Source organism: Miscanthus floridulus, chromosome 5 (genome assembly GCF_019320115.1).
Source record: "Miscanthus floridulus cultivar M001 chromosome 5, ASM1932011v1, whole genome shotgun sequence".
Classification (NCBI taxonomy): domain Eukaryota; kingdom Viridiplantae; phylum Streptophyta; class Magnoliopsida; order Poales; family Poaceae; genus Miscanthus; species Miscanthus floridulus.
This window is the reverse complement of record NC_089584.1, coordinates 81,491,876-81,563,964: the sequence shown is the minus strand read 5'-3', so window position 1 is coordinate 81,563,964 and position 72,089 is coordinate 81,491,876. Positions and strand designations below refer to the sequence as shown.

Genomic DNA, 72,089 nt, shown 5'->3' with positions numbered 1-72,089 from the left:
GCGCTTTGTCGTCTCGGCGTCCTTCCTCTTTTTCTGCACATCGGCATGCGCCCGGTTGATCGCCCGCCGCCTCGCATCCTCGAGGACAGGTGGCGGAGAGGCGCGCACGTCCCTCATCCCCTACAGGAACGACAAACGCGCATGAGAAGGTAGGGGAAACGGAGGAGGCTCGGGGGCTACGGTGGCACACGACTTACCAACGAGAGGAACCCCCACGACGGTCGCATCGCGATAGGGGTCAGGTTGCCGCCCCTTAGCTTCGCCTCTACCGTCTCCCCAACCCGACGAATGATTTCCTCATCGGAAAGGGTGGAGGAGGACATCCGGATGCCCTCAATGGGCTCACCCGGCTTCATCTCGAACAGCCGCCACCGCTGAGCCATCAGCGGCAGCACCCTCCAGCGGTGGAAGGCAGCCACGACCACAGCCACAGTAAGGCCACGGCCCCGCAGCCTCTCCAGCCCCTCTAGGAGCGGCTATAGCTTGGGCTGGTCGTCCTTCGAGACGTCATACTTCCACCTCTCTGGGCAGCTCCCCACAATCTGCCCAGTGTAAGGGGGAAGTCCTCCGTCATCGTTACGAAGGTAGAACCAGCTCGTGTACCACCGGCGGTTGGAGGACGCAAGCTGGGCCAGGATGTAGAGGTGCTGGTGGTCCTGGCACACTTGGAGAGTGCAGCCGCCGGCCCTCATCGCCTTCCTCGTACCCGACATGCCTGTCGGCTTGGTAGTGTGCCCCGCCCAGAATAGGTGGAGCCACAACTCCCAACGGGGAGCAATCCCCAAATACCCCTCGCAGACGGCAACAAAGATAGCCGCCTGAGCGATGGAGTTGGGATTGAAGTTATGGAGCTCCACGCCGTAGTAGTGCAGGAGCGCCCACATGAACCGATCCGCCGGGACGCTGAGGCCACGCTCGTGAAAGGAGACGAAGCTCACAATGTAGCCGTTGCGAGGCCTCGGCTCTGGCTCACCGTACGGAGCAATCCACTCTGGCCTGGTGGGGTCCGTCACCGGGTGAAGGAGTCCACCATCGACAAGCGACTGAAGCATCTCCTCGGTGATGTCCGACGGATCCTAGGGGTCTGCCTCGACAACGACGATGTCGCCGGCCATGAGCGCGATGGAGGGATCGGATGCGGCGGTGAGTTTTTCTCTCTCTCTCCCACGCTCTTGCTTTTTTCTCGCTTTCTCCCTAGGCTCGCTCTTCTCCCCTCTTCTTCCCGGCACCCGCTGCTCTAGCGACGGCTCGACAGAGGCAGTGCTAATGCAGGCAAGGTAAGACGAGGAGGGGCAACACTCTTCGGGTATTTATGTAGGGGGAAGGCGAAACGAACGGGTGACAAAATCGTGGAAGTTTCCCCCTAATCCGGCGCAGTTAACCATGAGCCGATTTCGCCGGCCCACGCGCCCACGTCTTCCTCATTAAATGCGAGAACAGTTACATCCCATCCACCACGTCACGCTCGGCCACTACGGTAGCAGGCGTCATTTCGCCTCCCCAGAAAACCGCCTCAAAAGGCATGCCACCCGTTGCCGAGCCAACGGGGAAGATATTCCCCCTGGCCTATTCCTTTCATATGAAGGAACCAGGCTCTGAGCCTATTATGGTCTAGGGGTTCGAAGACTAGGCCCCAAGGGGTTTCGACAGCCGCCCCAGGATAACAGAGTCAGGGACGACCGTGGGTGAGCCTATACGGGGCCGAGACCCAAGCAAGCGAAACGCTTGGGACGCCCAAAGTCGTGTTTGAGACCGGCAGGAAGGTCTCTGAATGGGATCCCACCGTAGGGAGGCACCGAGCCACCGAGGCCCAGCGAACGGCCTTAGCACCCACTAGAGAAATCCTCTGGTACTCTTGGAGTGTGTCTCTAGATTGCTAGCCATCCCCTAGCGAATGGGGCACGAGCCTCCACTCAGACTTACCTGATAACAGCTCACCGGAAGTGCCACCGCTCGTGCCCACCGAGGGTGGCGAACATTCCACCCCTCCTTCCGAGCGAAAAGGAAGCGTGAGGGTCATACAAAAAGTCAGGGGAACCCCCGACGGCCTTCTCGCTCTGTGTAGAGGCTAAGGGGCTCTTCCTGTGACCTTGCCGAGACCCAGCGACCCCGGCTCGCACTCGAAGGGGCTCGACAAAACAAACCCTCCTTCCGAGCGAAAAGGAAGCGTGAGGGTCATACAAAAAGTCAGGGGAACCCCTGATGGCCTTCTCGCTCTATGCAGAGGCTAAGGGGCTCTTCCTGTGACCTTGCCGAGACCCAGCGACCCCGGCTCACACTCAAAGGGGCTCGGCAAAACAAACCCTCCTTCCGAGCAAAAAGGAAGTGTGAGGGTCGTACAAAAAGACAGGGGAGCTCCTGACGGCCCTCTCGCCCTGTGCAGAGGCTAGGGGACTCTTCCTACAGAAATGCCGAGACCCCGTGACCCGGGCTCGCGCCCAAAGGGGCCTCAGCAAACAAACCCTCATGCGCGAGGGGCGTATAAAAAGCCAGGGAAGCTCCCGATGGCCCTCTCGCTCCGTGCAGAGGCTAGGGGCTCTTCCTGCAACCATGCCGAGACCCAGCGGCTCCGGCTCGCACCCGAATGGGCTCGGCGAACAAACCCTCTGTCCGAAACGAAAAGGACATGAGAGAGTCGAATAAACAAGCCAAGGGACCCCTGATCGCCCTCGTGCTCCAAGCGGAGGCTCGAGGGCTCTACCTGCGCCCGAGACGAAGACAAACGATCTAAGTTCACGCTAGAAGTTTTGTTACAAATACGATAAAGGGCACCGAGCCCATTACGGTCTAGGGGTTCAAAGGCTGGGCCCTCAGAGGTTTCGACAGCCGCCCCAGGGCAACAGAGTTAGGGACGACTTCAGGGTGAGCCTACGAATGGCCGAGGCCCGAGCGAACAATCACTCAGGGCGTCCTAAGTCGTGTCTGAGATCGGCAGGGAAGTCTCTGAATGGGATCCCACCGTAGAGAGGCACCAAGCCACCGAGGCCCAGTGAACGGCCTTGGCACCCACTAGAGAAACCCTCCGGTACTCTTGGAGTGTGTCTCTGGACCGCTAGCCGTCCCCTAGCGAACGGGGCACGGGCCTCCACTCGGACTTACCCGATAATAGCTCACCGGAAGTGCCCACGCTCGCGCCCATCGAGGGTAGCCTGGCACATTCCACCCCTCCTTCTGAGCAAAAAGGAAGCGTGAGGGTTGTACCAAAAGCCAGGGGGACCCCTGACGGACCTCTCGCTCCGTGTGGAGGCTAGAGGGCTTTTCCTGCAACCTCGCCGAGGCCCCCGTGACCCGAATTTGCATTTGTGGGCTCGACAAATACGATAAAAACTCCTCACTCAAATGCGAAATGAAAAAAGCCCCTGGAGGAGTAACTCTAGTCCTCCAGGGCCTCAGGGGCTACACCCGGCGGGTGCGCTCACGCGCACCCACCGAAACCTCAAGAAACAAAACCCAATTCATATGGGAGCGGCTATAAATCAAGCCTCGGCAAACCCCCAGGAGAGTGCACGCACTCCTCCGGGGGCTCGGGGGCTACTATCGGGTACCATAGAACCAGGTACCCCGAGCAAACATCAAAAGGGTCGCTTAAATCCCATCAGAAAGCAAAGCTAGAAGCTAAGCCGTAGGCCCCTCACCAGCCACGTCCGAGCCTACCGGGCTCTCCGCCCCACCTCGAGCCTCGCACAGGAGGTCTCGGCGTCCTGACGCAATCTCTGCCTCATGCGAGGCCTTTCATGGAAGGCCTCGATAGGGAGTGCAATCTCCGCCTCGCGCGAGGCCTCTCGCGGAAGGCCTCGGTAAGGAGTCTGATCTCCGTCACGCGCGAGGCCTCATTCTCCGTATCGCTTGAGGCCGGTTCGTCCATAGCCCGTCGCCCCCCACCTCGACCAACCCTCTCGATAGCGCATCATGTCCCATTAATACGTCAACCACTCCCGCAATCTCAGCCAGACGATGGCTCGACACCGCAGAATGGCCGACGGGACCTGAGGTCGCATCAGCGCCATACCAGCTAGGACAAGGCACGGCGGGGATTACTGGCCACTATGTTCTGACGCTGTGCCCACGATCAGCGCCCACACTACACTATGCCCTGTGATCCCCGCCTCGAAAACAACATTGCACGGACAACTTGGCCCGGGTCATCACCGTCTCCGAGCTAGCGCACTAGATCAGCCGCCCTATCGGGGCCTTAGCACTATGCACCAAGGTCTCGGCCATCTCAGGGTTCGTGTCCACCAAGACCCCCCGCTGCGGTGCAGCCTTGGCACCGATCGAGCTTCGGTCTCGCACACAGTTAGTCTACAGCGGCTTGCATGTTCACCGCCTCACCCACTCCAAGGTAGTCCTGGTCCCCCACAACGCACAGGATCAGATGGGACCAGCATGCCGCCCCAGTGCTCCAAGGACGGACCACTCTAACGACCACGCCGCCACAGGAACAGGCCACAGGGCTCGGACACGCCACCCCTATTGGCACGACACCGTATAGTTAGCACATGTACTATCCTTGTCCTCCCTTCAACTATAAAAGGAGAGGACTTGGGCCACTTAGAAGGGGGACTCACAGAGAAGAACACCTTGAAACACACACACACATACACATCCTAGCCGCCTGAGAGCAATGTCTCAAGCAGCCCACACGACACCTCGTCGAGACCTGGGACTAGCTCCCTCTCTCACCTAGCTTGTAACCCCCTACTACAAGCACTTCGGTGCAAGGAATACAAGATCGATCTCTTAGACTGGACGTAGGGCACCGATTGCCTGAACCAGTATAAACCTTGTGTCACTTTGCATCACCATCCGGGATTAGGGGCACACAGTTCAAATTCACTAGTCGGTTGAGGACCCCCTGGTCTGAAACACCGACAAGGTGATTAGCATAAGTGCTTTGCGAAGTGCTTAGGTTAATTAGACCATCGCTTATGCACTTGCTCTAGATTTATGCCTAGTGTTTAGTGAGGTTTGCATACCTCTTGCCACCCCATGCTTGTGAGCACAAGTGTTGTACATTGGAGGGGCTTGAAGTCTTGCGAGATCACACCAACCGTGTTTGTGGTGTGGCCGCCACCGTGTACCAGAGGGAACAAGGCTCGCGATGTTTCAGCCGGAAGCTTGATAGTGAAGACGACGGGGAGCATCCGGGAGAGGCTTGCCGAGAGGCACATCGGAGACCCACTTGCGCATGGGGAAGGCCCGAGGCTATCCATGGAGGTACCCGACTAGGAGCTTGGCCCTTGTGAGGGATTCCTTACGAGGGGCTCCAACAAGGACTAGGGGGAAGCTTGCGCGCTTCTCAATATCTCAGTAAAAATACCGGAGTCGTCGACGAGAGTTTGCATATCTCTACCTTGCTCTTTAGCTTCCGCATTTATATTGATTACTTTACTACGTTTGCGGTAGAGATAGCAACACACTAGCAAAACCATAGTTGCACATCTAGATAGCTTATCTATTGCATATGTTTTGCTAGGGTTAGAAAAAGAAGCCATAGTTTAGAGTTAGAATTTTAAGTTACCTAATTCACCCTCCCTCTTAGGCGTCATGGTCCTTTCAATTGGTATCAGAGCCGGTTGGCTCATTTTGGACTTTTGGCTTAACCGCCGTTGAGCCGACGCTATTTAGAGTGGTTGGGATGGATACCGCTAGGCCTCCACACTTTGACGGCACTAACTTCCCATACTATAAAGGAAGAATGGCTTGCCACCTTGAGGTGGTTGATTTGGGTGTATGGAGAGTCACTCGTGACGGGATGAAACCCATCAAGAATCCCAAAAAACCCACAAAGAGTGATGAAAAAGAAATGCACTTCAATGCTAAAGCTAAAAATTGCTTATTTGAATCACTTAGTATGGATGTTTTTAACCAAGTATTCACTTTAAATACGGCACATGAAATTTGGTTAAAACTCCAAGAGCTCTGAAAGAAACCGTGACACCTAAGAGGGGGGTGAATTAGGCAACTTAAAAATTCTTAGCTCTAAACTATGGCCTCTTTTTCTAACCTTAGCAAAACCTATGCAAAAGATAAACTATCTAAATGTGTCCCACGAAACTGCTACTGACTGGATGCTGAATTGTCCTGACCGGATGCGTCTGGTCGTCCCGACCATTGAGCTGGCAAAACACTGATTGGACGCTGGCTAGCGTCCGGTCACCTACCACCGGACGCGTCCGGTCGCAGATATGCCGCTCTAGAACCTTTCTGTACTCGATCGGACACTGCGTTCCTATGTCCGGTCGGTTGCCGCCAGTGTCCGGTCCTTGCGTCCGATCGCCTGTCTGCCGAGCCATCGGTCTAGCGTCCGGTCACGCTTCCAGCGTTCGGTCCAGCGTCCGGTCGCCTCTGCGAGCTCATTTCTTCACGATCTTGCGTACGGCTTGGTTCCTATCTTCATGCTTGGACTTTGCTTGATATCTTGAGTCTTTTCTGGTGCTCCTAAGGTCTTTCTTAAGGTGTTGATCATCGGATCATCACGTCGCCTTCGTCCAAGTCACGTCTTGCACCCTGTTGGACTACAAAACAAACACTCACAAATTCATTAGTCTAATTTGGTTGTGTTGGTCATCAAACACCAAAATCCAAAGTAAATAGGCCTATGGTCCATTTTCCTTATGAGCTCCATGATGGCACAAGCAATGTCCATGAGTAAAAACATTGTCTAGCAAAGCAAAACTATGATTCCTTTACTATGAATGATGATGAGCTTGTTCGTGATATGTATTCCCGTTTGAATCTAATTATCAATGAGCTCCATTCTATAGGATTATTAAAGCTAGATGATGCGGACATCATGAGGAAGATCATCTCCGTGCTACCACAAAAGAAATATGCAAGCATCATCACCATCCTTCACAACATGGAGGACTTGAGCAATATGACCCCGAGCATAGCCATTGACAAGTTAGTGGCATTTGAAATGTCACGTAAGATGGGGCAAGAAGAAGCTTCTTCATCAAGCAAAGGCAAAGCTCTCACTTGTAGCGAGAAAAAGAAGATGAAGGGTAAGCAAGTTGAGACAAGCTCAAGCTCAAGTTCCTCAAGTGAAGATGAAGAAAAAGATGAGGATGATGATGATGATGATGATGAAGATTCAAGTGATGATCAATCTTCCTCCTCCACCACCGATCTTGATGAAGAATCAATCAAAGTGATCAACAAGGTGGAGAAGATGATCCAAAGACTCAATGTCAAGGGTGTGCCCATCCAAATTCAAGATTTCATTTTCACAAATCAAAGAAAAGAGCAAAGAAAGAAAGGATGCTATGGATGCGGCGAGTTGGGGCACTTTGTGGAAGTTTGTCCAAACAAGCCCACACCCAAGACAAAGAAGAAGGCATGCAAGAACCAAGCCCTCACATCAATAAGATCATGGGATGATTCTTCAAGTGAAGAAGAACCCCATCACAAGAGGTGAGGCCGCAAGCACTCATCATCAAGCTCTTCTCGTGTGTGCCTTATGGCACGAGGTAACGAAAGCTCTTCCTCTAGTGAGAGTGATAGTGATGATGATATGCCTTCTTATCACAAACTTGTGCAAGAAAATCTTAATTATGCTAAAGCTTGCACTAGTCAACAAAAGAAGCTCAAAAGTTTAAAAGAAAGGCTAGATAGTTCACAAAAAGCATACAAAACCTTGCTTGAACAATATGAGAACTTTGCTAATCTCAATGTTGAACTATCTACTAAAATTGAGAGACTTGAGACTAGTGCAACAACAAATGCATGCACAATCAATGATGAGCAACTTTTAAAGAAAAATGAAAAATTAAAAGAAAAGTTAGCTAGCTCACAAGAAGCATATAATAGTTTTCTTGCTAAAATGGAAACCATGTGCAAACATTGTGATGAGCTAACTAATAAAGTTGCTAATCTTGAAGCCATTAGCACAAACCCCACCAGGGCATCTAAAAAGAAAAGTTCTATCTTTAACATGTCTAAAAAGGATGCCTCTACTTCTTGTAATGATTTATGTTTAGACTCATCTTTGTGCAACCAAGTTTGTGTTGAGAAAGTTATTGTAGATACATGCACACAAGAGGTTGCAAAGAAGAATGAGCAACTCAAGCAAGAAGTAGCTCGCCTCACCAAGGACTTGACTCAAGTGAAAGGCAAGGCGAAGCAAACCCAACTTCATCAAGATAACACCGTCAAGGGAGTGAAGAAGCTTGATGAAGGACAAACCATGGTTTGTTACGTGTGCCACAAGGAAGGTCACAAGTCATATGAGTGCAAGGTGAAGAATGGGGGAGGAGCAAAGAAGAAGGAGAAAAAGCAAACAAGCAAGCTCTCCAACACCTACACCAACAAGGTGGACAAGAAGGCCTCCACACCTTATCTCTTAAAGAAGAAGAAAAATGACAAGGTGGTGGCCATCAAGGTGAACAAGCAAGCTAACAATGGGGTCAAACGCTTTTGGGTGCCAAAGGAAATCATTTCCAACATGAAGAGCACCAAGAAGGTTTGGATCCCAAAAGGGAAGTGAGAACTCCGTCGTACAACGGGGAATTTGGAGACTTGGCAAAGTTTGGGTGCATTTCATGGGGTGCACCATGATGGACAAAGTCATTCTCAAGTAGGTTAGTGAATACTATGGACCCAAATTCTCTTTCCTATGTTAGGTAACTAGATGTCATTACTTTCAAATAGTATTCATTTCAATTGGTTTTGTTTTTCAATTGATATACTCTTAAAGCATCTAGTTATCTTTCATGTCTATGTTTGCATTTACATGCTTAAATCTTTTGTCATGCATTCAATAGGTATATCATATGGTAGGCTTGCTCGGTTTCATTATCAACCCTTGGAGCAAACCTACATGGTTTAAAATTGTTTAGGAGCACGACACATAGCTTGTTTTACAATTATTTATCTAATATGTGCCAAAATCTAAATTGTAGATAATCTCTCCCAAATATCATCTTTCAAGTGGTATTTTGAAACCTAAATCGATGTGCACAAATTTTACAAGTATTCAACACTTGTGTGCACAAATTTAGGGGGAGCTTAATCTACAAGATTGGATGCTTTGAGACTAACACTTTTTCAAATGGTATCATTTTTTAAACCTATCACATGTGTAGTAGTCTCATTGTAAGGAAATTGGAGTCCCCGGAGTTAAGCATCATTCTTCAATTGACATCATCATGTTGATTTCATTTCATATTTATATGCTTTCTTCATGCATTATATAGATTAAACTCTCTTATACAATAAATTGCTAATTATGCATATGCTTTGCTTTCTACCATATGCATGCATATATTTAGGGGGAGCTTAGTCTATATAATATGAGAGTCAAATTTTGTGCTCCATTTCACTCTCTACACAAAGGATCACGAAATTTGACCCTCCCTTGTGCTACTAATGTCTTCCTTTTCGGTGTTTGATGCCAAAGGGGGAGAATTTGAAGGACCAAAGACAAGCATTTAGTTACAAGTAGTAATGGTCCGAGAAAGGAAGAAAAGTGAATTATGGGTTAGTCTAAGTAATGGGAGATTTTTTTAGAAAGCTAGGCTTTAAATCCATAATATCACATGTGGACATTTGCAAGGGCAAGACAAGCTTTTAAGTAAAGTTTTAATTGGTATCTGTCAAATTAGTATCATATAACCTTGCCCTTTGCATTGCATCCTAGCAAGTAGGTAATTTTTAACTTCCAAATTTTTATTATTTGCTTGCTTTGGTCGTGTTGGCATCAATCACCAAAAAGGGGGAGATTGTAAGGAAAATGGACCCTTGGCCCATTTACTTTGGATTTTGGTGTTTGATGACCAACACAACAAAATTGGACTAATGAATTTGCAAGTGTTTATTTTGTAGTTCAATAGGGTGCAAGACGTGACTTGGACAAAGGCGACGTGATGATCCGATGATCAACACCTTAAGAAAGACCTTAGAAGCACAAGAGAAGACCCAAGATATCAAGCAAAGTCCAAGCACGAAGATTGGAACCAAGCCATACGCAAGATCGCGAAGAAACAAGTTCACTAAGGTGACCAGACGCTGGACAAGCGACCGGATGCTGGGTAGAGGACTCGGCAGACAGGCGACCGAACACTGGACCGGACGTTGGCGGCAACCGACCGGACGCAGGACAGCAGCGTCCGATCGAGTACAGAGAGGTTCTAGAGCGGCAAATCTATGACCGGACACATCCGGTGGCAGGCGACCGGACGCTGGCCAACGTCCGATCAGTATATTGCTGGCTCAATGGTCGAGACGACCGGATGCATCCGGTCAGGACGATTCAGCGTCCGGTCAATAGCAGTTTCATGGAAATTCAACCCGAGCGGCTACTTTCTCAGTGGGGCTTATAAATACAACCCCCAACCGACCATTTGAGGAGTGTGGAGCTGAGGAAACATACCAAGGGTGTTGATACACCATTTTAGTGATCTCCACATGCATAGTGCTTAGTGTTTTATTAGGTGATTAGCATAAGTGCTTTGCGAAGTGCTTAGGTTGATTAGACCACCACTTATGCGCTTACTCTAGGTTTATGCCTAGTGTTTAGTGAGGTTTGCATACCTCTTGTCACCCCGTGCTTGCGAGCACAAGTGTTGTACATCGGAGGGGCTTGAAGTCTTGCGAGATCACACCAACCGTGTTTGTGGTGTGGCCGCCACCATGTACTGGAGGGAACAAGGCCCGCGACGTTTCGGCCGGAAGCTTGATAGTGAAGACGGTGGGGAGCATCCGGGAGAGGCTTGCCAAGAGGCACATCGGAGACCCACTTGCGCGTGGGGAAGGCCTAAGGCTATCCATAGAGGTACCCGACCGGGAGCTTGGCCCTTGTGAGGGATTCCTTGCGAGGGGCTCCAACGAGGACTAGGGGGAAGCTTGCGCGCTTCTCGATACCTTGGTAAAAATACCGGAGTCGTCGATGGGAGTTTGCATATCTCTACCTTGCTCTTTAGCTTCCGCATTTACATTGATTACTTTACTACGTTTGCGGTAGAGATAGCAACACACTAGCAAAACCATAGTTGCACATCTAGATAGCTTATCTATTGCATAGGTTTTGCTAGGGTTAGGAAAAGAGGCCATAGTTTAGAGTTAGAATTTTAAGTTGCCTAATTCACCCCCCCCCCCTCTTAGGCATCACGGTCCCTTCACATGGTAGGTAGCCTAAAACTTCTTAACAGAGTAGTATTTGTCCACATATAGGTCCATTTGGGGGTGCCTTATAGTGGTGATGACAGCCGGTGCATGTGGGCATGGCTTCCTAGTTACCTGTCATTCTTTATAGGTGCAAATATGCTTTGTAAAATACACAACATGCCTCCTCACTTCTTCATCTTTGTATATCTCTGTGACTTCTGCTTCTTCTGGATGCCCCTTGGTCACTTTGAGGTGGCCTAGACCCTTGGAAGCTGCATTGAGCTAGTGTATGACAGCAGGTAAGGTTTCTCCAGTCAAGGCAGTTGAGATCTTCCTTCTCTTAGCAAATAGGACCATTGTTTTCTCTCTGATAGTATCAGCCAAACAATGCACAAGCAGATCCTTGTGTTCTTTGATCCATGCATTCTAGGACCCAGCTAAATTATTGTTGATGTAGTCACATTTGATGTCACTGCTGAATTTGCTACTGGCCCAGAGTAGGTTATGGTGCTCTTTCAACCAAGTAAGCACACCAGGGCTAGCTGCCACAACCTTGTCAAAGAAATACTTGAATTTGTGAGGAGTATAGGCCCTAGCTACAGGCCACATGTTTTTGGCATAGATATCTCCACAGTAATATTTCTTCATATTCTCCATCAAATGTCTAAAACACTCTCTTCTCACATAGAGGCCACACTTGAGCCACTGCTGCCTCAAGACCCTTGCAAGCATCAGCGCATACTGCTAACTTGTCCATAGGTCCAATTGCTTTGCTAAGATGCTCCATGAACCAGATCCAGTTTTTCTTGGTTTCTGAGTCAAACAAACCAAATGCTAAAGGATGCATCTAGTTATGACCATCTAATGCTTGGGCTGAGGGCAAGTGGCCATTCCACATCCCATTAAGGGTTGTGGAGTCTATACTAATGTATGGTCTACATCCATGTCTAAACCCATCTATGGCTGCCTTGAAACAACAAAAAAAATCTGCTGAAATGAATCTTCCCATCAACTTCTTCAGTAGCTATCTCAACTATGGTACCAGGTGATCTCATCTCTACCTCTGCCTTAAATCTATATAACCAATCAAAGGAGTCATCACACTTACCAAAAAGCTTGTTGGCTGCTCTCTGTCTGCCATACACTACAGTTTGGTAGGGGATCTCAATCTTGTATTTGGTCTATAGCTCCTCCTACACTTCCTTTGGACCCATGCTTGGCTTTTTCTTGAGTAGTGGAATAGCCCTCTCTGCCACCCAAGCTTGTGAGGCCATCCTGCCAACCACTCTGCATCTAGAGGCACAATTATGTTGCCCTTGATTTATTTGCACCAACACATGGACAAAACAGCCAAACATAAGTAACCAGACAAATATAACAGCTAGATAGTTTAAATAAAACAAAACAAATCTATAAAAAATACCCTGACACTCCCATCATGTTGGGTTCTAGCTCTAATAATCCAAGGACATCCAAGAGAAGCACAATTTCCCCTAAACCTTGATGTATTAGAGTGTGCAGTATGAAGCTCAAACACCTTGACAATTGCATGTTGTCTCACAGCTAATCTGAAATCATCCATAGAAGGGTAAGAAACCCCTATAGACATATCTGGATTATCCCTGTCCCAATCAAACATTGGCTCCTCACCTACATGATCATCAACTGGTACAGCTCCTTCTGCCATATCACTCTGCATCTTAGCTGTCATGGTAGGGATAGGCACAGCTTCCCTAGTGAAAGCTCTAGTTTGGTTTTGGTGAATTGATGAAACACTAAGTGCTAACCTAGTTTATCAAGTGATCATGAGATAGGTAGCACACTCCAAGTTGTGAAGCAAACAAAGATCATAGCATGATGAAGATGATGCCATGGTAATGATCAAGTGCTTGGACTTGGAAAGAAGAAAGAGAAAAACAAAAAGCTCAAGGCAAAGGTATAAACCATAGGAGCTATTTTGTTTTAGTGATCAAGACATTTAGAAAGTGTGATCACATTTAGGTTTGATAGCCGTACTATTAAGAGGGGTGAAACTCGTATCGGAATGCTGTTATCAAAGTGCCACTAGATGCTCTAACTCATTGCATATGCATTTAGGATCTAGTGGAGAACTAACACCCTTGAAAATGTTTGTGAAAAATATGCTAACACATGTGCACAAGGTGATACACTTGGTGGTTGGCACATTTGAGCAAGGGTGAAGAAGTTAGAGGTGAAATAGAGTTGGTCGCAAAGATGCTGGCGTCGGTCAAAGGACCAGACGCTGGGTCACTCAGCGACCGGACGCTGAAGGGCTGCGTCTGATCGTGTTGTCGGTCAGCATAGTAAGAAGTCACAGTGTGACCGGACACTGGCAGGGTCCGGTCGAGCATGACCGGACGCGTCCGATCGGGAAAAGTTGATTTTGGAACCTTACTGTAAACGATCGAACGCTAGGTGTTTAGCGTCCGGTCAACTCAGGCACAGTGTCCGGTCAAGACAGATGACCATTGAAGTCAGGACACATGGCTGACTGTGAGCGACCGGATGCTAGGGGCTCAGCGTCCGATCAATTGACCGGAGCGTCCGGTCAGCCCGCGTTATGCCCAGTGAAGGGGTATAACGGCTCTATTTCATGAGGGGGCTTCTATTTAAGCCCCATGGCTAGCTGTAGCTCATACCTTTGGCCATTTTCATTGACATAGCAACCTTGTGAGCTTAGCCAAAGCCCTCCCACTCATCTCCATCATTGATTCATCATCTTTGTGAGATTGGGAGAGAATCTAAGTGCATTGCTTGAGTGTTTGCATCTAGAGGCACTTGGTGTTCGTGTTTCACTGCGGGTTTCGCTTGTTACTCTTGGTGGTTGCCGCCACCTAGACAACTTAGAGCAGCAAGGATCATTGAGCGGAGGGTGATGATTGTCTCCGGCTCCGATCATGGTGATTATGAGGGGTTCTTGACCTTTCCTCGGCGGAGAGCCAAAAGGTACTCTAGTGGATTGCTCATGGCTTGTGTGATCCTCATCTTGTGTTGGTTGTGCGGCACCCTATTGAGGGTTTGGTGTGTGAAGCCAATTAGCGCGTGAACCTCCAAGTGAGTGAATCGCCACAACGAGGAGTAGCTTGCCGGCAAGCAAGTGAACCTCGGGAAAAATCATTGTGTTCATCATTGATTCCGAGGTGATTGGTCTTCATTGTTATTCATCCTTGTGATTGATTGGTTTCTTCATCCACACGATGATATAACCTTCTTGATCAATCTCTTTACTTTACTGTAAACTAGTTGACAAGCTCTTTAGTGTAGCTAGTTGTGAGAGCTTGCTTGCTTGGTTGGTGTGGCTCTTTAGTTAGACTTTGAGAGCACACTAACATAGGGTAGTGTCATAGCTATTGTGTGAATAGACACTATCTAAACTAGAATTGTGGTAGGTGGCTTACATTTTGAGTAGGCTAGCGCAACACTTGCTTCACCTCATAATTGTCTAACTATTTTATTAAGTGTTGTTGTAGAAATTTTTATTAGGCTATTCACCCCCCCTCTAGCCATTAGGACCTTTCAAGTGGTATCGGAGCGAGGTCACCATTATTTGAGGCTTAACAACCTTCGGTGTAAAAATAGCTCAAATCAACAACACCAAGAAGCCATCCCAATTTGATGGCACAAATTATCCTTATTGGATGTCAAAGATGACCACACACATCAAGTCAATCAATAGAAAGGTGTGGAAGGTGGTAGAAACCAAAATTGAGATTGGTGATCTAGAGAATCCCACCGTGGCCGAAGAAGTGCTTCTCCAAAACAATGGCATTGCTCTAAGTGCTATTCATGATGCAATTGATGAGAGAACATTTGAGCAAATCAAGAATATTGAGATAGCTCATGAGGCATGGAAGAAGTTGAAAGAATCATTTGAGGGCACTCAAGCCGTGAAGGGTGCAAAGGCTTACATTCTCAAGGAGAAGTTTGCAAGCTTCAAGATGAAGGAAGATGAGAGTGTGTCGGAGATGTTTCATAGGCTTCAAGTGCTTGTCAGTGATCTCAAAGCACTTGGAGAAGAGGTGAAGGACAAGGACTTCTCCCACAAGTTCTTGAGATGCTTGCCTTCAAGATTTGGTACATTGATCACTATTCTAGTAAGGAGTGGTTTGGACACCATGACACCAAACCAAGTGTTGGGAGACATCATGACCGATGATACATATAGAGATGAAGATGAGAAGGACAAGATGACCTTCAAGAAGAAGATGGGTGGTTCATATGTGGTCATTTGGGATAGTGATGCTTCTTCAAGTGATGATGATGATAGTGATGATGACAAGACCCCCAAGAAGAAGGCATTTGCAAGCATTGCAATCAATGAGAAGCCTTCTATCTTCGACTCTTCATCATGCTTCATGGCTAAGGCCACTAAGGTACAAACTTGCGATGATGAAAGTGATGAAGAACATGATAATGAAAATGAAAATGAAAATGATAGTGATAGTGATGATGATGAACCTACTAAGGATGAATTAATTGACATGCTAGAAGATGCTAGAGAACACTTTGATATCAAGAGAAGAGAATGCAAAAGCTTGCGTAAGGAACTAAAAGCCCTTAAGCAAGCCTTTGATGCGCTCAACGGATCTCATGAGAGGCTAGAGGAAGCCAATGAGAAGCTTGGCAAAGCTCACAAAAAGCTTGAAAAGGCTCATTCCTCTTTGCTTGATGAGCAAAATAAAAAGAAGCATGTTGAAACTTGCAATGTAGGTTTAATTTGTGATATAATTGATGAATCACTATCTATGCCTGTCATTGTTGCTCCTACTAACCCTTCTTGTAGTACTTCTACTTCTACCTCATCTAGTAGTGATGGTTTCACTTGTGATGCCTCACTAATGGTTGAGAATGAGAATCTCAAGAAGGAGGTCAACAAGCTCACTCATACTTTGGCTAAGGCCTATGGTGGTGAGGACGCTTGCTTATGTGCTTGGGTAGCCAAAGAGCTTCTCTCTACAAAGAGGGATTGGGCTATACCCCCAAGAAAGGCAAGGCGGCCTTTGCTCCTCACAAGACTGGTTTTATAAAGAACAATGGTCGATTTTGCACTAGTTGCAAGCAAGTTGGTCATAAAGAGCAAGAGTGCAAAAACAAGAGCAAAAATGCTAATGTATCCTTCATAAAGCTTGATTCATGCTTATATGCTTACCAAGGGTACAAATGGTGTGAAGGCTAAGTTCATTGGTAAACCATGGATGGGTTCAAAGAAGAAAGCCATTTGGGTACCAAAGAGCTTAGTTACTAACCTTCAAGTACCCAAGCAAGTTTAGGTACCTAAAAAGAATTGATCTTCTCTTGTAGGTCAATTACAAAGCCAGAGGAAGGCATTGTGTTCTTGATAGTGGGTGCACTCAACACATGACCGGTGATGCAAGAATGTTCAACTCAATCAACACCAATGGCAATGATGGTTATGATAGTATCACATTTGGTGACAATGGCAAAGGCAAGGTCAAAGGGCTTGGTAAGATTGTAATATCCATTGACATGAGCATATCCAATGTGTTGCTAGTTGAGAGCTTGAATTTCAATTTACTATCCGTGGCTCAATTGTGTGATCTTGGATTCAAATGCATATTTGGAGTAGATGATGTAGAGATCATAAGTGTAGATGGCTCTAATTTGATCTTCAAAGGATTTAGATATGAGAATCTATACTTGGTTGATTTCAATGCTAGTGAAGCTAGATTATCTACATGCTTGTTCACTAAGTCTAGCATGGGTTGGTTATGGCATAGAAGGCTTAGTCATATTGGAATGAAACAATTAAATAGATTGGTTAAGCATAACTTAGTTAAAGGCTTGAAAGATGTTGTGTTTGAAAAGGATAAGCTTTGTAGTTCTTGTTAAGCCGGCAAACAAGTTAGAAACACCCATCCTAAGAAAAGCATGATGAGCACTAGTAAAGCATTTGAGTTATTGCACATGGATTTGTTTTGGCCAATACAATACACTAGTATCGGTGGAAACAAATATGGCTTTGTGATAGTGGATGACTACACTAGATACACATGGGTATTTTTTCTAGTGGACAAAAGTGATGTGTTTGCAACATTCAAATCATTTGTCAAGGGTATTCACAATGAGTTTGAAATAACCATCAAGAGAGTTAGAAGTGACAATGGTAGTGAGTTCAAAAACACTAGAATTGATGATTTGTGTAATGAATTTGGAATTAGACATCAATTCTTGGCCAAGTACACACCTCAATCCAATGGCCTTGTTGAGAGGAAAAATAGAACACTCATTGATATGGCAAGGTCTATGCTTAGTGAGTACAATGTGAGTCAATCTTTTTGGGCCGAAGCTATCAACACGGCTTGCTATTGTAGCAACCACCTCTATTGTCACCCATTGAAAGAGAAGACACCTTATGAGCTCTTAAATGGTAGAAAGCCAAATATTGCATATTTTCGGGTTTTGGTTGCAAATGTTATATCTTGAAGAAAGACACTAGATTGGGCAAGTTTGACAAGAAATGTGATGAAGGATTCCTACTTGGTTATTCCACTACAAGCAAAGCATATAGAGTTTGGAATTTGGATAGTAATACTCTTGAGGAAGTTTATGATGTTAAATTTGATGAAACCAAGGGTTCACAAGTAGAGAATGAGAACTTGGAAGATGTTAGAGGCATTCAACTTTCAAATGCCATGAAGAACATGGATATTGGTGAATTGAGGCCTAGGCAAGTGAATGATGATGAAGATGATCAAGTGCAAGTGCTCTCTAACTCAAATGTGCAAGATGATACAAATCAAGTTAGTACAAGTGGCTCTCATGAAAATGAACAAGATTAAGTGGCTAGTACATCATCTCAACCTAATGATCAAGCAAGTGCAAGCAATCAAGTTCCAATACTCCAACCAACAAATGTTGCAAGAGATCATCCATTGGACACTATCATTGGTGATATTTCAAGAGGTGTGCAAACTAGATCAAGATTGGCATCATTTTATGAGCATTTCTCATTTGTGTCATCCATTGAACCAAAGAAGATAGATGAAGCTTTGAAGGATGTTGATTGGGTGAATGCTATGCATGAAGAATTGAATAACTTCACAAGAAATCAAGTATGGGAATTAGTAGAGAGACCAAAGGGACACAATGTGATTGGAACCAAATGGGTCTTTAGAAACAAGCAAGATCAAGATGGTATAGTAGTAAGGAACAAAGCAAGATTGGTAGCACAAGGCTATACACAAGTTGAAGGTCTTGACTTTGGAGAAACATATGCCCCAGTTGCTAGATTGGAAGCAATTAGAATCTTGCTAGCCTATGCTTGTGCCCACAACATCAAACTCTATCAAATGGATGTTAAAAGTGCATTTCTCAATGGCTACATCAATGAAGAAGTATATGTTGAGCAACCTCCCGATTTTGAAGATGATAAGAAGCCCGACCATGTGTATAAGTTGAAGAAAGCTTTGTATGGTTTGAAGCAAGCTCCTAGAGCATGGTATAAGAGATTGAGGGACTTCCTACTCTCTAAAGGGTTCACAATGGGCAAGGTTGACACCACTCTTTTCATCAAGAAGATTGGAAAAGACTTATTTGTATTGCAAATCTATGTTGATGACATCATATTTGGATCAACCAATTAAGATTTTTGTGATGAGTTTGGAAAGATGATGGCTAATGAGTTTGAGATGTCCATGATTGCAGAGTTGAGTTACTTCCTTAGTCTTCAAATCAAGCAATTGAAGAATGGTACATTTGTAAGTCAAGGCAAGTATATCAAGGACATAATCATTGGCATGAGTGATAGCAAAGTCATTAGTACACCAATGGGAACCAATGGCAACTTGGATAGTGATGCAAGTGGAAATATGGTGGATCAAAAGTTGTATCGGTCTATGATTGGAAGCCTACTCTATATGACCGCATCAAGGCCGGATGTCATGTTTAGTGTATGCATGTGTGCAAGATTTTAAGTCTCACCAAGAGAAAGTCATTTGAAGGCTACAAAAATGATATTGAGGTACTTAAAGCATACACCAAATGTTGGTTTGTGGTATCCCAAAGGAGCAAAGTTTGAGCTAGTTGGTTACTCCGACTCGGACTATGCGGGATGCAAGGTTGAAAGGAAGAGCACCTCGGGCACATGTCAATTGTTGGGAAGATCACTTGTTTCATAGTCATCAAAGAAGCAAAATAGTGTTGCATTATCAACCGCTGAAGCCGAATACATATCCGCCGGTAGTTGTTGTGCACAAGTACTTTGGATGAAGGCCACTTTGAGTGACTTTGGAATCAAGTTCAAGAAAGTGCCATTGCTATGTGACAATGAGAGTGCAATCAAGTTGACCAACAATCCGGTTCAACATGCAAGAACAAAGCACATTGATGTCCGCCATCATTTCATAAGAGATCACCAACAAAAAGGGGACATTTGCATTGAGAGTGTAGGTACCGAAGATCAACTTACCAATATATTCACCAAGCCATTGGATGAGAAAAGGTTTTGCAAGCTAAGGAATGAGTTGAACATATTGGATTTCTCAAATATATGTTGATGCACTCCCCACTTATATGACACGCCTCTCCTCCGAGCAATCCAAGATAAAAGATGATTGGCATAACATACATCTTTACTAAGGACATGTTTAGTGCATCTAGTCATCTCTCCATCATATTAGGCTCATTCATGAAAATCAAATGATTTTGATGTTTATATGGTACCACTATTGCTTCTATGTGTTGACTTGATCTAGTGGTAACATATGACATGTTTTTGAGCTTGTAAACCTAGTGTTTAATCTAGAACATGAGCTATAAGTGTTTAACTCAACATGGTACAAGATAACCCTTATTTGGAGGTGTGAAGAAGCTTGTCCTTAGATCAAACCGAGTTAAATATCTTTGGCATATATTCTAGTTTGAACCAAATTTAGAACTTTGATCCTCACCCTATTGATTGACATTGATAATCTTGACCCTACAAGTAATACTATCTATATTTTGAATCTTTGTGGTCATTGATGACAAAGGGGGAGAGAAACAAAGATAGTAGTAAACATAATAAAAAAGGGGGAGAAATATCATAAAGGGAGAGAAACATAAAGATATACTTGATATATGACATAGGGGGAGAGAAGTGAAAAAGGAAAGGGATTAGAATTTTGAGCACACAAGTAGGGGGAGCAAGCTCATGAACTTGGATGATGCATTTGAATATGCATTTCATATGTTTGCTTTCATGGCACAAGTATTAAATTTAAACATCCATGCTTGTGTGATGTATGCTAGTTGTAAGTTTGAATGATAATATGAAAAACTAGCATGAATAGATTATCTAGTGAGTTCATTCTCTAGTATTTTCAAATGGTATCAAGCTAATCATGGTGCTAAGGAAGGTATAATGCTGCACTCCGATTGGCAGTGGCGGATCCAAAGGGGGGGCTGGGGGGGCTCCAGCCCCCCCTAATTTCTTGATTTCAATGCTAATTACTGTAGCAAAAGCTTGATTTCACCGTTAAATCTTCGTGCAAATCAACATCTCTGTTGTTTTAGCCCCCCCTTATCCCGCATCCCACATCCGCCACTGCCGATTGGTATCACGCTTCAAAGGTCCATCTCTTATACCTTAGTATCATGTGGTAGACATTGACTCCTATATTTTCTATCTAAGCATATGTGCAAGCTACAATCTAAACTCTTAGCACATATGTAGGGGGAGCAATTGCTACCATTTGGGGTTCATAAAACTTGTCCATATTCCTTTACACATGGTAAATATGCTTGGGCAAGCAACATGGATTCAATTAAATTTTATTTCATATCTTTGAATAAGGATTGTCATCAATTACCAAAAAGGGGGAGATTGAAAACTCTAGTTTGGTTTTAGTGAATTGATGAAACCCTAAGTGCTAACCTAGTTTATCAAGTGATCATGAGATAGGTAGCACACTCCAAGTTGTGAAGCAAACAAAGATCATTGCATGATGAAGATGATGCCATGGTAATGATCAAGTGCTTGGACTTGGAAAGAAGAAAGAGAAAAACAAAAAGCTCAAGGCAAAGGTATAAACCATAGGAGCTATTTTGTTTTAGTGATCAAGACACTTAGAGAGTGTGATCACATTTAGGTTTGATAGCCGTACTATTAAGAGGGGTGAAACTCGTATCAGAATGCGGTTATAAAAGTGCCACTAGATGCTCTAACTCATTGCATATGCATTTAGGATCTAGTGAAGAACTAACACCCTTGAAAATGTTTGTGAAAAATATGCTAACACATGTGCACAAGGTGATACACTTGGTGGTTGGCACATTTGAGCAAGGGTGAAGAAGTTAGAGGTGAAATGGAGTTGGTCACAAAGATGCTGGCGTCGGTCAAAGGACCGAACGCTGGGTCGCTCAGCGACCGAACGCTGAAGGGCTACGTCCAATCGTGTAGTCGGTCAGCATAGTAAGAAGTCATAGTGTGACCGGACACTGGCAGGGTCCGGTCGAGCATGACCGGACGCGTCCGGTCAGCAAAAGTCGATTTTGGAACCTTACTGTAAACGACCGGACGCTAGGTGTTCAGCGTCCGGTCAACTCAGGTGCAGTGTCCGGTCAAGACTGATGACCGTTGAAGTCGGGACACATGGCTGACTGTGAGCGACCGGACGCTAGGGGCTCAGCATCCGGTCAACTGACCAGAGCGTCCGATCAGCCCGCGTTATGCCCAGTGAAGGGGTATAACGGCTCTATTTCATGGGGGCTTCTATTTAAGCCCCATGGCCAGCTGTAGCTCATACCTTTGGCCATTTTCATTGATATAGCAACCTTGTGAGCTTAGCCAAAGCCCTCCCACTCATCTCCATCATTGATTCATCATCTTTGTGAGATTGGGAGAGAATCCAAGTGCATTGCTTGAGTGTTTGCATCTAGAGGCACTTGGTGTTCGTGTTTCGCTGCGGGTTTTGCTTGTTACTCTTGGTGGTTGCCGCCACCTAGACGGCTTGGAGCAGCAAGGATCATCGAGCGGAGGGTGATGATTGTCTCCGGCTTCGATCATGGTGATTGTGAGGGGTTCTTGACCTTTCCCCGGTGGAGAGTCAAAAGGTACTCTAGTGGATTGCTCGTGGCTTGTGTGATCCTCATCTTGTGTTGGTTGTGCGACACCCTATTGAGGGTTTGGCGTGTGAAGCCAATTAGCACGTGAACCTCCAAGTGAGTGAATCGTCACAACGAGGAGTAGCTTGCCGGCAAGCAAGTAAACCTCGGGAAAAATCATTGTGTTCATCATTGATTCCGAGGTGATTGGTCTTCATTGTTATTCATCCTTGTGATTGATTAGTTTCTTCATCTACACGGTGGTATAACCTTCTTGATCACTCTCTTTACTTTACTGCAAACTAGTTGACAAGCTCTTTATTGTAGCTAGTTGTGAGAGCTTGCTTACTTGGTTGATGTGGCTCTTTAGTTAGACTTTGAGAGCACACTAACATAGGATAGTTTCATAGCTATTGTGTGAATAGACACTATCTAAACTAGAATTGTGGTAGGTGGCTTACATTTTGAGTAGGCTAGCGCAACACTTGCTTCGCCTCATAATTGTCTAACCATTTTGTTTAGTGTTGTTGTAGAAATTTTTATTAGGCTATTCACCACCCCCCTCTAGCCATTAGGACCTTTCACCTACCTGCTTCATCTACTCTTTCATCTGCTGCTTTGAAACCCATTGCTTCATACACTTTGTCCTCATCAGCAACTTCCTTGGCCTCTCCATCCTCATTAGGCTCTACCAATATAGTCAACTCAGCCCAATCAACCTCTTCTGCTTCTTCCACTGGCAAAGATGGAGGTGGAGAGTTGCCGGTGTCACCACTGCCTTCTACATTATCAAGAGCAGCACTGCCTTGTGCATTACCAGGAGCAGCACTGCCTTGTGCATTACTAGAAGCAGCACTGCCTTGTGCAGAAGTGACACTAGATGCACACCTAGCACCAGAGCTAGCATTGGCACTTTGAGCATGTTTGCTGACTACATCCACTACAAGCACAGCTACCGTGTCATCCCATCTATCCTTTATTAGCTGCTCAAAATGTTCATCCCTCCTAACTTTCCATTCAGATTCACTATCACTGTCAACCACCCAAACATCCAATTTCTGTGAAGGTCCCCAGATTATCTTACTGATCATTTCATCATGAAATTTAGACAGAGAAAACTGCACAGTCCTATCCAGCCATAGTTCATGCTCCTGCAGTGACATTTCTACTTGCCCGTACTCACCATCAGCAACATACTTAGAAACCTTAACAACTAATCTAAACACGTTGCCAGGATCAATCCTGACACAATAACGAACAGAAACACAAATAAAACTGTTAGACACTATCCTACTACACACCATCTTCCCAATCCAGAATCAAAGCGAGGACGAAGTGCACTAAAGTTTAACTTACCAAATAGGGCAACCACTCCAATCCATTGCGTCTCCTTCAATCTCCACCGCAACAGAAGCCACTACATCAATGGCCTACGAAGCAAGGAAGGCGGACAATTTCACCATCACTGGTAGGAACCCTAACCTAACCTACAATCCCATCAAAACCAGTGCAATAAAACGAGCGGGATGGCGACAATGGCGGTCCATACGTACCTTCAATCAATCGAGAAAGCTAGGAGAGGAAGGAGGGAGAGGAAGGCAGCGACGGCGGCGGAGGGCTACGGCGAGACCGGGAAGACGAAGAACGAGTGAGAAAATGGGCCGGGCGAGGCGACCGAGTGCGGCCCACCTAGGTTAGCAGCAGAGGGCAGGGGCAGCCACGGTCATTTGCCACCCCTTGCTGCCTCGGATCCGACGTGGACTCATGCGCTGTCGTGCCACGAGTGCAAATGTGGCATTTCTGTATCTCTTCTCTCCGTTGCATGCTAAAATCGTATTGTCATATGTTGAAGTGAGATCTCAAGAGGTGATGATTCTTATAATGGTAAAAAGTTAAATCTCCCGGGAGGAGTGGTCAGGACGGGACGTGGGATAATAATAAAATACAATTTGGGAAGCGTGTTAAAAATATTAAAAATTATTACAGAGAAAATCATTAATATTTATGACTTTGTCTTGTGTAAAAAAGAATTATGTATCAAGTTTCTATATTTACAAAGTTACAGAAGAAGATTATTAATATTTTTACACTAAATATGTATAATGTAGAATCATGTTTTATAATGAATCTAATGATGATAATAACTTGGTGATGCTAGTATGTTTTCGTACGGTCAAAAATTTAAATAATTTGACTTATGATATTCTCCCCTTTACAAGTAGCATCCCAACAATGCAGTGCAAGGGCGTTTGTCGGCGGCTGCCTATCCGACGATACCAAATCTTACGCCCCGTTCGGTTTGTTGAAACTTGGCTAAAACTGGCTGAAAAACACTGTTCTGGTTGAATTGTTGTGAGAGAAAAACACTGTTCCGGCTGAAAAAACAAGTCGAACAAGCCGGTTTTTGGGTAAGCCGAACAGGGCCTTAATGTCTGTCCATGCGTCCACGTCCGATACGAACCATCATCCACTCAAAGCTCACGTATCCGGTTCTGACACGAAGATCAAATTCATGTGTCGGCGTCCGATACAAAGTCCTTGAAGCTCACATGTTGGATTGCATGATGTTCAATTCAAAAGATTGTGACATCGGTGCAACGCATGGACATATATCTAGTTTATTACTAAAAAGTTACAAAATTACAGTAGTTTAACCGTTCAAATCACAGACCACTCAACACTAAAGTACTGCCTTGTTGCACTGAATACAAAGGGTTCAGCAAACCGGCCACCAAGCACCAACGACCACCAACACACAAACTGGTGGTGGGAGCCAACATAATTTATAAGCGAAAACTAAGATGTCCTTACTTACTACCAAAGCAACTACTTTATTACAAGTCCAAAACAGCCAAAGCAGTACATAGGCTAAAACCAGAAAATCACGTCCTCCATCTGTCTACCCAGCAGGCTTCAGTAGATGACAAAACGTCTTCCATATCGACCTTCCTAGCAGGCTTCAGTTTTAGATGATAGTCAATCTGCTGTATCCATCTTCCATCCCTTACCGATAGAAATATAGCACCATCACGACCTGCAACATATAAAACCGGTGGCTGGAGCCAACAGAATTCATAAACGGAAACTAAGATGTCCTTACTTACTACCAAAGCAACTAACTTTATTACAAGTCCATAACACCCAAAGCAGCACATAGGCTGAGACCAGAAATCACATCCTCCATCTGTCTTCTCAGCAGGCTTTAGTTTCCGATGACAACACGCCTTCCATATCCACCTTTCTAGCGGGCTCCAATTTCCGATGATAGTCAATCTGTTGTCTCCATCTTCCATCCCTTACCGATAGAAATGTAGTGCCATCACGACCTCCAACACACAAACTGGTGGCTGGAGCCAACAAAATTCATAAGCGGAAACTAATTTATCATTACTTATTACCAAAGCAACTACTTCATTACAAGTCCAAAACAGCCAAAGTAGCACATAGGCTGAGACCAGAAATCACATCCTCCATCCGCCTACCCAGCAGGCTTCAGTTTCATATGACAAAATGCCTTCCATATCTGCCTTCCTAGCAGGCTTCAGTTTCAGATGATAGACAATCTGTTGTATCCATCTTCCATCCCTTACAAATAAAAATATAGCACCATCACGACCTGCAACACACAAAATCGGTGGATGGAGCCAACATAATTCATAAGCGGAAACTAAGATGTCCTTGCTACCAAAGCAACTAACTTTATTACAAGTCCAAAACAGCCAAAGCAGCACATAGGCTGAGACCAGAAATTACATCCTCCATCTGCCTTCCTAGCAGGCTTTAGTTTCAGATGACAACACGCCTTTCGTATCCGCCTTTCTAGCGGGTTTTAGTTTCAGATGATAGCCAATCCGTTGTCTCAATCTTCCATCCCTTACCGATAGAAATGTAACGTCACCATGACCTCAACACACAAACTGGTGGTTAGAGCCGAAAAAATTCATAAGCAAAAACTAAGATGTCCTTACTTAGTATCAAAGTAACTAACTTTATTACAAGTCCAAAACAACCAAAGTAACACATAGGCTGAGACTATAAATCACGTCCTCTATCCGTCTTCCCAGCAGGCTTTATGTTTCAGATGACAACACGCCTTCCATCCGCCTTCCTAGTGGGCTTCATTTTCATACGATAGCCAGTCTGTTGTCTCCATCTTCCATTCCTTACCGATAAAAATGTAGCGCCATAATGACCTCCAACACAAACCGGTGGCTAGAGCCCACATAATTCATAAGTGGAAACTAAGTTGTCCTTACTTACTACCAAAGCTACTACTTTATTACAAGTCTAAAACAACCAAAGTAGCACATAGGCTGAGACCAGAAAACACGTCTTCCATCCGCCTTCCCATGCTTTAGTTTTAGATGACAACACGCGTTCCATCTTGTCTTCCTAGCAGGTTTCAATTTCAAATGATTGCCAGTCTATTGTCTCCATCTTCCATCCCTTAGTAACAGAAATGTAGCACCGCCACCTTCATGGCTTCTGCGTTGTGCTCCATCTGGGAAGAGATCACATCCTTATGTAATCCTACCCAATATGTCAACCAAGAGTAAATCAAACATATGATCTATGTAGGTGACTTAACTCTCTTTCCATCAAAACATATAACATTTCTTGTCTTCCATATCACCCAACATACGTACTGTAACCAAACCCACTCCATACGTATGTTTGCCGTTTGGTAAGCACCACATAATCCATGTCTAGAATTACAAAAAGTAGGTCCACCGTTTCTATTTGTGGTGCCAAAATAAATTCTCTTCCTTTCGATTCTTCTCTTGTCCCCTCTCTTCTTCGGTCTTCTCTGGTATGAAGGATGACAAGTGCCAGGCACGGTGGTGCTTGAGGCGACCAGCTAGCAGCCACGCGAAACGTGCAGCCACGGCGGTCTACGATGGCAGGATGGTTGCCAAGCTCTCGAGTGGTCACGGAGGGTGGCGTCAATGGCATAGGCAAACGTTAGCACTTACATGGGAAGCCACTCACCTACATGACGTTGGTCTACGATGGCAGCATGGTTGCCAAGCTCTCGAGTGGTCATGGAGGGTGGCGGCAGTGGCATAGGCAGACATTGGCAGTTACATGGGAAGCCACTCACCTGCAAGACGTTGCACAGGAATGACTTCGATGCTGGCAGCAGACTTGCAATCACATTTCATGGTGGCCATGGATGACAAGGACAACAATAAACTTGGTGCCATGTTCCTCGTGCTAGCGGATAAGCAAAGTTCATGCAGGACATAGTGAGCTCTAACCTCGTACTCCTAGCACCTTGCAGCAATCTAGAGAGCATAGCACTTGTCGCCTTCACCGCCATAGCTTTGGTGCCGCACAACTGAGCACCCCGCGAGCACACAAACACTCAGCTAATTAAACAATCAAGTATCTATCATTTATCTCGAAGGTCACAAACATCCCAAACGCTCCGTGTCGCCAAAATACAATGGCAACATGGTCCAATCACTCAAAGCTCTTAAGATCTAAGACTAACTTTACGAGGATGCACTATAACATCTATCCTAACCAACACTCCAGATCAAAGATAAAAAGGGCCAAAGTTCAATCACTCAAGCTCTAAGGTCTAAACTTTAACGCTTCGGATCACCAAGATAAAAGAGCAACAAACTTCGATCACACAAGCTCTAAGGCCTAAACTTTACAAGGATGCACTATACTGTCTATCCTAATCTTGATTAACTTGAGAGGGTGAATGAAGTGTGAGAACACTTGGGCCGAGTTGTAACAGCCCTAAGGCAACCTCATATGCATAGCCTCATCCCCTCAGAGCCGTTGAAAAAACTAAAACTCCTGATGATCCGCTATGTTTCCCATTTAACCATTGGGTCTTCACTCGCTGACATTTAGCCCTCTTCATCAGATGATCCTACACTTGTCCTTCGCCAATAAGGTATCCAACCGTTGATGTTGACCTTTGCCACGACATAGTCATCACTGGATGATGGGTACACCATTTCTTCTTGTAACCTTGATCTCCCAACCATCGGATGATCCGCCGAGTGGCTAGGAGCTAGGAGCACTGATAAAGCAGCGGCGACGGGTTTGGTCTTTGGACCAGGCCAAAATAGGCTTTCGACACTTGGAAATGCTATAGTGGTGGTTAGGAAAGAGGAGAAGAAAACAAAAGAACGTTTTTTTTTTACCGAAAAACAAAACAAAAGAACGAAGAGCGGTATGTAAAAAGAAATAAGGGACCACATTAATGACAACTCTTTGAATAGTTTGCGCATGCCACCACATAAATAGTGAGTTGCAAATTAACCTAGGAGATCAGGTCAGCTCCCCTTTCGGCTTTTGCCACGACAGCGTAAATGTGACACAGACAAAGCGTTTCTGTGTTCAGTGTCACTTCCAGAGCTTAACGAGCTGATCATGACTCACTGACGCAACCAGCCCCGATGCACTTGACGCGGCTAGGGCCGCAACCATGCCGTCATGAGCGTTGCTGATTGTCACTGTGTTCTTCTCCCTTATGTCCCAAAGCTCTAGAGACTGCATGATGTGAAAGATACAAGCAAATGCAATGAGAAAGATGGATATTACAAAAGCGATTAGCTTAGGCCTCTGACAAGATAAGGGAGAACTTGCCTCGTAACAACCAATTATAAGCAAATTCGGGTAACTTGGGTGGAAAACACATGAATGGAACTTATTCCCGCTGCAGTTCAGCTCATGTATGCATTCGATATCGTTCCCTGAGGTGAATGACCACACCCTGACAGAATCTTCACTGACAGACGCCAGATAGTTGCCCGCAGCATCCCAACATACTGACTGAATAATCTGTATGTGGCCCTACATAAAAACACAAGTCCAGATTATACTGAGTACATCGAGAATAATGCAGAGTAAATGCAAAAAACCATATAGTGAACTTAGAATAGTCGCTGCTAAGTTGCATACTTACACTTACTACGATTTAGGACAATGGGTTCAATACATAATGACATGGACCTCAAGGAACTGATATTATAATTCAGGAAAGAAAAACAAAATTTCAGCCTAGATAGTGATGAGCTGGTCAAAAGCTCATCATACCACAATAAGTATAAACCTACATTCATCTTTAGGCTGTATCTCAATAATTTAGTACTCCCTCTATTCCAAATTATAGGACGTTTTTGTTTTTTTAGATATATTACTTTTATTATATATCTAGACACAGTGTATATCTAAGTACATAGCAAAAACTCTGTATCTAGAAAAGACAACGTCTTATAATTTGGAATAGAGGGAGTAGAACATTACATGTAACTACTCTTGGTAATTTTGGATTTTTTGTGCCATTTGCCAACCTACTATAGAAATTTCAAGTAACTAAACAAGAAATTGATACTATTCTGAGCACACAGCATAGAATAAACGAGTATAATTTCTCAGCTATATCTTTTTTTAATCAAACCAAATGTATGTGGGTGGATGGGTGGGAATGGGGGTCGGCATTTAGCATAGACTGCACAAAAGGAACAATGAAAGCATCACCAGCGCATACTGGATGTGATATCTAGTTACCAACCTGCAAAGGAGTTCTACAAACTTGTAGCGTCTCTGCATCCAATATGGATATTCCCTTTTCCGAGGCAGCTGCCAGATATTTACCCTGGCGAGGTTGAAATCTTAACTGAGTAGCTCCTCCCTGCAAAGAAAAATTACAAATAGTAACAGGGGCACATATTAGCATGGTATAAACACAACAGATGTGAATCAGAGAAAATGAGTGTTGCATACATTGAAAACCCTAACGCAGGTCACACAGCTACCATTATTTATGCTCCAACACCGCACTTCACCATCACTATCACACGAACAAATGATGTCTTCTTTGTTCGGATGAAAATCAAGTGACATGACAGATGCTGAATGACCTGTAAAAGTACGGAGCGAATAATCTGGCTGCACACAGGCAGCAAATTAGTCAGTGGATTTGAATGTACAATTTCTAAAGACAGCTAGTAATGAAAAGGTGTATACATTGTCAGCATCCCAAACCCGCACAGTTTTGTCAAAGGAAGATGTTGCAAGGCGGGTCATGCCAGAGCTGAATCGAACATCTGTAATTAGCAACGAGTGCTCTTCTAATGCAGATTTACGTTTTAGCACATCTGTAAACCATAAAACGACCTGAAAATGAAACAGGTTGTAGCATGAAATTTCTTTAGCACTTAAAAGCGAATTTGTTTCATCTTGGCATCCACACCTTTTTATCATGCCCCCCGGTGGCAAGAAGTTTCCCATCCAATGAGAAATGGCAACAGACAACTTTGTTTGTACTCGCACGGGCTTTTGCAATCTCAGTAAAACCTAACCCTGCAACAAAGAGATTGACAGGTTAGCATTGCATCCAACCCCTCAAAATAGTTGCAATCATGCAGAAAAAAATAATAGCAAACTTATTGACTTATAAAAAGAAGAATGATGAACACGAATTATAAAGCAAATACATAAGTTCTAGGGAGTGGCAAGGTTTAAAAGCATGGATATTCCGTGTTCAAGAAAAAAAGCATGAATATTCATCTTCCAAACCAAAAGGCATGAGAGAAATAATGATAGCTGTCAAACGAGCATGCTTGGGTTGCAAGGTGATACCAGGGGAGTGTGTTGTTTCTCAACATAAGCTTTTGGTGGCAGACTTTCGTTTTCAGGTGCGTGCCCGTAGGGATAAACAAGCTAAGATTGAAAGAACAAAGTGATGGAAACTGAAAGGGAAGACGTCAGAGGTATTCAGGGAAATGGTTATCAAAGAGGGCTCTTGGAAGGAAGAAGAGGACATAAACAACATGTGGGAGAAGATGGCAACCAACATTCGGAAGATGGCCTCAGAGGTGTGTGGAGTAACCAAAGGAAGTGGAGGCGAGGCTAAAGATACTTGGTGGTGGAACGAGAAAGTCCAAAGGGCTATTAAGGAGAAGAAAGAATGCTATAGACGCTTGTACCATGACAGGAGTGTGGGCAACATAGAGAAGTACAAGATGGCAAAGAAGACTGCAAAGCGAGCTGTAAGTGTGGCAAAGGGTAGAGCGTACGAGGATCTTTACCAACATTTGAGTACGAAGGAAGGAGAGAAGGACATTTATAGGATGGCTAGGGTTCGTGAGAGAAAGACAAGAGACTTCAACCAAGTTAAGTGCATTAAGGATGAAAGGGGGCATCTCTTGGTGAAGGAGGATGAGTTCGACATCAATGGCAAGAGTATTTTGACAAATTGTTTAATTGTGAGAATACGGACACAACCTTTCAGTTGGATGACTCTTTTGATGACACCAATAGGCGCTTTGTGCGGAGAATCCAAGAATCTAAGGTCAGAGAGGCGTTGAAAAGGATGAAAGGAGGTAAGGAGGTAAGGCGATGGGACCGGATGGTATCCCAATCGAGGTGTGGAGATGCCTCGGGGGCATAGCTATAGCATGGCTAACCAAGCTGCCCAACCATATTTTTCGATCAAACAAGATGTCTGACGAGTGGAGAAGTATATTGGTACCGATCTACAAGAATAAAGGGGATATTCAAAGTTGTACTAATTACCAAGGAATTAAGTTGATGAGCCATACTATGAAGCTATGGGAGAGAGTTATCGAGCTCGCTTGAGAGCAATAACGCGGGCCTTAGTGATGGATGAGGTCACAAGGGACATACAAGGGGACATCCCCCCTTGGTGTATGCTTTTCGCGGACGATGTATTGCTAGTTGATGAAAGCCGGACAAGAGTGAATCAGAAACTGGAGTTATGGCGGGAGACTTTGAAGTCCAAAGGTTTTAGACTCAGTAGAACTAAAACTGAGTATATGAGATGTGACTTCGGCACTACTACTCGGGAGGAGGAAGATATTAGTTTGGAAGGTCAAGTAGTGCCTAGGAAGGATACCTTTCAATATTTATGATCAATGCTACAGAGAGACGGGGATATTGATGAAGATGTTAGCCATAGAATCAAAGCAGGGTGGATGAAGTGGCGCCAAACATCTGGTATCCTATGTGACAAAAGGATACCACAGAAGCTAAAAGACAAGTTTTATAGGACGACAATTAGACTTGCTATGTTGTATGGTGCAGAATGTTGGCTTACGAAAAGATGACATGTTCAACAGATAAGTGTCGCGGAAATGCGTATGTTGCGTTGGATTTGCAATCATACAAGAAGGGATCGAGTTCGGAACGATGATATACGTGATAGATTAGGAGTAGCACCAATTGAAGAAAAACTTGTCCAACATCGGTTGAGATGGTTTGGACATGTCCAACGGAGACCTCCAGAGACACCGGTGCGTAGTGGAATCCTAAGCTAGGATAGTAACGTGAAGAGAGGCAGAAGAAGACCGAAGTTGACTTAGGTAGAGGCAATAAAATGAGACTTGAAAGGATGGAATATACCCAAAGACTTAGCCTTAGATAGGAGTGCTTGGAAAACAGCTATTCACGTGCCTAAACCTTGATTGCTTCTGCTGGGTTTCAACTCTAGCCTACCCCAATTTGTTTGGGACTTAAAGGCTTTGTTGTTGTTGTGTTGTTATCCGACTGACTCAAGAAGAGCAAGGCATCAGTGGGAAACAGTAACGAACCTTTACTAGAATCCATGCAGCGTCCCATTGTTTCTCGAGGATCCATGTCATCTTGCGATAAAAAAGATTCTACATTTTCATCCAAGGAACCATCTTCCAACAAACGGTCAACGTCACCCTGAAGTTGAGAGTTTTTGTTATCTTGCTGGCAAAGCAATGTGTTAAATGGCACTTTGAAAGAGAATGTCTGGATCAGCATGTAAATACCAGCGGGTTTGCTGGAGAAGTCAAGCTTCCAGTGCCATCAGATCCAAACATCATCAATGGTTTTGAAGGGCCACCATTATACTGCAGTTGTGGCATGGACATTGCATCTCCTGGCGTGTGAGTAGATGGTGTTGAGGGTGCTGAGCTAGGAGATGGCCCAGCAGTGTTCGCTGTTCCTGAACTATTAGCTCTACCAGAGGATGAGACAGGTTTCTTTCTCTTCTTTGATCCCTGAACAACGAAAGGAAAATCGTAAGTGGTTGTCACAAGACAAATCGTTCTCTTGATAATATGAAGCATTTGGAAGCAGTGCCACAAATTTTCTAACAAATGATAAAATCGAGAGTAAGCAAGGGGCATAGTACTATTTAGGCAAGATAGCCAAAAAGACCTGTGGATACATATAGGGTAAGTAATGCTAAAAGCAAGTCTTCAAATATACAATCAAACTGCAGCTCCAGCTTTACTTACACAATGAGAGAAAATCAGCTTATTAATGGCTTTGCAACAATATATTTGTAAAGGCTAACTTAAAAAGGCATTCATAGAAGTAGCAGGTAATCATATGAGGCCAAGTTAATAAGTAAAACCAAGATGATCTACATGATTCATTATAGATAGTTATTAGATACTGCAGTTGCACAAACTACAACTGTTTGCAGATTGTAATTATTCCTCTGATTGCAGGTTGCACCATATATCATTCATTAATACCAGAACCAGCATGAAAACACTACAGTCATATCATACAAACATCATACAAACATACTTGTTCAGGAAATCCAAAAGAGTTTGGCAAGTTTGCATCGATAGGCAAGCTCCCAACTCCTGATTTTCCATGCTGATGGAGAAGCTGGTTTGAGCTTTGAGACTGCTGTCCAGAGAGCACAGGTTGTTGAAGCTGCTGCTGCTGGCTATGACTTTGCTGCTGCGACTGTTGCTGCTGCTGCTGTAGAAGAGCAAGTTTCTTCTACTATATAGAAATACCAATATAAGTACATGCTCATATCAGAAGTAAAAAAAAATGGTTAGAAGACTAATGTAAAGGGAGGAATTTGTCTGTTAAAATAGGCTGTTAGGTACAAATGTATCAGCCAAAAACTATTAAAGAAAACTACATGACCAGTCCTTTAACCCTATTTTTTTACAATTTAGCCCTTTTTTTGAAGAAAATTTATGTTTGGCCCCCTGGGAGACTTAAACTCATCTTTGGACCCTGAGGGTCGGCGCCATGAGTCCTGGCGCCGAGATAACACGTCTCGGCGCCACAGATCTTGGCGCCGAGGTGCCTGGCCGTGCACAGAAAAAAATCCTAGGTGGCATTGACGTGGCCGATACCTCGGCGCCAGAATAGATGGCGCCGAGCTCGGCGCCACAGATCTTGGCGCCGAGGTACCAGCTTCAAAGCGTGCAGCCAAGTGGAGAGAGAGAGAGGTGGGGCCCCGGACAAAGGCGACGTTCTCGAGCGGGAGACCAGGCGCGTGCGGCGCGCGCCACATGCGCGCACAGCCTAGACGGCTAGACCCTTTTTTTTGCGCACAGCCTAGACAGCCTAGACGGCGCACAGCCTAGATTTTTATTATTGTTAATATGCGTGCCAAATGGGGGTGCACAGCAGCTAAGGATCAAAAGGGTGCCGAAGACAGCAGGGAAGCTAAGCTTAGGGCTGGCCAGGGCTACAAGCTGCTCACACTGGTAGCTGGCCTGTCGCAGCACCTACACATGTACAGTACAAGCTGTGTGGGCTATTAGCCAGCAGATAGTAGCAGCCTGCAATGGCACCTTCAGGTTAGGGGCCGGGGTCTATGTATATGCAGCGTATGTACTGTAGGCCAATAGAGAGAAAGTAGGCAGTCGTTGAGGAAAGCTGGCAACAAATAAATATATAAGTTCACATGTAATGAGTTGGGGTTTTGTGTCTCGGCCCTGTTCGTTGAGGATAGTTGAAACGAAATTTGGATTCTGCACGTGATACAGAGATAGATGGTTGCTTTTTCCTTTAAAAATAATTGAAATTATAGGATCGGTTGCTAATGTTTTTAGTAATATAAAATACGTACTTTCTGGCATCCTCATCTCATGTGGTGCAATATATCTGCGCCCTGTTCGCTAAAGATCAAATCGATGACAGTTGCTGCGAGGCGTCTGTGGAAGCCAGATCAACAGTTTGAAGAACAGTTTAACACAGCCCGACAAGCAAGCAGAGACAGACGGGTCTAGCAGCAGCAGCACCCATGCTTTAATTCAAAAGCTTTGTCTGCGGCATCTGCCACTTTGTCTCGGTATCTGTGCGAAACACTGTGCTGTCATAAATGCTCGTTCTCCCTCCAGCAGGCCCTCCGCTCGCTCCTTCGCTACAAAGCAAAGCTGCTGCGGTGCAGAGGGCAGACTACAGAAGCGATTGCAGTGGTGCCCCCCCTCACCTGCCTCCAGTATCCTGCCGAGGCCGGACCCAACCCAACCCAACCGGTCAAAAAGCGAGGCATGGCAACCTGCCTCCAGTAGCCTGTTTCAGGGGTGGCCCCTGTACCTTGGCCAGTTGCCCTCTAAGGGGCCGTGGCCGTGCCCCAAGGCCCAGGCGCACAGCCCTTCGCTCTGCCCTGGGATAAGACGATACGTTGTGAGCGAGCGTGACGGACGGGCACACGGGACCTGACCTGCGCCGGTGGTGGTGCAATGCTTCTGCTACAGTGCTACTAGTAGTACTACTGTGCAAACGCTGCAGCCGTGTGCCCATACGCAGTGTGCAGTGGCCTTGGGAACGACGCTATCTCGCGCCGCGATGCCACTACTGCCACCGCTTTGGTCAGGTCAGGGTCAGGCAGTGAAAGCCCACCCAACGCTTTGAATGCACGCTCGGCGCCAGAATACATGGCGCCGAGCTCGGCGCCAAGATCTGCGGCGCCGAGCTCGACGCCATGTATTCTGGCGCTGAGGTACCGGCCACGTCAACGCCACCTAGGATTCCCTACTGTGCACGGTCAGGCACCTCGGTGCCAAGATCTGTGGCGCCGAGACATTTTACCTCGGCGCCAGGACTCATGGCGCCGACCCCCAGGGTCCAAAGATGAGTTTAAGTCTCCCATGGGGCCAAATATAATTTTTTTTCAAAAAAAGGGTTAAACTGTAAAAAATTAGGTCCTTTAACACTCATCTCACACTGTAACATAGATTAGCTGCATAGTACGAAGCAGGCTAATTATTCAAGAGTTAAATGCACAAACGGCCCCGAACTTGTCAAGGGGAGCCACTTAGGTCCACCAACTTTGAAAACGTATTTCTAGGTCCCTAAACTTGTTAAGTGGTGCACCACAGTGGTCGTTATGGTCTAGAAATGGGATCTGTGAGTTGAGGGATGTGCGGTGCACCACTTAATGAGTTCAATAGGGACCCACAAATACATTTTCAAAGTTCATGGACCTAAGTGGTACCCCTTGACAAGTATAAGGGCCACTGATGCATTTAACTCATTATTCAATTAGGTAAGCAGTGAGCACCATGGTAGAAGCTTCTAGAATACAATTCTGGAAACAAGTTAAGTACAGGCACAAACTATGCCTGAATTTAAGAACTATCACAAAGTTACAAAGATTAAGAGGATCTCAAGCTGGAGGAAAGCAAACAAATGGTGAATATATTCCAATAAAATCAGATTAAGCCAGAAGTACGACTCGGTCTCGATGTTCCTCCATCCACCCTACTCGTCATCTCAACAAATGGGGCATGCAACCTCTGTATACTAAGCTAATGGCACGGTATCTGATATGACCTTAGCTAATTAAATATGATAACTTCACGATTGTATGAACTTTGGAAAATGAGTGATTTCGAGGTAGAGATCTGTAGGCATACCTTTATTAGTATATCTATATCATTACGTGATCCACCACTTTGCCCCGGTGAACCAATATTTGGGATAATATCACCACCACTATTTATCTGCCCATCCTGTCCAAAGACCACATTCCTGTTGTTAAGAAGCATCCTTAATCTTCTGGTATCAGCATCGTTTGACATCGAGGAAGACAGATTTTGCTGAGCGTGCAGCAAAAGCTGCTGCTGCTGCTGCTGTGGAGTCAGAAACTGGAGCTGCTGAAATTGCTGTGGAGATTGCATAAACGGCTTCTGCTGCAGAATTCCAGAGCGAAAATGATCAAGTCCCTAAGATAAAAGAAACTGCATGTTAAAACAGAAGTTGGACAGAAAACATCTATAGTAGCATCAATCACATGATGCGTATTATACTTCAAAACTACATAAATTGTTGAATGCAGACGTTATTTCTGTCACACCCCCAGAACTAAGTATACCACAAAATCTGTAGTGGAACTAGAAATTTGCCACAGTACAGCTGATCCTGTAAGATACAAGGGCATTATATGTGGCAGAACAAATGCAAGGCTGTTGCAAAGCAACACAGCCACTGCTTCGGGGTATATGGAGATGCCAACTTCAGCCCAGATGATCACCAGGTCCACCCAGATGTGGTTCAGTGTTTCCTCTATATGGTCTAAAGCATAATGAATTTAGCACAAGTTGAACTACATCAACAAATTTACTTTAGTATAAGGGCAGTCCCAACGCTATAGTTTCTTGGCATTAATTAGCCTGCCACGGAAGCAAATCAATGGCGTGGCAAGACAGTAATTGAGGAAAGAAGAGGGAACCATTTCTTGTAGAGGAAATGGTTTTGGCTCCTGCAGAGAGCCGAAGAGATGGACGTAGCATTGGGCAAGCCCACTGGTTCTAGGTATGGGGCCTACCTTGGTCACCATCACCATAGCCAAGATTTGGCCAGGACGATGAAGCAGCAGCACAATGCCCATGGATCCGGCACAACCTCCTTGCAACTGCCTCGTGGGGAAGAGAATGCGGTGTCGTGCCCACGAGCCCTCTGCTGCACCCGCCGCTGAGCCATGCCCTGCACCCCACCACCTCCAGTGCACCCTCAGCTATGCCACCACCACCAGGCACGCACCCCACCACCGCTCACGTGCTCTCTGCTGCGCCACCACTGAGCCCACCCACCCCCACCCACAGGCCTCTGCTGCACTGCCGCCGGCCCCACGTCCCACCCTTGCAGCCATGTGGCTTGGATCTCCAGAAACTGGGGGAAAATGGAGAGGAAAGTACAAGGGCGAGAGCACGTGGGGAGGGCTGAGGTAGAAGAGGACAGATTGGCCTTAATTAGTTAAGGTCCCACACAAATAAATGATTACATTGTGTTGTGTAGTTGAACTCGTCTTCTTTCTTTTTTGATTACCTTTCTCGCGTATGTATAAGACTGAATCCATTCTTTTTCGAAATGGGTTTCGTTTCGAAAAAGAACTACTAATCCTTAACTTTTCGAGGAATCCTTCATTAGTGGTTGTGAATGACTTGTTTTTCAATCCTTTCAACCTTGGTTCCGTAGGAGCAAGTCAGAAAGGTTGAGAAATAGAACCATCTGATTTGATTCGTTCCCAATAGCCATGAGATGATCATCTTAGGGTGATCCTTTTGTCAACGGATGCTCCTATTACACTCGTAATCTCTGAAGGATGAGAACCCACTATGTAGCATTTACATCGATAATTCAAGCATTGTATACGTAAGATTCTTGATATGGAAACCAGAGGATAGTTTCAGCATTGGGACAGCCCTAAGCTTTTAGTATTGATATCACAATGCTAATAGCCTAACAGTCTAATAGATATGACAGATATCCATATGTCCATATGACAAGTGATCACCACATACCATGGAGAAAGTCTGGGTTTTTTTCAGTTAGTTCAGTGTACAAGCATCTGTACAGAAACTGCGCTCGTGCAGATAATAGACAATTATGGAAAGCCAAAATCCCCCTAAAAATCAAGATTTTCATGTGGTTAACTCTGCAAAATGCAATTTGGACCGAAGACAATCTTCTTAAAAGGAAATGGAAGGGTGGCCCCAGTTGTGCTTTCTGTCAGGAAAAGGAGTCTGTGAATCATTTGTTTTTTGATTGCCCTGTGAGTAAATATGTTTGGAGCATCATAACTTATGTTTTTGGAGCAACAGTGAGACCCAACTCGTTTGCTCAGTTTTGGGTCTGGATTAATTGGTGTCTTCCAAAAGGCAATCATGTATACACTGTGGGTTTAGCTGCGGTTTGTTGGGCTATATGGAGAACAAGGAACAGTGTATGACTTGATGGGAAAGAGTGAAGGCTCCCACTGAGATCATATGTTTGATGTGTTCTATGTTAACATATTGGGCAGGGCTTCAAAAGGACGTGATCGCCTTGCAGTTGGATCAGGGCGCGGAAGTTCAGAGGAAGATGGCTTTGCAGTTTCAACAGCAAGGACGGATGGATGGAAGTGACAACAGGTTGGCGATGGTTCAAGCCGGGAGTCTCTGCTGTGAAGTCGTTTGATGGTTCTGAAACTGGATCACAGCCTGTGTGCTGTTTGTGCCAAATCTGGCCACGTAATAATCGTAGCCTTTTTTGCGCGCGGTCTGAACGCTCTGGTGGATGGTGATGATGTAATCTGCGTTTAACGCTTGTCGATTTTGTGGTTCGTTTAGTGTCAGTTGGGTGAACCCTCTGTGTTCATTCAACGCGGCCTCAATTTAGGTTCAGCACGGTTTTATTTTGGATATTACAAACTCTTGTAATTTCGTTGCTTTCGAGTAATGAAGTTCAGCTCGGTTGTTGTGGGGGGAAAATCATGGAGAAAGTAAAATATGTGATGTTGTGTAGTTTCTAAAGGAAGATTCTTGCTATGGAAACCAGAGGATAATTTCAGCATTGGGAGTGCCCTAAGCTTTTAGTATTCATATGATAATGCTAATAACCTAAATGTCTAATAGATATGACAGATATCCATGTCCATATAGCAAGTGATCACAAAGAAGGGAATTTTTACGTGCGGTATAGTCACACCACATACCAAGGAGAATGTAAAATATGTGATGTTGGTGAGTTAAATGCTTCTATCATAGGTAGAGGGACACACTTGAACAGTAACCCAATATAATCTATTTTGAAAATATAACTATGCTCCTCAGATATGCAACCACAGGGATGAGCTAAAGTATGAAACACATCCAATCATAGAGTAGAGCTTACCGTGAGTGGCCAGCCTTTCAGAGTTAAATTGTTTCCAGCCTGATTAGATCCTGCTAAAATGAGACGGGAGCTTAACTACAGAAAACTACGTAGTAGAGTAGTAAGTATTACATGACATGATGCTATCTCCAAAAGATTCAACAGGAATGATGTTGCATAATCATGGTTTCAAAGGCAACTAGGCGTCCAAGCGAGTGCTGAGTCCACACCTAGGCGCCACTGTTTCCCAAGGCGAGGTACGGTTGAACGCCTTTGAAACAGGGTGGCATAATTAACAGGTCAACAGTGTGAGTCTAGTGAACATAATAGATGACTATTACCTTGGAGACCAATCAACGAACCTTCAGTGCCTGCTGCTCTCGGTGTCAACACTGGATTGATCTCGGTCCTAATATTCTGCAAAAATTATATATGATCATTGATGAGAAAGTTAATAACGCCCCCCCCCCCCCCCCCCCCCCCCCCCCCCTCTCTCTTATTGTTTTTCTCTTTCATTTTTGCTCATGGAAGTGAGTGGCAGTTAACCTGTTCTGCCGTAAGTGGTTGTGGGCTTCTTGCCTGAACTTGTTGCGGAGTACCTGACAAACCACTAGCAGTCCCATGCAAAATTTGCCTATGAAAGATAGCATGTCAACATTCATGAAAGCAAGACTAAGCACGCCTAGAAAGCTACCCACTCCATTCTAAATTGTAGGCTGTTTTAGTTTGTCGCAAGTCAAACTTCTCTAACTTCGACCAAGTTTATAGGAGATGGATCAACATCTAGTACATCAAAGAGAAGTTTGACTTAGGACAAAACTAAAACAGCCTACAAGTTGGAACAGAGGGAGTAATTGCTACATAATCCAGATGAAACCACAATCAACACTTCATTCCTGCAAAATGCAAAAGACTACTTGTCTCTCACACCAATGTTTCAAGCATACTAATGACTAAACAAAAACCTATTGCCAAAATAGATGAGTAAAGTTGGTGTTTAATGATCAATAGGCGTCAATGGATGACAAACAACTGCCAACTGTACTTCAGAAATCCAAACAACAAGAAAACAGTTACAGTCATAGAATTAAATAAAAAAGGAAATACAAGCAATATTTTCAAGAAGTGTAATCTACCGAAAATTTAACAAAAAATACTTTATGCATAAATGTGCCTTATAAGTTATGATTAACAAGTTAAGACCCTAGCATGGTTTTTAAGGCGGCAAGGCGAGACGTGGCGAGCCACTCATTCGAGTCAACTAGACAACGCCTAGGCGAAGGCGATGCCTTACCATTCTAAGAAACTAGAAGAACGCCCCACGCGTTGCTGCGGGAATCGCTAGTGAAATTATACTACTTATATTTACTAATATGATTGAATAAATATCATAATACATGTTAGTGGATGATTTTTAGCATTCTAATGTGGACAACTAAATATATGGTAGTAAATGATGTGGTTTGTTAATGTGAATAGCTTGAATGAAGACATAACGGCATGTGTTAGTTGGATGTGTTAGTGGATGCTGACGTGGGCACTTTGCATGGCGAGATAGTTGAATGTGCTAGTGGATGCTGATGTGGACACTTTGCATGGCAAGATAAATTGCTAGTGGGGTTTATCTTTATAAGAGAATATAGATATAGATATAGATAGATAGGAAAATAGCAGCAGGGAATAGGCAAGAAAAAGAGAAAAAGGGAAAAAGAAAAAACAGAAAAGGGCAAATGTAAAGAGAATGGTTGGCCCAGCCCAATAGGCAGCCCACGAGTGTGTCCTTATCCCTTCTCAGGTCATCTCTCATCTCACGGACACAGATGCAGCGCCGCCGCATGCCTCCCTCCTTCACGCAGGCGCAGCGCTGCCGCATCTCCTCCCTGCTTCACAGAGGCGCAGCGCCACTGCATCTAGCGCCGCCGTGTCTCCTCCCTCATGGCTCACGCAGGTACAGCGCCGCCCGCCCGCCCTCGTGCTGCTCTTGGCTGCGTGCGCTCAGCCTGCCCTCCGCTCCTTCCCTACCTCTTGCTGCTGCTCCCTCAGATCCGCCGCAGATGACCTAGGCGGCACCAGATCTGGTGGGGATGAGCGAGGAGGTAGCTGCATGGCCTCTCCCTATCGATTCCCTCTGCTTTTGGCTAGGCGTTGGGGACGCCTTACTCCCTGCGAGCGCCTCAACGACTAGGCGACGCCTTAAAAACCATGAACCCTACATTTATTGCAAGGGTGTGAGCCACAATACAGAGAAGACTTCAGGAAAGAAAACTAGCTAGAAACAGTCCAACTTCAAGACATACCAGATATAGGACTTTGCCCACAGTATTCTAACAGGACAATAGAAATGATGGCTAAAAATCACTGTTTGCCTAAATGGCCTTTTAGTCCATTTAAACAGCATTTATTTAAATGGTAAATGAAGGCTTCCAGTTCTGTTTAGGCCCTAAACGGTTGGACAATTTTAAACCGTTAAAAATCATCTAAACAGAATCAGGTTAAATGTGATTAAATGAGCTAAATGGCCATTTAATTCACCATTTAGTCAATAGGAGGATTACAATTACCACATTGGCACCCAGCTAATTAACATCACAAGTATATGAGGTGGAGTGGGATTTAGTTTTCTTCCAATAAAACTATTTGATAGAATACTTATTTTTTATATGCTTAAATATGTATACTTTCTAGTATATTTGAATTTTACATACATAAATATCTATATATTTTTTATGGAAGCCATTTTCTTAATAAGACAAGTTATGGAGCGGTATTGGGAGAAGAAGAAGGACCTACACATGGTTTTTATTGACTTGGAGAAGGCTTATGATAAAATACCAAGGAATGTTATGTGGTGGGCTTTGGACAAACATAAAGTCCCAACGAAGTACGTCGGGCTCATTAAGGACATGTACAACAATGTTGTGACTAGAGTTCGAACAAGTAATGGAGACACGGATGACTTCCCGATTAGGATAGGACTACATCAAGGGTCAGCTTTGAGCCCTTATTTGTTTGCCTTAGTGATGGACGAGGTCACAAGGGACATACAAGGGGACATCCCTTGGTGTATGCTTTTCGCGGACGATGTAGTGCTAGTTGATGAAAGCCGGACAGGAGTGAATCAAAAACTGGAGTTATGGCGGGAGACTTTGGAGTCCAAAGGTTTTAGACTCAGTAGAACTAAAACTGAGTATATGAGATGTGACTTCAGCACTACTACTCGGGAGGAGGAAGATATTAGTTTGAAAGGTCAAGTAGTGCCTAGGAAGGATACCTTTCGATATTTAGGATCAATGCTACAGAGAGACGGGGATATTGATGAAGATGTTAGCCATAGAATCAAAGCAGGGTGGATGAAGTGGCGGCAAGCATCTGGTGTCCTATGTGACAAAAGGGTACCACAGAAGCTAAAAGGCAAGTTTTATATGATGGCGATTAGACCTGCTATGTTGTATGTTGTATGGTGCTGAATGTTGGCCTACGAAAAGACGACATGTTCAACAGATAAGTGTCGCGGAAATGCGTATGTTGCGTTGGATTTGCGGTCATACAAGAAGGGATCGAGTTCAGAACGATGATATACGTGATAGATTAGGAGTAGCACCAATTGAAGAAAAGCTTGTCCAACACCGGTTGAGATGGTTTGGACATGTCCAACGGAGACCTCCAGAGGCACCGGTGCGTAGTGGAATCCTAAGCTAGGATAGTAACGTGAAGAGAGGCAGAGGAAGACCGAAGTTGACTTGGGTAGAGGCAATAAAAGGAGACCTGAAAGGATGGAATATACCCAAAGACTTAGCCTTACATAGGAGTGCTTGGAAGACAGCTATTCACGTGCCTGAACCTTGATTGCTTCTGCTGGGTTTCAACTCTAGCCTACCCTAACTTGTTTGGGACTTAAAGGCTTTGTTGTTGTTGTTGTTGTAAATATGTATATATTTTAATGTTACTATACAAAACCATTTATGTTGTTTAACTCCATTTAAATACAGTCTAAACGGCCTAAACGCTAAACAAAGGGTGACCTAATGTTTACCATTTAGCGTCTAGGATAACACTGCTAAAAATATATATATCTTTCAGTTCAATATTCAATATAATACTAATAGACCACGGGTTTCTGTGCTGTTCTGTACTCATGGTATCTGGAATTCTAGATAGTTAAGACAATAGCTGCCAACTGTAGTAAGATTTTTTGCCATTACAATCCAAAAGAACCAATCCTTCGCCTAAATAGAAAATAAATAAGTGCTTTGAAAATCCATCATGATGCCGAAAGAAGCCTATACCCTCTGCAGCTTCCCAGAGGCTTTTTTTTGTATTCATGTCTGCCATCTGATTTAACTTGTAGCATGAAACATGCAATACACACGCAACTTAGAATTTTGCACATACCCAGAGGATTGTCCAGTTGCAGCTGCTTTCAATAATGCTTGGTTCGGATCAATTACTTGCCCCACATTTTCTCCATATCTTTGCTGCAACTGAAGTTTTCATGACACAATGTAATAGGAGTAAACTAAAAGATAAGAACGACCAGATCTAGCTAGGGGTGGTACCTTTATCGATGCCTCATCCAGAGAATCCCTCTGGGGAGGGAGCTTTAACCTCTCTTCATACATTTTTGCTGCCATCGAATTCGCATTAGCTGGATTTTGTCGGATTAAAGGATCATTCCCAGAAAATCCACTTGCAGTACCATTGAGAAGAGAACCATCTCTACGCTGCTGCTGCTGCTGTTGCTGCTGCTGCTGCTGTTGCTGCTGCTGCTGCTGCTGCTGCTGCTGCGCAGCTCTCTGTAACAGCATTTGTTGCATTTGTATTTGCTGCTGCTGCTGCTGTTGCTGTTGCTGTTGCTGTTGTTGAGGTGGCTGTTGGTGTTGCTGTTCCCTTGCTTTAATTAGCTGAGTCTGAAAAATATACAGCAAAGTACAGCTAACTTAGTGCCATCAATTCAGGAGTCAGCTCCCATGTCCAAGTAACACCAAAAACAGTTACAGTGGCAATAGCTACTACAGGAGCAGCTCAATAATGATTTGTGCAGAAACCATAGAATCAAACATAAACTTATGGCATATCTAAACAAGGCAACTAACAAGCAAAATTTGGACTCACTTCTCAGAGAGATGCGTTCTTTGCTATCTACAGAGGTATCGGGGCCTAGGTGAATCCTAAGGCATGGCTAAAATAAGGAGAGGGAGGGGGTACACCGAACTTGACATAGGAGGCAGTAGTACAAAGGAACTTGAGTGAAATATATACCCAGAAACTTGTCCATAGATAAGAGCACATGGAAATCAACTATCCACATACCTAAACCACGAATAGTCTTTAGATCCCCTAGAATAATTTTTTTTTAGGTTTTTAGTCCCAAGGAAGTTGGGGTTTCAGCTCTAGCTTACCCCAACTTGCATAGCACTAAAAGTCTTTGTTGTTGGCGTTGTTGCCGCTGCTGCTACAGAGGATTTGTTGTAAATATATATATAATATAGAGGGTAGCACACCCCATTCAGAAAAATAAGTTGGTAGATTTTTTCTGTAACTACATTAGAAAAAATGGTTGTAACATGCAGGAATGAAGAGCATGGTTTAGCATGTCCACATGCATACCTCGATATATGACGCTGCAACATCTGAGTGCTTCTCATTTGTTCGTGCTATGAATATATCCCAAAATACAGACCACCACTCAAAGAGAAAGCCACCAGGAGCATCGATAGCTACAAGAAAGATAAGCTCAAAACCATGCCATCACAAAAATGAAACCAAGCCAAAAAGACTCCATTGTGACTGTTCAAGAGGCGTACCAACTGGATCTGATGAGACCTTGCCTTCTGCTTGGAAGGCCTTTGCGGTTGCCTGAAGGTTTCTCTTAACAAAATAGTCATATATGTACACATCCAGCCTGTTTCATCATTAAGTAATAAAATAACAGATCAGTCAGTCCTCCTGAGGAGGGTCGAAACAAACATGCATCTAATTTATATAACTGCATCACCATCACAAACTGGATGGAAACAAAAAACATTCAGAACGGTATAACATTATTATCTACAAGATCTCATTATCTACAAGGAGTCAAGAAGTCAAGACTTAAAGAATACGAGGAACTACCAACATATTTTATTGTAATGGCTGTACATTGTAAAACATCATCATGTCTTGTACTGCTTTTACAAAGCATAAGTACAGTACATCTGTACGCCTCTACTAAGCTACAAACCCGCTCATGCAATCTCAGCGACACCAACGGTAGCCACTAGGCACTAGTCGCTATTCATCGGTACACTAAATCGGCATTATTTCCCCCGGCATGTCGCAATCTCCCAAAAATATTCCTTCTAACTCCATATGTAGTTTATCCCCAAGGGAATCCAGACTCAATGAACCCTGAGGAGGAATCAACGGACAGCGTATATGCCTGTCCAGCAAGACAACTGTGGAACGGCAAACGCGAACATCGGAACGGCGCCCAGGGGAAAAAAACAGCCCGTTTCAAAAAGAAAAAAAAAAGCATCTTAAACCGTCAGGAAACAACAGGCAATCCACGCTCACATCTTATCCGCCTCCCAGTTCGTCTGCGACATGGTTGCCGTTCCTCGCGGGGCACAATGGCTAACCGACCGCGTCCACGCCCACGAGCAGTGTCGCCCCTCCCTTCTCCGGCCGCGCTCAACCACCGGCAAGCGAACCCGCGGCTAGCGGCGCCGACCGCCTGGTGGTCGGTCGGTGCGTGCGCGGTACCCGATGCGCGGCGTAAACCCTAGATTTCGCGGCGAAGGCGAAGGCGACGGCTCGGGGAGAGGGACGGGGGTTGGGGTTGGGGGTTGGGGTTGGAGCTGCAAACTGCAACGTCGGGAGGGGAGAAGGGAGCAGAGATGGAAGGCTGGGGGCTGGACCGCAGGAGAGTTGGAGTTGGAGTTGAGATGGGAAAAAAACAGGGGGTGCTATCGAGGGGACATGGGCGCCGCGGCTCTGCGTGCGCGAGACGGCGAGAGGCTTCGATTTTCGGGGATATCTGACTTGGATGGTGTATGACAGGTGGGGACGAGGGAGAAGACGTCCGCTGTGGGGGACAACTGTCAGGGACTAGCGCTGGCACCGTGAAAGGACGAGGGAGCGGCGTTGTGCAGCCTGCAGCAGGGCACAAGGAACGTATGGGTGGGGCCCGTGGTGTGAAGTAATCTACTGGCCGTTTCCACCTTTCGAGTGGCGGTTTTCCTTTTCGTCTGCGTCCCTAGGAAAATGGTTTATTTTTACGATTCTCGTAACTTTAAGATATACCATTAAAATTCATCTATTTTGAAATTTACTATTATAATTCAATGTTTCACTGAATTTTGTCATTTTATACGTCTTCCAGCTGCTTGGGCTCACTGGCAGGCGTATGCGTATTGTTCACTTTTCTATATGGACGTATTTGCCCCCGTCTCGAGGTTGAAAGAGCCCTGCGTCCGTGGCCCCATCTCTCAGTCTGTTCTTCCTCCTCGCGCTCACTCTGTCTCTCACTCTCTCATCCTCCCGACGCGGCGACGGCGGCGGGACCCTAACCCTAGCCGCCCGCGCCCGAGTCAACTGCCGCTGCCGCCCAACTCCACTGCCGCCCGCGCCCGAGCTATCCTCCCGTGGCCCCATCTCTTGGTCTGTAGGCTCTGCTCCGTGGCTGCGCCGAGCTTTTGAAGCCATGGGCGAGCAGTGGATTGGAAGCCCGATGAAGGTACCTTCGACGAGCTCGAGCGCAATGGCCAACGGCAGAAGGAAGTGCCCTTATTGCCATGTTCCTTTGGCCCGGATCCAGAGCAAACAGCCGGCGACAAAGGGTCAATGGTTTCTCACATGCCCGTACAACATTAAGGTTATGATTTTTGACATTGTTGACCTCACTGTGTCTCTTGATGCTACTCTGATTGATGCGTTTTTGTGTGCAGGGTAATCATACTACTTGTGGCTTCATCTGCTCTGAGTTGTAGATTGAGACCTTGAAAGCACAGGAACGCCGGTTGCAGACTGGTAAGGAGACATCAGCTGACTGTTATGTCGAGTTAAAGGAAGAATTGCAAGAGTTGAAGCAAACTGTGGATAGTGTTATAGCTGATCTGTGGAAACTGAAGGTCCAACCTGCTGACCCAAAGCCTGAGCTGGACACGAAGAAATGCCATATTGTGCTTGATTGTTCAGTTGTATCGCCAGTTTTTTTTTGGCTTTGTAGGTGTCCTGATTGGTGCATTTGTTGTTGCTGTTATGTGGAAGTGAACAACTAAAATGTGTGTTAGTCAGCTAATGTAAGTGTGGGTTAGCTAATGTGTGACTGTGTGTATGTATGTTATCCTGGAATTGAATTGAAATAAAATATGTTCTATTGAATCAATTGACATCTTGTGTTCTGAATACCAGATACCTTCTTTTCTTTCTAGAATTCAAAACCAGCATATACAGGACTGAGCATGCCATATTGCCCACCACTTATACAGAACTAAGCATAGTGTACCTGCATATCAGGTTCACAACCACTTAAATCAACATAACATCATACCAGGTTCACAACTATACAAGGTTCCTGCATTCTAACTACAATGTTCCAGGAATCCAACTACAATGTTACACAAACAACAAGGTTCAACTGTTGATCTTACAAAAGCATACTAGTAGCAGCATACAAGTTCTCTTTTTATTACAAAAGCATATCATAAGTTGTTGGCAAGCTCTAGTCTTCATAGACTAGCATCCTAAGGCTACTAACAACAGTAGTAGGTGGGTCGGTTGTAGCCTTCTGGAGCTTCTTCTTGATGGGTGTCTTCTTCTTCTTTGGTGTGCCCTTCTCCTTCTTCTAAACTTTCTGTTTCTTGGCTTGGGAGGGACCAGCTGCATCTATTGGAGCTTCTTTCCTATATTTTAAAGGTGACATTATATATTGTGAAGTGAAAAACAATAAGACAGATTTAGTGCACAGAAACATACCTTTTGTTAGCCTTGTTCCTTGGTGGAGCTCTCTCACCATCTTCTCCAATCTCTGCCAGTTTGCAAGTTTTTGAAAAGTGACCAAAATCTCCACATCTCCTACATTTGACCTTCTTTTTGGATGCCCTTTTCTCCAAGCAACCTCTTTGTCTTTGAACCTTTGGTCTTCCTACTCCTCTGCCTAGCAACGGTGGATACACTTTGAATCCAAGTTCCACAACAGGCCATTGTGACCTATTTGGGATAGGTTTAATTCTGTCCTCATAGGTTGCCTTGAACCTAGCCACTAAGTAATACTAATGGACAAAATCTTCAATTTTCACCTCTCTGTTGGACAGGATCCATGCCAAAGCATGTTTGTAAGGCTTCCCTGTCAACTGTCACTCCCTGTAGGAGCATTTATGGTTCTGCAAGTCAACTTTTTATCTTTTCTGATTGTTCCACTCATCCAATATGGTCACTTCTGCAGTATCAACATCACTAACTGATATCTTGACCACTTTGAGGTTATTGCTGATCAGGTTGAGCTCCTTCATCACATTTGGGAGTATTCCATCTGTCCACTATCCAACAAGCATCTTCCTAGTGTATCTCTTCTCCATGATCAGCTCTCTAATTCTATCAACTAATTCATGTAGTAGCAGACCTTTGAACTTCTTTATTTGTGCATTGAAGCTCTCTAAAATATTATTTGTCAAGTAGTCACACTTGCTGTTTTATGAAAATGCACACATGTACCAGATCCTATTGTGGTGCTCCTCAAGGTACTCAATGGATTCAGGTGCAAACTCAAAAAATTTCTTCATGTGCCACTGAAACAGCCTTTGTGTGTAGCTTCTACCTGCAGGGTACAAGTGATCAGTGAACACCTCACCAGAATACTTCTTCAAAAAATTCCGATACAAATGCCTCATGCACTCTCTATTTTTAGCTTATGGGAAGATAGACCCCACTACAGTCTCTAGTCCTTTACATGCATCTGTACATATAACCAGATTTGGAATATCTCCTACAACCTTATGCAACTACTGCAGGAACCATTTCCAATTATCTTCAGTTTCTGACTTAAAAATTGCATAAGCTATATGGTACAACCAATTGTATCCATCCACACCAGTAGCTGAAGCTAACTGACCCCTGTATTTACCATGTAAACAGGAAGCATCTACCCTAATAAAAGGTATGCAAGCAGATAAGAATCCATCCACACATGGTCTAAGAGCAACAAACATCCTCTTGAATCTATTTTTGTGCCAATCTTCTCTAACTCTATCTCTACTAAGCTACCAGGGGATACTTTCTCAATTTGAGAAGCCCAATTAAAAAGCAACTGAAAACTCTCCTCATATTTACCATGGATCTGCTATAAAGCTACCTTCATACTTGACCATGCCTTAGAGTATTTCAACTTAATGCCATAGTCACCCTCCAATTTGTTCTTGTAGTCAGTTGCACCTTTGGTTGGATTCTTCTTCAGCCAATCCACCAACCTATGTGCACACCAACCTTGGGTGGCCATCCTCTCTTTTCTGAGTTTTGTGGTAGGACAGTTGTGTTCAAAAGGTAGCCTTTTGATCTACACAAACAAATGCAATAGGACATTAGTTGCATAAATAACAAATTTAATAAACAAACAACTTCAACAGTAATGACAAATTTACCTCTATTGTCTTGTCATAAGAATTTCTAGAAGCATGTATATGCCAAGGACATCCCTCTGCTTTACACTTAGCAATAAATCTAGTCTGGTCAGTTTGCATATCAGCAAACTCAAAGTCTATCTTCACTGCATGATTCCTAATTGTCTTCCTGAATGCAACAATATCAGGAAAGAGCCCTCCTTTCATAATCTTGGAGTTTTCTGGATCATGAATCACATGGACCTCCCGTGGATCTGCATCATCAATCTCTGTCTCAAGAGGAACACCTCCTTCAGTAGCACCAGAATCATTTGCATCAGCATTAGCACATGGTTGTGGGTGAGAACTATTAGCAGCCTATGTATTGTTAGTGTACTGATGAGGAGGTACTAGGCATGTACATTCCCTCATCATCGACACCCACATACTTCTCCTCATTATCAAACATGTATGGCTCCCTGTCAGGCTCTAGTTTAGGCTCTAAAGGATACTCTGGTCCTTCATCTGGCTCAGCAGTAGGCTTGGTAGCAGGGCTAACAGGAGGATTAGGCTGCTCAGCAGGATCTAGAATAGGATTCTCATGCCTATTGGGATCTAGAATAGGATTCTCATGCTCAACAGGAGGAATCACACAAAGAGGCTCTAGGGTAGCAAACTGATCAACATTTGCAACTTTTCTTTCAAAAACTTCTACAACAACTTGGCAATGCATCTGATCCTTATACATTTCAAACACATTATTCGGCTGGAAGTCATTAACTAGTCTGACGTCTTCACACATTCTTTTGTCAAAGAACCACACACAAGGACTCTGGGTAGGGGACCATTTGAACTGATTGGTCAAGCTTTGCATCAACAACTCAAAAGTGAACGATCCTACCTCCACATCACATTTAATCACACTACCCTTCGTGTAAGCTTTCCTACCGTTACTGTCTGTAGTACAGAAACCTTCAACTTTAATCTCTAAGGAGAACAATCGAACCCTAGCAGTAAACAAACAAGTTGCAAAAAATACACTAGGGTCAGCGCAATTCCTCGACCTACTCGCATCGCTACTCAGACTCAAGAGATTGAAGCTTGGAGATCCATACCTCTCCTCGTCGTGCTCCATGTCCACGGGGTTAGCCATTTCGCTCAATGGAACACCATCGTGAGGTCGCTGGAGAGGCTCCAATCGTTCGGGATCTGGGAGGACAGCTTAGGCGCGGGCGCTAGTGGAGTTGGGCGATGGCGGCAGTTGACTCGGGCGTGGACGCGGGCTCTAGGATGCCGACGGCTAGGGTTAGGGTTCTACCGCCGTCGCCGCGTCGGGAGGATGAGAGAGTGAGAGACAGAGTGAGCGCGAGGAGAAAAGATAGATTGAGAGATGGGGCCACGGGCGCAGGGCTCTTTCAACTTCGAGACGGGGGCAAATACGTCCATATAGAAAAACAAACAATACGCATACGCCTGCCAGTGGGCCCAAGCAGCTAGAAGACGTATAAAATGGCAAAACTCAATGAAACATTGAATTATAATGGTAAATCTTAAAATAAGTGAATTTTAATGGTACATCTCAAAATTCTGAGAATTGTAATAGTACCAATCAAATAACCCTAGGGAAAACGAGCTGTTGGCGCTTGATGATCACATATACAGCTGGATGCGAATTTGGAAATGTCCAGTTTGCAAATCGAGAAGAACAAAATTCCTGACTGCTTGTTTGGATCAAGATCGCTAACCGGTGAAAGTAGTGAGAAATATGGCTCTTTATTATTGTCGCCAGGCGCAAAGCTAATACATACTCCCTTTGGACAGCTTTGTAGGACGCCCTCGCATTTTTTATTTTGAAAGTTTTATAGGACGTGATAGCTGAAATAAGACGTTAGTCGCTCGACAACCACCAGCAATAAATATTTTTTTGAAACAATATACCACCAGAGAGAGTATTTTAGTTAGCACACGTATTCTAGGGTCTGTTCGATAGATATTAAAGTCGACTGATAAGTCAATTGAAGCTGTTTTGTTGTGAGAGGAAAATACTGTAGATTTTAGCTGATAAGCCGGCTAATTTAGTTAGTGATAAAGATGTCTACTCTCACTAGATAGTTGTATAGAGCCACATTTTTGTGCTTAGTGTAACTAGTGTGACAAGGATCTATGTGGAGCTTTTTGGAATAAGATTCTTCAAAGTCGTGTGGTGCTTCCATCAATAATGATTTTTTATGGGCTTGTTTGGTACTACTCCTTATGCTTTTGATTCTCTATATAGCCAATTAAATCTTTACCTCGGCATACTTTGTATATTGCAGTCAATTTGGTGTTTTTTCTAAGTTTCTTATGTTCTAATCTATCTTAAGACCTTTTTAAAAGATGTTTGGATATTTTTTTATAGATAGGGTTGTTCCTTCAATTTAGAATCTCTTTGTAGAAAGAAACAAAAGTCTATCCGTTAAGCCTAGATATGGGGGACCCGTGACTCGAGACACGACGGATATTTACTTCATTAGGGTCCGAATCTGGACTCAATGGCCTCGTTCGGCTGGTTTGAAATTTAGCTTGTTCGACTTTTTTTTTAGCTGGAACAGTATTTTTCTCTCATAACATTTCAGCCAGAACAGTGTTTTCAGTCAGTTTCAGCCAAGTTTCAGACCAACGAACGGGGCCAATATATCACCTGCGGGTCTCCAATTGGGGGAAAACCTTCACCCATCGCATACGCGGGTACTGGAATCACTACTATAGAATCAATTTTTAGGGACGACTCGTAACCATTTGTAGGGGCGGTTTGGCCAGCCGTCCCTACCGAACCGTCTCTATAAATCATGCATTTGTAGGGACGGTTCCCAGGCCGCCCCTATAAATCGATTTGTAGGGGTGTCTCGTATTACCAGTCGCCCCTACAAATAGATATTTGTAGGGGCGGTTTAATCTAGAACCGTCCCTACAGTACATTTTTCCACAAAAAAATTCAAATTTTCAATTCAAAATTGTGTTGCCGAACGTCCCGCGACCAACGTTTCGAACCGTGTTCGTGTTGCCGAACGCCCCGCGACCAACGTTCCGAACCGCGTTCGCGTTGCCGAACGCTCCACGACCACGACTACAAGTACAAGAGTATTCTATAAACTACAATTACAAGTCCAATTCACAAGAATATATACAATCCTTCATTAAATATACAAATTCCATACATATGCTTATCAACGTCCTAGAGCTAGCCTTTCAGTCTCACGAAGATATTGGTACTGAGGATTTGTATCTAACTCAGACTCTCGGTCATGGTAGGCGCCTCTAACGTGTACAATCTGGTCCAATATGAAGTTGCAAAGGTCGTCGACGAGCTCTAAGAGTTGGTCATCCTTGTATGGGTCTTTTTTCATTCCTTTCTCTTCTCTCCACTACAAGAGAACAAGTTTCGGTTTAGTATTTCATACCATGTACGGAGTTTTTATACTACGGATGAAGAGATTCAAACTTACCCTTAAGGGGTGTCTCCTATAGGTACCGGTGTTACTCATCATAGAACATATATAGTATCCATAATATACACTCCCAGGCCTCTGCTTGGGGCACTGTGTGTTTTGCATATGAAAATGTTAAGTAATGCTTTTGATAGCCATATAACGGAGTACTGAAGAAGTAAGTTACACTTACCGCATATAGTGTTTTTATAGCCAGCTTTTTCTTCCTTGCTGGATCATGCCTTCCATGATGATTAGTGATATAGAACTTAAATGTCCTGTTCGAATTATTTTAGCAAATACAACTTGTTAGTATCCAAAAGTGAACGTTACAAGTATGTATACAAACATATAAGCTAATGAGGATTGTCGATATGTATACGTCTTGAGGATCGATATGAAGTCTTTGTATGTCATCATGTCCCTATCTAATGAATCAAAGACCCATGCCATGCTCCTTCCGACATCGACGGCTATACAAATCCAGTGGTTGCTGCATGGATTTAATCATAGAACTAGATAAGCTCTTTTGCATCGAATAAAATATATCGAACAAAGCTTTAAGTATAGAGTTGAATTTACTTGAAGTTGTATGGTAGCCATATAGTAGAGTGTTGTTGGAGATTTTTGAAAGCTATGGCAATGTATGCCGCAACCTTAAGGGACTCTTCCCTTAGTTTTGCCGTGCGGATGTGCTCTTTCTCCTGAAGAGTCTTTGCAGCAGCTAGCTCTTTGGCATCCAGTGTCCACCATTTAGGGTAATTAAAATTTATTTGGGCTATAGCTTGAGGGTCTACATACCCAGCTTTCACACTTGGCATTTGTTTGACAATGTGCACTTGCATTCTACAAATCACGACGTGGGTTAGTTACAACAAAATTCAAAGATTACATTCATATCATATTGGGAGGACAAGGACTTATAGACACCACGTGCGAATTAGATTTATCTCCATTTCTCCCAAGTGAAAGCATGTCTACATGTCATTGAAGTCAAAGACAATTTTCCCGGCTGGGCTTCCAAATGTGCCGATGGGGAAGCATGCTTGTATGATATCTATGCTCGTTGGGAGAACACGCAAGTACCAATCATGGAACCTTCTCATTCCAAGTGGTAGGCGTTGGATGTCCCGGTTTGGTAGGAAGGGCTTGCCTCTTTCATATATTTTTGGGCAATCCTTTGACCATTTGATGGCATCAACATTTGGATACTGCTTTGTAATTTGGTGGAGTTTGCTAGTGACGGCCTCCTCAGAACCCCATGATGGGACTTTTTTAACTTGGTTCTCATGCTTGAACTAGTCATGGGAATACCACTTGGACACCGACGAGACGTCTTTGATCGGAACATAAACTGGCCTTATGTTGATTGGAATCTTCTTTTGAAGTTCCCATTCAGGCACGTCCTCATCTTCTTGTGCATCGCCTTCTTCAGGAGGCACTCGTTGTTCATGTATCGGTTGTGCTTGTTGAGAAGACTGTGGCATCTCATCATGCACTCGCTAGGAGGCGGGGAAGAATGTGGCATCTTCAGGAATATGGGGGTCACTGAAACGGTGAAAATATCTCCCTGAACCTCAACAACTCAGCTCCAAATTTGAGAGAGGGTGAGGCGACGAAGAAGCAGTCAATATAATGTCCCAGTTTGTGCCAGAGGATGAACTGCTCCATAATATCTCCAAGTAACACCTAGCCCCTCGGGAGTTGCGTAGTCTATCCTCCACTGCATGAACTTAGGCTTCACTGTATACACCTCGACCCTAGTGTAGTCTAGTGCGTATCTTATTATTGTAGTGTAAGCCACTGGGAGAATGTGCCACACCCGTTGCCACCTCCATCACAGTGTTCTGCCGGCCTGCTAAGAAACACTAAGGTGCAACTAGTTGGTTCCCTGTATGCGATCGACTAGGAGTTGTGGCTGTAGTAGAACCTTGGCTGCTAGGAACTTTTGGAGGGCTGCCAACTAATGCCAGTTCTCCCGGTGGTGTCACTAATATCCGTGGCTCCATAGACAATTCTTGTTCCTCCAGCGCCTTCGTAACTAGAGCCTTCACTTGGAGCTCAAGACTAGTCTCCCGGTCTCGGCCATGTTTCTTGTACATGTGCCTATCCTCTTTGAATCCTTGCTTCTAGGTCGTCCTTTTCCCTAGCCCCCTGGTGCGGCCTATGTGCTCCTTGTTTCCCAAGCACAAAACGTAGCAATGTCCAATGTATTGGATAGCCCTTTTCAACATCATACACAGTCTCCTTCGATGCTTTTGTCATCCTTTCCAAATTTTCTAGACCTTTCGAGTTATTTAGCAAAATCTCTGGTCCAAGGACTCGAATCATGTCCTTCAAATCATCTTCATCCCCGACACGTGCTCCACCATCATTATTGGCACCACCTTCGTTGTTACCATCCCAACCACCAGCATCACCACCTTGTTCATTACCAAACTCAAAATCCATTCGTGCATCAAGCTTTGCTGAATATTGGAACAGGGATTCTATGGTTTCATCGTCGTATTCCTCCTCGTCCTCGTCGTTAACAATAACCATTTCACCATGATGAATCCACACTGTATAGTCCTCAATAAATCCTTGCATAATCAAATATGATCTGATGATAGTCACATCTGTCTATACCATACGGTTCTTGCAATCTTTACAGGGGTAAATAATTGTATCCTTATTCTCTTTCAATGTCGTTGCATGCTTCTTTGCGGCTTCAATAAATTTATCCACCTCTTCACGAAAACCTGCCTTAAACCTGAACGAACCATACATCCAAGAGTTCTATACTCCATCTTTTACAACAACAACAAAACAAACATTAAAGGACTACTTATTCAGATATATATAAAATGAATCAAAGTAATAATTACTTGAGAATAATTGTATATACTTCAGATATATATGAATATAAATCTAATATAATTACATGAAGCATACAAACACACCATGGTAGAGGAAAATTAATTAATGGCCCATTTATCCATAAAGAATTAAAATACATATTTATTGATTACAATAAATAATTTCAAAGACAACAATTAGCAACAATTATACTTTACCTAATATCTTTCATATAAACCCTAGTCCAATTTCATCAAACATAAATTTACAAAAACAAAATTAATAAAAAAATCAAACCCTAGATCTAATTCCACATGCACATGAAACATCCATAAAACTAACTAATTGTTCACTAAAATCAAGAAACATGGACCAAATAAGGGTATGATCTTGTTCCCCTCCCTAATTTACCCTAGTACATTTAAAACTAGGGTCTAATTTGCTTCATAAGTAGCTCAAGCACCATAGAAGAGAGAGAAAAACAAAACTCTAATTACTCACTAACCAACCATTAAAACTTCAAAAAATGTGTGGAATAGCATTTTCTTACCTTCTACAACCTCTCCATCAAAGAATTTGAGACCAAAATCTTTCCCCCTTAGTAGAGCAATTTTTGGGAGGTGTCCAAGGCCTCTCCACCTTTTTTCACGGGTTGGAAGTGAGTGACTCGAGGAGGAAGGAGGTGCTGCAGCTATTTTACATGTAGGTCATTTGTAGAGGTGCAGTTGGATGATTGAAGCCACCCCTACAAATCAGGAGCTATATATACGGGGGCATTTATAGGAGAGGCTTAATCACCAGGCCACCCTAGAAATAGCAACTCCAAGGGCGGACTAGTGATTGAGCCGCCCCTATAAATCAAACCTCATTTGTAGGGGCAGGCTCGTATCACCAGCCACCCCTGCTGTTCTATTTATAGGGGCGACTGGTGTCTGGGCACCCGAGCACGCCACTATAGGGGCGGCTCCATCACCAGTCGCCCCCTACAAAAAAATTCGAACCGTTGCCAAAAATATTTTTTACGTAGTGAATGTTCCTGTAATCCCCATACCCGTTAACCCATGGCTAAAAATACCCGAGGTCCAAATACATAATGTTCCGGTAGCGGCTAGTGCCAATGAAGTACTACTATTTACTACCTCTTAATGTGATGTATGGATTATGGAACTATGGTGTTCTGTGTTACAATAGATACTATTATGCTATTATTTAGTCTAAATTTATGTGGTGATTGTTGCATTGCTTCTGATTTATGGTTGCTCAAGTGATTTGTTCGCGGGTATGGTTGACCCGTCGTGTCTAATTTATCCATGTGGGTGCAGATCTAGGGAAATTCCCCACCCATAGCCGCGTACGGGGATTTTGGTGGGTTTATATTTTTTTGGTGAGTATGGGTATGGGGTGTCAATACCCGATGGGGATTTACCCATTGCCATCTCTAGTTAAGCCATGTGTTTTTAGGCCGCCAATAACGCTTGGATCTAGAATAAAAGTTCAGGGGGCTGAAAGTTCATCTTCAACCTCTAGTCTCTCCTCCTCAAGCAGCTACAACAAAAAAATCTTGGATGGGCTTTAAGGGGCTCCATGGTATCAGCGGCGGTTAGGGGCCCCCCCTGCTAGATCCGTCCCTGTTGGCAAGCCATATAGACGACTTGAATGATCTTAACAAGTTTAGACTTACATGAAAACATGGAACAATTTTAAGATCTCAGATATAAGTTTAAGAGTTTGCGAACCTAAATGAGATTCTGAGACAATTTGTGGACGACAAATAAAATTCTCTATTTTCATTCTTTGTCTTTGGATTAAGGAGTGGTCTTGCCCCTTTTTTCACTTCTATACAACTTGAAATAGTAGTTGCACTCTTAGTTTCATGACAATTCATCGTAAATATACAAAGGTCTGTATTATGCGGATAACGACAACATAGGTGGTTTTCTATTTTATTAAGAAAAAACAGACATCCAAATTCAAGTTGGAGATGATTCAAATTTGAATCGTTAGATGTATGACCATCATGTCTCCCATCTAATCATCAGTTAATCTAGGCTTTACTTCCTATTGGCACTATGTATGGAAACAAGATCACCATGCTTCGTTAGTAGTCAAAATAAAGAAACAACCATGTAGTATTTGAGTTAGCTTTTGTGTTTTCCGTGAAGTTTACCCTAGCAGACGAAAGTAATAATCGTTGAGAAGCAAAAGCAAGCGATCTGCACGATCCATGGTTTAGCTTCATGCTGCCGCTTTAAGCAACATGATTTGGTATCTTGTGCCCCGCGCGTGGCTGCGTCTCTGTCACACCGTTCGTGGCCTGTGGAGGTAACAACATCATTATCACGAAAACATGTTTGCGTCAAGCGTCGGTGCTTCACTCGGAATCACTACTCCTCCTAGATTAGTAGCGTCTCTAGTCTCTATATGCCCTTCGAATAGTTTTGTCTTGTTGTCCGGGAGGCATTGCCGCATCAATGCTGCTGGGCCCCCAAACCTGTTTGATACGAATTCGCTTTAGGGCATGTTCGGTTGCTGGGGATTAATTCCCTGAGTGGAACCGATCCACACAGCCACGGGCGGGGAGATCGCTGAGGTGCAGGTAGCCTCCATAGGAATTCGTTCCGCTGCCGTAGCGTCCGCATGTTCTACTGCACGTAGCCTTCATAGGGTTTCGTTCCACTACCCTAGAGTAGCGGCTTGATTCCTGGCGAGGGTGAGCCACGCTCACGTACTTCAACAATCCTGGAGTAGGCTAACTTGCTTCCACAATCCTAGAGTGGGCTAACTAAACACTCATTCTAGAGAGAAACGGGCTGGATTGAATCCAGGCCAGGTTGGTCCACAACCGAACATGCCCTTATTGTCTCCCTAGTGAGTAGTGGTGTATGCTGATTCTTCGTCTTCCCCTTCTCTGATCCCCCTTCCACCTCGTCCCTACTCTGGACCCCTTCCTCTTCACCTCTGGCGTCTCGCCGGAAGCTAGAGGGAGGTGGGCCGGTCCCAGCACCTCGTGTACATACTAGCTTCTTCCCAGTTTCAGTTTGTGTTCAATGTTTTTCCAGCTGTGTGTTCCTCGCTGCTGTCCTCTTGCCATGGGGGCTGTTGTACTAGCTCTCTTCTTGAGCTATGCATCGGCTGCCATGGATTCAAAGAGAGCACCTACCAAATAAAGGCGGCGTTTCCCTTCTCCCCCCCTTTACCTAGCTCGATTCGATAGTGCCTAGAGTCGATCCGTTGGATTGCACGCCACTCAGCAATCCCGCGGTTCTCCAATAGAGCATTCGAGTGAAGCAGCAGACTCCATGGGCGCGAGTCGGAGCATATGCACACGACGCTTGCGCGGTGGCCTTCTTCCAAGCCTCCGGCTGGCTCAGTGGCAGAGGGAGGGGTAGTCCCTCCATTATACATAGTAAATATATGTATTAATTAGTTACTTAGCCCCTCCTAATTTAGCCCAAGCAATGACTGTTTGAGGGCCAGACGCCCAGTTGGTCACTTACGTATACGTATACAGCCCATTTAGGCCCCGTTCACGTGCCTTTAAACCCGGCTTGATCTGTTTCTTTTTTCATCCGAAACAGTGTTTTTCTCTCACAAATTCCTCTAGATTCATCCAGATTTCTCCAGAATTTCTCCGAACAAACGGGGCTTAGCTTTAGGCCTTTAGGCATCTCCGTCCGTTCGGCTGTCTCACGAACTGAATGTCAAAGGTCTCTGTGGTCTGCTTGTCTCACCGACTCCTAGCGACTCGTCTGTTCATCTTCTTCGTTTTTTTGGCTTCGCGCTCCACAGCTCCACCTCCACGCCTCTCGCCTCTGCGGCTCTGCTGCCTGCTCTATCCACTCGCTCAGACTTTGGAGACTGCCGCTGCCGACCTGCCGATTAATTAGATCGAATAATATTGACTCCACATCGCACAGGATGTAAGGTGCTACTCCCTTCTCATCTTATCTAATCAACAATCCTTATCTAAATTTCCCCTTTTTGATCTCATAGATAATACGAAGAAGCGAAAGACTACTCATAGTTTTCTCAACCAATCTGTAAACTTAGAAACCATCTATGGATCACTAGACGCCGATCTAATAGATGGGATGAGAGGTGGAATTTTTTTTATGCTTAAGCCTTCTATCCGCCGGTCTTTTTTTTACGCTTAAGTCCTCTCACCCTATCTATTGGATCAACATCTAGTGATTCTGATCAGTAGTTTCTAAGTTTATACAGATTAGTTAGTTTGCACATGATATATTACTATTTTTTTAAGCCAGTTGATTAACTGCTACTTGTATTGAATCCATTTGCTGGTTGGTTTTTTGGGCGAATAAGCCTCGCTGAAGCAACAAACGAACATGGTGAGAAACCGAGGCTGCCAAGGTAACAGGGATGCTCCTAATGTGGAAGGGGAAACTGCCGAGATAACTTTGCTTTGTTCATTGCCCCTATTCCTCAAATCCCTCAAATCCTAGCTCCGCCCCTAGGCCGGCTACCCTGCGGCTCATGCGGATGCGGAGCAGCCGGCGCACTCACGCAGTGCGGAGCCGGTTCGAGTGGAGGCGACGGTGTGGAGGGGAAGCCACCGGGCTTCCTTTTTCCTGCGCGGATGGTCCAGCGTGGAGGCCGGAGCGGGAGCCGCGGACGACGGCGGCGGCCTCGCGACTAACTTCCCCGTCAGCGTCGGAGTGCTCGGCGGCGGACCAAGGAGAAGCCACCGGGCTTCCTTTCTCCTCTACTGACGGGCCAGCGCGGGGGCCAGTGCGGGAGCCGCAGACGACGGTGGCGGCTTTCAGGAGAAGGCGCGCCGCCTCCAGGCCGTTGCGGGCATCTACGGGAGAGGCCGTCGGAGCTTCTCTCTGCGGTCGGTGACTGCTGCCATGCGGTGGGGCCCTCCTACTGCGCTGTGGAACCGCTGCAGCAACGTGTGGCGCATGCAGGCAACCGCCTGGGGAGACGTGTGTGGAGGCTGGGCTGTAATCGTGGACTTCTCTCAACGTTTCCTTCGTGGGGCCCTCCTTCAGCGACTTGGGGCCCGCTAAGGAAACGAGGAATCAGTGCTGCGTGTCCTCTTGGGTTACCACACGGCAACATGTTCTCGAGACAGAGACGCCCGGATTCTGTCTCTTTCGTTTTTTTCCATGTTGTGGTTGCAGAGCATTTTTCTGGGCCTTTTCTATGCTTTTCAGTCTTTCTACAGGTAAACGTCAGTTGAAGCAGATCCTTAGATTTGACATTGATAGCTGTGATCTAATTTTTTGAGCCCGGTAAAGCCTCAAACCTATTTAGGTTCAAGAATACTTATCTTCAAAGACACAGATGGATCATACAGCAGAGGGGAGCACCGGCTTTGCTATCGGAGTGTGACGACGAGAACCTTCGATGTTTCTATCGTGTCCACTTCTCGTGGGCCCTATGGCCCCGACGGGTCTCGCACCCCCCTACGGAAGCATCACCTATGTCTTTCAGAAGCAGATCAGTAGTACTTTTTACTTGTTTGTGCTATGTAATATGTGAAATTCTTTCCCACACTGTTGTACCATGCTTTAACGTATTATATTTAAAATTGTTGTTGTAAAAAAAACTGTTTGATACGTACAGTAAGTAGTGTGGCTTGGCGGGAAGAGTGGCACAGAGACTTTGAGCCCGACAGGGTCGCAGCGGGTTCAGAGTGCTTTCTGGCGACGAATTTGACAACTGAGTCCTGCGGCGCAACACAGTGATCTCCTCCTACACGCTCAGGCATCGGGCCAATACGCGAGCGCACCGATTTCCGCGCCGCCCCTCCTGGTCAGTGGTCACGGCTCACGACACGCCAAATTTTCACGGCTGCGCGGTGGGACCCCGGCTCAGCTGCCTCTGCCTGTGCGCGCGAGCAAGAGACAAGCCCACAGGACCCCTGATTCCCTGAAGCTTGGGAGTTGGGACGGACGTGCGATGGACCGATGGTATGTCGTTTTCTCCTTGAGAAAATTCAATGCCATAAAAAACTATACTAATCCCTTCATTGTCATTCAAATCTATAAGTTCTCTCCATTGTCATTAATTTATAATTTTTGTTCCCTTATATGCCATTGCCGTTACTTTTTAGTTGATCCATCGTGCACACCGTTAAAACTTTGCAATGGTGGTGTACAAGTGGTGTCTAGCTCCAACCAACGGTCGGCCGGTGCCAGCGATGGCGAGACGTGCCAGCTCACCTGGACAAAGGACTCCGTCGTCGCATACGCCAGGTTGGAGTCGGACACCGACGACGCCTCTCGGGAGCCGACGAACTCGCCGTTCCTCGCCCGGCGAAGCGCTGCGCGCTGCGCGCTGCGCGCTGAAGCTGAACAGCAGCGCCACGAACCCTGAGTCAGTGCAGAACTTGTCCGGGCAATCCTCCCCGCCGTCCGCCCCGTCCAGCGCCTACGCGGCGCCGAGCACGCCGAAGTGGAGCCTCGGTGACGACCTCAGCAGGCGGAGCGAGACCCGGGCGTCAGGCCCCGTTGACGCGTCATACGCGAGGAGGCCGGCCACGGGCGCGGCCAGTGCGTACCGACACGGCGCGGCGAACGCGGCCGTGGAGTTTCCTACGAAGCGCTCGAAGACGATGGTGAGGCGGCGCGCGAACGGGGCCGGCACGACGCGCGGCGGGATGGTGAATCCCGTGGCGTTGACGTCGTCAGCCCAGAGCGCGTTGCTGCGCACACGCAGCGCCCAGGCCCGGACGCCGCCCTCGTCGGAGAGGTTGGCCGGGAGGGGTAGGTCGATGAGCTGGCTCGTGTTGGTGGTGGTGTCGCGGAGCAGCTCGGACGCGCGGGAGCGGACCGCAGCCTCGACGCTCTTGGGGGGGAGGAGGAGTCGTGGGAGGCGAACCGGGGCGTGCTCTGTGCAGTCTTGGAGCCCCGGCCGATGTCGCGCTCGCGGGTGCTCCGCCGGAGCGAGAGCCGCGCGGGCCGCTGCTGCTTGCCGCCAGGAAGCGGCGAGCACGACGGCGTCGGCGCCGCGTGGCGGTGATACTCCGGCAAGTGGTCTGGGTTGTACCAGCTGGTGATCCGCGAGGACCGGGAGCAGAGGTGGCAAGGGTCCGTCTCCACGATCCGTGGGCTGCGCTCGTAGTTGGAGTCCGTGCTGTCAGACAGCATCCGGTGGTGCACCGGCGTCGCCAGCGGCTTCAGCTGCACGTCCCGAGCAAAGATCCTCTCCTGCACGACGAGGGACCATATAAGATCAAAAGCCAGGCTCCAAGGTGCAACTTCATCTACACGTACCGAGCGGCGGGGTTCCTGGCCGTCGCGCTGGCGAGCGGCTCCAGGAGGTGCCTGCCCGTCGGCGTTCTCTTCCTCCTTCCTCGACCGCGGCAACTCCAGCTTGCAGCCCCACCCTAGACCCGCATCCTGCTCGCCCCGCGCAGGCCAAGCCAGCGCAGCCCCGCTAAGCGCACAGCACGTAGCTCCACCGGCCACCTGCCCCGGTCCGGCTAGCCGGAGCTCCTTCGCTCGGCTGAGCACCGCGCCTAGCTCCAGCAGCGGCGTGGCTTGCTCGTCGTGGCACCTGCCCTCGCGCTCGGACGACAGCGGCGTGTCGCGGACGCCCGCCCGCGTGCTCAGCCAGCGGCGGCGTGGCTGCTTGTCGCGGACGCCCGCCTGCGCGCTCGGCCGGCGGTAGAACGGCTCGCTCGACGCTGTCACTCTCCCGCGTGCTCGCCCAGCGGCAGCACGGCTGGCTCAACGCTGTCGCCCGCCCGTGTGCACGGCCGGCGGCACACGGCCAGGCCGCCCCACCCGTGTTCTTGTCTAGCGTCGGAGCGGCTGCCCTCCCGTGCTCGAACTTGCTCGCTTGGCGCCGGAGATGGAGAAGAGAGAAGAGGATGGGGGCAATCTTGCGGCTTCTGGTATGGATGCCGAGGCATGGATGGGACAGTAGGCGGCGACGGCGGCTTCCTAGGAGCGTGTCCGCGTGGCTCCAGGGTTCGGGCACAAGTGTGGCCGCGGCTTGGGCCAGTTGGGCTGCTGGCGTACGGTGGCTTGCTGACTCGCGAGGGGGCTGGGACGTCGGAGACGTCGGGTATGGGCGCCAAGTCACGCCGTGACTCGTCTGTAACAGCAGTGGCAACGAGAGAACGGAAAATCTAAAACCGATGGTAATGAAGGGAACGTGTAATTTTGAATGGCAACGAAGAGATTGTTATAGTTTTCAATGGCAATGGAGGAATTTTCTCTTTCTCCTTCTCGTGTTGCCTTGTACTTGTACACGTAGTACTACCACGAGTACCACCACTGCCGGTGGCGGAATGGAATCGAGTGAAACGAGCCAAGGAGTACACGCGGGGTGGAAGGAAACTATCCAAGCAACTGATGTCAAGTCACGTGAAAATACCGACACCTTGCGTTGGTAACCGCTGGGGAGTCCAATCCAAGCAACTCCGTGCATTGTAGTATGTGTTCTTTATGGCCAAGTGCCTGAAGCCATCCCATACAAGTACGTCTGAGCATCTCCAATAGGTTATAAAAAATTGCCATATAAGAGATTGAACATGCTCCATCAAATTACTTACCATATTAACAATATGACTTTATATGGTAGTTATTATTCAAACTCAGCCCTATTTTTCTTAAATGAAGGTGGTGCATCCCCTCTGTTATCTGGCAGTTGGTTGTGGCAGTAGGACATTTTCGGTGATGAATCAGGGCGTCAAGCTAAAACAGCACAACTGCATCCGTCGGAGCCCTAATGCGATAGAAGAGGGAGATACAACGGAGGAAGAGGAGCACCTATCGATTTGGTCGGAGTTGGACAACGGCTTAGGTGAATCTTAGGTGATGAGCTCCTCAAAGGTGATCTCACCTCCAGCTGATCGATCGAGATACTACGGGAACGAGCTGAGGCCTTAGCCGGAGCTAGTGATGGGCCACGGGGCGATTGAAGGGAGGTGTGACCAGGGGTGGCAAAGAAGGGTCACGTCTCGGGCACCAAAGGAGGTCACAACTGAGAGTGGCTCAGGCGACGGCGAAGAAGGCCACGATGACGATGGAGGAAGGCGTGGTCAAGGGTAGCTCGGGCGATGGAGAAGGGTGCTGCGGTCGAGGGCGACATCAGCGAGGAGAGCTCGTCTGCTCAATGCTCCCATGGGTGGTAGCCCGGGGTCTAGGTAGTGGAGAGAGGAATGTGAGAGGAGAGCGGTTGAATAAAAACACTCATACATTTGCTGGTGGGGCCCACTTGGGGTATATGTTGGAGATGGGGTTTTTTGGTAGTCTCTTGAAAGAGGAGAGGGAAAAGGACACATTACAAATAGTAGTAGATCACTATATAAACTTTTAAGGGGTGGAAGATAAATAGTATCTTAAAGATGTTATCTTTTATATGACATTATATATGACTGTGTGATATGAGATGAGTAATCCCAGTAGTTGAGATGAAGGGGTAACCACAACACAGGTTATATAGATGAACCAACACATTAAAATACATATTCAATCCATGACTTAGTGCAGGCAACCAAACAAAATCTTTAAAACGCAATGAAACCAATCAGCCCAACCAAACACCACGCCATTGCATATGACTAAGTTGGATTGGCTTAACCTAGGCCTTATGTAGAATACCTGTATGCGAATAATCAATCAGATCCTAACCGATTTCCCTTAGAATAGAGAGCGCCATACTTATTTGCATGCTAAAGTTTTGGTAGCACACCATTTGAAACCCATTGGGAACTTACTTGCTCCATCCAAAAAAGAGTACACATCGCAGGCTTTGAGAATCCAACCAAACTTCAAAGATATATATAAACTACTCCCTCCGGTTCTCTAAAACAAGTCGTTTTGGAAATCGATACGGTCTTTAAGAAACAACTTTGACTGTAACTTTTTGCTATAAAATATTTATAAAATTTAGTTAATATATACTTTTATGAAACTATATTTCGAGATGAATCTACTTATATCACTTTCATATTTTCAAACTCAACCCAAAAGAAGTTATTTGTAGTCAAAGTTTAAAATGTTTGACTTAAGACAACCTCAAAACGACTTGCTTTAGAGAACCGGAGGGAGTATTAATATCTATAATAACAGATGAATATTGTTGTATTAATCATGAAATATATTTTTTATAGTAAACTAATATGTAGACATAAATGTTGATACTATTTTTTTATTACCTAGTCAAATGTAATTTTTTTATAAGTGTCAAATGTAAAATTAATTGTCTTCTCTAAATGAAGATAAAAATGTTGATACTATTTTTTAAAATCTAGTCAAAATTGGAATTAGTAGTCTTCTCGAAAAGTAAGATGTGCACTCTTAATTCAAAAAGAATGAGATTTTAGTTTTAAATCTAGACAAATCGTATTCTTTTTGGGACGCACATCTTTTACAGTATTTTTCTAGAAACGATTCACATCTCACGAACGCAAGTTAGGCATGGATTGGGGTAACATGAGAGTGTTACTATGCGGTACGCACATATGTAGCCTGCTCATTTGTTAGTTTCAGTTAGAGCTTATTAATTATGGTACAATGTTTTTTTCTCACGACAAATCAGCCGTACAAACCAGTACCAGCGTCTTGTCGAACCAGCGAACAGGCTCATGATTGATACCCGGTCACTGTCACTGGTGTCATAAGGAATTAGTACTACGCATCGTGCTTAAGTGCTTTTTACTCTTGTACTCCTGCGCGTGTTCTAGAGTCCAAAAGCATCATGTCATTGTTTGCATGAATAGACCGGCTAAAAATATCGCTGCCTGCTCACAAGGAACACAGCATTGTACTCGACAGGTCCTGGAAAGATTAAAAGCGAAGGTGGTGAAACCGTAAAAGCGAAAATCGACAGCGCGAGACGCTAAGCTTGCGTGTCTCCATAATAATTTTGGTATGATTACACGCTTGTGGCGATAAAATCTGGTATTTTTTCAATTATCTAAAAAAATGTAGGAGTACTCTCCATAGCTTTTGCTTCATTCAGGTAACTGCGCTGCTGCCGCCTCCATCTGATCTTTTATTTCGCGGAGCTTGCAGCACCCCGACTCGGATGACGGCTCCAGCACCGCTGTTTGCATATGGCCGCAACCACTCGCGGAGCCAAGTGCAGGCCATACTGGGCTCCGGCACCCTTTCTATCCAAGATTAATTAAACTTTACTCATATACACACACACTGCACTCTCTTCCACCATCCACTCCACCAACTCTCCACTCAAACATACACTATGAAGACATGACCTTAGAAAAACTCAGAGGATCATCCACCTACAATAGTAAATCATTCACTACCATTGTATCACTCTACCTTTGTAAATTATAGAATAAAGGGGGTCTCCATGATTTTCCTACGCTTGTAAGGTAATCCCTAAGGTTTGTGCTAAGTGCTTGGGGTTTCCCGAAAGGGAAAGTCGTATGTAAGCTTGCTCTGTGAAAATGAATTAAGCTTTCCTGTTTTAATCCCCGCCTTTCTTTAAGCTCGTTCATATAGGTCGATGTCTCTATGCTAGGGACCTTAGAAGAGAAACATCTGCGTGTGTTGTTCTCGTGTTAGCCCTGGTAGCGGCGTTTGTAGAGAACTTTGTGTGCGTAGAGAAATGTTCCCTTCGGGTGGAACTGCCTGGGGAGACAATAGAGCCTAAGTCCTGTGTGTGCGTGGCTGGGATAGCGAGGGAGGAGACCGGATTAGCCTGGTTCTGAAGCTAGCTAGTGATGCATATGGTGAGTACCGAGTAGGACTGTCACAAGTACAGTTGCACGACCGGCTGAAACATTGATCTCGCCGGCCTGCAAAAGATCCTGAGAAATATTAATCCACATATTCACTAATCGCACGCATAACTGATCACGCACGCATCTACCATCCACTATAAGTGCTTCAAATAGTCACGCACATAGTGTTTGAATAGTAAAGAAGTTGGGTGCATGAGCCACTCCGGGGTGAGTGCTCGTGTACTGTTCATATCCCGAATTTAAATAGTAGTGAGTATTTTGAATAGTGCCATGAATTTAAACAGGGAACGCTGAATTTAAATAGTGCTATGAATAGTAACTCAAGATTTTAAAATTTGAATTTTGGATCCGTTCGAGTTCTCAGTGAATTTAGTACTCGACACTCCTGCATCTTTTTCTTTTTCTATTTGTTGAGCTGTAACTCCTTCAAATGATATATAAATTCCTGGTGTTTTTCTCCTATATTTAACATATATGTGTTTTTTTCTCCATATTGCCTGATGGTTCTTTTGGTTGTATTTTTTTTATTAATTATATGAAAATATTCAGCCAGACTATTTAATATTGCTAGCATATAACCTTTATCTTCTCTTTTATTGTTATCTTGAAACCAGAAATTGTCTAGAATGCATTCTTGTATATCATCTAGAACAATATGGTCTCGAGGCTTGAATTTATAAGTATTTAGTGAGAAAATTCTTAACTTATTATCAATTCCAAAACTGAAACATTCACCCCTAATAGGGCTTGTTCCTCTCTTCATTCATGCAAAATAGAAGATTATGAAAATATATCGAGCAATGTATTATCTTTACCTTTTATATGTTCAAATATTACTTTATAAGCGTCTTCAGTAATAATATCTTCAAATAGAACCCATCGTCTGGTTGAACTTTTGTTACTATTGACTTTATTGTAGTATCTGCATATAGCTTCACAATCTATCCTAACCGTGAACTCTTTAAATCATAGATATAATCTAAAAACATTTATTGCATTAATAACAGCTAAAATTTCTCTATCCGTATTGTTTATTGCTTTTAGCTTATATTTTCCTGAAGCATATCTCCATATTTTTTCTTCTAACTTTGGAGAGTACTTGTGTGGTTTTTACTTTAATATTGCACCTCAGCCTAACTTGGATGCATCTGTCTCTATAATAAAATAATTATCATCTAAAGGTAAGTCTAGAGGTTTTAAGTCTTTGACCTTTTCTTTAATAGTTCTTACTAACTTTATATCTTCAGAATAAAAATATTTTTGCTCGTTTTTTCTTAATTTTGCATACAATGGACCAGCTAGCTTAGCTAAATTTTTAATATAATTTATAGCAAAATTTACTATTTCTAAGAATTGCTGTAGGGTTTTCTTATCATTCATGACATCAAGAAATTCTAAGATTTTCTTTGTAATATGATCTTGTAAATAATTTTTTCTCTCTCCTATTTCATGACGTAAAAAGTTTATCTTTTCTTTACATATCACCATTTTTTTAGACAATATTAACCCATGCTGTTCTACCTTTCTAAAGAAGGCTTCTAGATGAGTTATATGCTCTTTATAGGATTTTGAGAATACTAATAAGTCATCAATATAAACTAATATGTATTCTTGATTTTCATTAAAAATATTTTGTATTTTTTTGAAATAGAACAGGGACATTTTTTAATTATAAGGGCATTACTAGCCATTCAAAATGGCCTTGAGGACATGTGAAAGCGGTCCATTCTATTAATTGTTCTGCCATTTTTACTGGCAAAAACTCAGCTTTTAAATCAAATTTTAAGAAATATTTACTTTCTTGTATACTATTTATCCATTCTTGCTTATTTGGGATATTATAAGCATCATCTATAGTATTATCATTTAGTCTTTTATAATTAATAATCATTCTTGACTTTCCTCTAGCTATTTCAGCATGATTTCTAATTATAAATGAAGCTGATCTATGAGGACTTCGGCTTTCTCTTATAGCTCCTAATTTTAATAATTCTTCGATATGCATCTTAAATTCTTCTATATCTTTAGGTGTTGCTTCTATAGGACTTGTCTTGATTATATAATCAGGATTTATTATGTTAATCTTACATACTGTACCATTTTTATCCCGATGCTTTATCGGTATTTCTCCGATTATCTGAATATCTTCCAATCTTCTTACAATTTTATCTATATCCTTTTTAGATTTTATATCTCTATACCAATTTGGTGCTAATGATCGCAGACTGATACATTCTATGCAAGAGTTTGCTATATGAAATTCTTCTATATTTTCACCTAACTCTTTATCTATATGATTATCATGGACCTTTTCATCATATCCTTGGAGTTCTAGGTTGGTGTTTCCTGGATTAGAATTTATAGTCTTTCGTACTTCTGTTATATATGGAATGTTGTCTTGACAAGGGATAAATGTTATTCCTTGCTCATGTATGATTGTTGTTTGTAAAGAGAATTGTAAAAATCTTAATCCTAATATCATATCATCTTGTATCATAGATAGATCTTTTATTGTAATTTCATCCATTATATATTTTGTGTTATTTATTTGTACTTCAACATCATAAGCTAGTTGATTATGAACCTTTTTATCTCAGACATATCAGTTGATATTTCTGCTTTATCTTGATCTATCGTATGAACTATCTCTGGATATTTTACAAAATATTTATCATGTATAATATTTTTTGTACAACCGGTGTCTACTAACGCTAATATTTTATATGAAATGTTAGGCGTTAATTTTACTTGTATAGGTACTCTTATTCCTATAATCTCTTTAAATGATAATCTAACTATATATTTGCTACCAAAGTTTATTATGGCTTCTTTTAATTGTATCGCTTTATCATTTTTTCTATTTAGCATTGCCTAATCCTTTAACTCGGTAAGGCCTTTATAAGTTTCTTCTATCTTATTAGCTTTATTGAGTTCTATTTTACTCTTTAGCTCTTCTAATTCTGCTTCTAAGCTATTTATTCTATTTTCTAAATTTCTGACTCTACTTGCTAATAATTTATCTTCTGATTTTAGTTCTACTTCTTGTCTCCATTTTTGGTTAGTTATTTTTAGACATGAAGCACATGCTTGCTTTAAAATTTTACTACATGTAAGTATATTTTCTTGAGTAGGGTAAAATATACAAAAAGCACATTTTATATTATAATCCCCTCCTCCTTTTATCCAATCATGCTCATAGTCTTCTTGATTCATTAATTCTATTTTTGTTTCTATTGAACTATTAATATTTTCAGATATTATATCTAACCCTTCCGTTGCATTATCTAGATTGTGTAACTCTTCATCATCTAAAGAGTCTATAAAATCTTGGTAACTCTGAGCATTACTTTCTTCTTCTTCATAACTTTCTAATAAAAACTTATTATTAATCTCCCATTGCTCTTCTTCATTTGTAATGTATTCAATATTATTTATCTACACACCTTCTTTAACTTTATGAGTCTCTTTGTCTTTAGTTTTTAACTCATCTTCCTGTTT

General features: G+C 44.5%; 1 protein-coding gene across 9 annotated transcripts; it reads right to left on the bottom strand.

Annotated features, from left to right (window-relative positions):
- Positions 1-28,368: 28,368 nt before the first annotated feature.
- LOC136450126 (transcriptional corepressor LEUNIG-like) lies at positions 28,369-46,980 on the bottom strand. 9 transcript variants are annotated; one of them, XM_066450431.1, is made up of 19 exons: positions 46,576-46,980; positions 45,828-45,925; positions 45,631-45,740; positions 44,720-44,930; positions 44,580-44,647; positions 44,416-44,504; positions 40,570-40,657; positions 40,365-40,440; positions 40,045-40,097; positions 36,807-37,115; positions 33,724-33,924; positions 32,955-33,185; positions 32,748-32,865; positions 30,389-30,498; positions 30,163-30,312; positions 29,920-30,084; positions 29,708-29,827; positions 28,780-28,986; positions 28,369-28,683 (listed from the first exon to the last, which is right to left on the bottom strand). In XM_066450431.1, the coding sequence occupies exons 1-19, from the start codon at positions 46,605-46,607 to the stop codon at positions 28,537-28,539; spliced, it is 2,583 nt and encodes an 860-aa protein (XP_066306528.1). In that variant the 5' UTR covers positions 46,608-46,980; the 3' UTR covers positions 28,369-28,536. The 9 variants fall into 9 exon arrangements, with proteins under 9 accessions (XP_066306528.1, XP_066306530.1, XP_066306529.1 ...); XM_066450433.1 differs by having other exon boundaries at positions 44,416-44,498; XM_066450432.1 differs by having other exon boundaries at positions 40,045-40,094; positions 46,576-46,979.
- Positions 46,981-72,089: the final 25,109 nt, after the last annotated feature.

Coding starts and splice junctions, on each gene's coding strand:
- LOC136450126 (XM_066450424.1), bottom strand. CDS start 46,607: ATGTCGCAGACGAACTGGGAGGCGGATAAGAT. Junction 45,741..45,827: donor GGTCTCATCAGATCCAGTTG/GTACGCCTCTTG, acceptor TCTTTCTTGTAG/CTATCGATGCTCCTGGTGGC. Junction 37,116..40,044: donor TGAAAGGCTGGCCACTCACG/GTAAGCTCTACT, acceptor CTTTTATCTTAG/GGACTTGATCATTTTCGCTC.